Genomic DNA, 72,089 nt, shown 5'->3' on the forward strand with positions numbered 1-72,089 from the left:
ACTACTCAATCTACTTTGATCCAAGATCATCAAATTACGGACAGTGTGCTTGTAGCACAAGCATGTATTCATTCTAGAGTCTTAAGTAAGAAACCTGATATCTTGTTTAAGTTGGACATGGAAAAAGCCTATGATTGAGTAGAATGAGGAATTTAATCAGAAATTTTGAAAGTTATGGGGTTCGATGATAGATGGAGGAGCTGGATTTTTGGATGCCTTTCATTTGCTCACTTCACCTGGTCGGGTCTATGACCAAAACTTGGACCTGAACATTATTTGGGTCCGGGTCCCGGTCAGGGTCCGGTGGGAACCGATATGTACCCGTAAACAATTGGAGATAAAATACTACTCAATCTACTTTGATCATCAAATTACGGACAGTGTGCTTGTAGTACAAGCATGTATTCATTCTAGAGTCGTAAGTAAGAAGCCTGATATCTTTTTTAAGTTGAACATGGAAAAAGCCTATGATCGAGTAGAATGGGGAATTTAATCAGAAATTTTGAAAGTTATGGGGTTCGGTGATAGATGGAGGAGGTGGATTTTTTGATGTCTTTCATTTGCTCACTTCACCTGGTCGGGTCTATGACCAAAACTTGGACCTGAACATTATTTGGGTCTAGGTCTCGATCCGGGTCCGGTGGGACCCGATCTGTACCCGTAAACAATCGGAGATAAAATACTACTCAATCTACTTTGATCCAAGATCGTCAAATTACGGACAGTGTGCTTGTAGCACAAGCATGTGTTCATTCTAGAGTCGTAAGTAAGAAGCCTGATATCTTGTTTAAGTTGAACATGGAAAAAGCCTATGATCGAGTAAAATGGGGAATTTAATCAGAAATTTTGAAAGTTTTGGGGTTCGGTGATAGATGGAGGAGGTGGATTTTTTGATGCCTTTCATTTGCTCACTTCATCTGGTCGGGTTTATGACCAAAACTTGGACCTGAACATTATTTGGGTTTGGGTCTCGATTCGGGTCGGGTGGGACCCGATCTGTACCCGTAAACAATCGGAGATTAAATACTACTCAATCTATTGATCCAAGATCATCAAATTACGGACAGTGTGCTTGTAGCACAAGCATGTATTCATTCTAGAGTCGTAAGTAAGAACCTGATATCTTGTTTAAGTTGAACATGGAAAAAGCCGATGATTGAGTAGAATGGGGAATTTAATCACAAATTTTGAAAGTTATGGGGTTCGGTGATAGATGGAGGAGGTGGATTTTTTGATGCCTTTCATTTGCTCACTTCACCTGGTCGGGTCTATGACCAAAACTTGGACCTGAACATTATTTGGGTTTAGGTCTCGATCCGGGTCCAGTGGGACCGGATATGTTCCCATAAACAATCAGAGATAAAATACTATTCAATCTACTTTGATCCAAGATCGTCAAATTACGGATAGTGTGCTTGTAGCACAAGCATGTATTCATTCTAGAGTCTTAAGTAAGAATCTTGATATCTTGTTTAAGTTGGACATGGAAAAGCCTATGATCGAGTAGAATGGGAATTTAATCGAAAATTTTAAAAGTTATGGGGTTCGGTGAAAGATAGAGGAGCTCGATTTTTGGATGCCTTTCATCTGCTCACTTCTCGGTGTTATTTAAGGGAAGCTCGATTGGTTTCTTCAAAGCTTATAGAGGTCTTTGTCAAGGGGACTCTCTTTCTCCTTTATTATTTACTATATGCGCTGAATGTTTCAGTTTGATGTTAAGCAGAGGGTGGAGAGAGTGAGTCAATTTGCGGGCTTCAACATTGCAGACTCTGGTATTTTAATTTCTCATTTGCAATTCGTAGATGATACTCTTAATCTTTTACGATGCTGATCACCTTCAAGTTAAGAATATTGCCAGATTTTTGGAAATTTGTGAAGTCAGACTTGACTTTTAAAGTAACTTTTATCAAATATCTTATGGTTGGCATTAATTTTTCTAAGGATTTGATTGTAATTTGGCTAGTGTTATGGGGTGTAAAGTGCATTTCCTATCACTTATCTTGGTCTACCTATTTCCGATTCAAGACTCTACATTGCTGTCTGGGATATAGTGCTTGAAACAGTCTAACTCAAACTTGATATCTGGAAGCATAAGTATCTGTCGTTGGGTGGAAGGGTGACTCTGTTGAGATCTTGTCTGGCCAATCTTTCAATATATCAGATGTCCTTGATTAATATGCCTGCTTCAATTGCGAAAAAGATTGAAAAAATGATGCAAGACTTTCTTTGGGTTCCAGTAGTAAAATAATGAAATTTCATTTACTTAGATGAGATAGAGTGTGTACCCCAAAGAAAGCAGGTGGTTTGGGTAGTCGGAATATTAAATTGGTTATTCAAGCTCTGATGTGCAAATGATGGTGGCGTAGTCTCCATTTAAAGGACCATCTCTAATATCAGGTTCTTGTGTCCAAATATGGTGTGGATAGATTTGATGTATGACTTGGGGGTGGTAGAGGCAAGGATACCTCTCAAATGTGGAGGACTATCGTTAATTGTAGGCCCATGATTCTAGGTTACTTTAGTTGGAACTTAGGTTGTGGCAGTCAAACCCATGATTCTAGGTTACTTCAGTTGGAACTTAGGTTGTGGCAGTCAAACTTTCTTCTGGTACCATAAGTGGATTGGGAAGTATCATCTGAAGTCTATTTTCCCATAGTTGTTTGGGATCATTACGAGACCGAATTTGTCAGTTAGTGAGGTGGTAAAAAGGAGTCAAAATATTTCTTGGAATATTTTCTTGGCCTATAGTCGGTTGAACAACGCACTACTTTCGTAATGGTGTGCACTAATGGAACTGCTGAACAAGATCTACATTTCGCAAAATGCGGAGGATGAGATGGTATGGGAGATCGAGAGTGATGGTGTTTTCACCGTTAAATCATGTTCCAATCTTCTTTTTCACGATCGTTGGAGATGGTCGTGTCCTCATATTGCTCAAGTTTGGAAATGGCCAATACCCCACAAAGTTCAAGTTTTTATCTGGTTGGTTGCTATAAATAAGGTTTTGACCATTGATAATTTGATATAAATGGGTAAAGTTTAGCCGAATGTGTGTTTATTGTGCAAATCTAATGGTGAATAAGGGGCTCATATCTTTATCCATTGCTCTTTCACAATTAGAATCTGGTGTTGGATGTTTGGTGTTATAGGTATAAATTTGGTTCTTCCCCAATCTATGGAGGGGATAGTTTCTCAATTTACCTTATCTCATCTGCCTAAGGTGGGTAAGACTATTTGGAGGATATCTAAAGGCATCATACTGTGGGAGGTTTGGAAATAAAGAAATAGAAGGACCATTGATGAGATCTCTATGTCATTTGGTAGATTAATTCATTATATTAAACTTTCAATTTGGTCATGGCTATTAGTGTTAAAAGAGGGATGGGGTATCTCTAAGGTAGATGTCATAACTAACTTACGCAATCTTTTTCATCTTGGTTGTGTTAGAAGTAGCCGAGATGTATCTGGAGTGCGACTCCTGTTGGTAGTTTGAAACTCAATTTTGATGGGAGCTTTTTTGGTAACCCTGGTTTAGCCGGAATTGGTGGAGTGCAGCATGACTGGTATGGTAACATCCTCTTTTCTTACGCTGGCCTGATAGGTTGTGTGATCGCCAACTATGCTGAGCTTAGTGCGGTACTTAATGGTTTGAAGATTGTTATTGACATGAATTATAGTAATAGTTGTTGGATTGAAGGGAACCCTTCGAATGCAATAAGGTGGCGTAATAAGGAACAGTGTGTCCCATGGGAACTTCGGCCTTTATGGTTGCAGATTATGGATCTGGTATCATCCATGTCGGTCTCTTTTTCTCACGTTTAGCATGAAGCGAAGTCTGTGGTTGATGCACAGGCAAAGGGTGGTGCTTCTTTATCTTATCTTGTTATCTCTAATAATGTAATTTCTTTTCTATAGTACTCAATAAAAGTAGTAAAATTTGTCAAAAAAAAAAAACAACTTCAATCCCTATTTGTTGGGTGTATTAAGGATCGTATACAATAAGAACTTATAGTCATCTTTAGCTATTAAACGATAATCAGATGACTTGAAATCTAATGACGGGTGATTGTGACATTGTTGCCAATAGTATGGGTATATGATTGTAAAAAAAGAGTAAACAAAAAAAACAAAAAAGAAGCTCATAGTAAAGGTGGCAATGGACCCGACCAAACCTAAGACCCGACGGGTATGGGTATGGGTGCAACTTTTGGACCCAACAAGTCGGGTCCAGGTCTAGAACTAGCGAAATACTATTCAAGTCCGGGTCTGGGTCCAGCCGACCCAAACCATACCCGACCCGTTGCCACCCTTAGTGGAGCACCACACTGTGATGTCTTGAATTTCATTCTTATTATGTGATGTCTTGAGTTCCATTTCTAAGAAGAATAGGAGACTATATCCCCACTGAAAAAAAGAAAAAGAAAAATGTGATTGATTTATATGTTACGTGTTAATATATGGAGAGATTGCATAGAGAACTATGCCTTTTGTACTCTAAATGGATAATGAAACATGTTAGATATACTAGAGCACGTGATATGAATTCAATCCATATTAGTTAATTCTCTAACTATATATTTTCTCTCTCAAACTACATCCTGAACATGTCATTTATTTAAGTCCTTTGTCGCTAAACATGTGTTTTCTCTATCTAAGTCGTCTCTCTATAACTATATACATTGTTTTCAACTGCAATGTCACTCTATGAGCTTTTCTCTATCCAAATAGGTTTTTTCTATCTCTAATCATGATCTATGGTTTTGTTTAATTTTTTTTTAGGTTAACAAAAAAACATTGAAGAGTAAATTACTAGAATTTTGTGGACTGGCATGTTTTATGCATGATTTAAAAACCTGCATTTTTAGTAAAAATTGTATTGAATAGATTAGCTATACACTGTTGACTAACTAATTCATTGATTTAGGATAGAATAAGTTACTTTAAAAAATCCAATACTACTTTTATAAATTTTCATAAAAATAAATTACTGTTTATGACAATTCAACTAGTCATTTTTGTGCTAGCACTATGTCGTGCTAACCGCTCAATTTGTCTTAAAACTATTTTAAAGTAGTAATAATCTCATGTAAATTATTCCTTAGAGTAGTGCAGTGCGTTATTTTTTTTTGTGGCATTATGTTTCGTTGTCCCGTCAGCTTGTGCGAAATTTATTTAAAGCAATTAAAATGTATGTGAAGTTTATATAAATTGGGCATATTGTTTCATTATCGAGTTCAAAGGGGTATGTGCGTTGGATAGATTAGAAGTTGTAAACTGGACGTTCTTTATTATGGTATTGTTAGACTATATTATTAATTTATTTTTAATTAATTTACAGCAATATAATGTGTCATTTTTGTGTTGTGCTACCTGTACAGCTTATGTGAATTTATCCCATGCATAGAAAATATCCTAATTTATTTTAAAAGAGTTCAAATCAAGAGTTTATATCCATGTGCGTTGGATTGCTGAGAAGTTGTAAACTGGAAGTTCTTTATTACGGTATTGTTATATTATATTGTCATTTTGTTTTCTTTTAATTTTATGGCAGTATAAGGTGTTATTTTTGTGTTGACATTGTGTTGAGCTACCTGCTCAGCTTGTGTGAAACTTATCCTAAAGAAGTAAAAAATTTATTAGATTTGGATATATTGTTTTATCGTAGATTTTAAAAGACATATGTATTATATATAAATGTGGGGACTTTATGCTTTAATCGCGTAATAGAAGAAAAATAAATTTTTTTATTGTGGTCTTGCCCGACTATATTTTAGGTTTGTAGGTAATAACTATTATGTTTTTAAATCAATAGATTTATTAATCAACTTTTTAAAGTTATTAGTTAGAGTATAAGTTATATGGAAAAAGTTTATATAAGGATGCAACGTTATAATGTGGAACTACGGATGCACCTCAAAAATCCATCAGAAAAGGTAGTTTTAATGTTGAAAGACCCTTTAATTGATCATCTCGATGTCAAGATGTATGACCATGAAAAATAAAAAGATTTTAAGTCTCAAAAATAGTACATTTTACAATATATTATCTACACCGTCCATTTTCAAGATTTTCATATGTTTATAGATCTACTTGATTTTAACCATTTTTTAAATTTAAAATTTTATAATTAAATATAAAAATAGATTTTGAAATAATCCTAAGAACAATTTACATCAAAATTATATGCCACGATAAAATTTGAAGGTGCACCATACCTCTACAGCTACGGATGCATCTGTATACCAACTCCAACCAAGTTATATATATAAGTAATGATTTTATGGGACCCTGCCACACCTTGTAGCATATGACCCCTAAGGATCACCGTTAGATCTACATCTCAATCTTGGGATCAAAGTGGGTTATTTGTTTCTCAAAAGCTCCAGCTCTCTTGCTGCTCTTGGTCCTTGCCCCTTTTTTTTTCTCTCTCTAGCCCACTGGTTACATCTTGTCTTTCTTCTCCCTCTCTCCCATCTTGCTTAGTCTTTCTAATTTCTTCCTATCCAAGCGGCCCCTAGATAATTTTGGAGGACAAAAATAGATGATGCTGTGAGAACACCTCTTTCTCTCTCTCGCAATATCCTAAGGTCTCAGAGAAAGGTTGAAGAACAAAAAAACAGGTATGCTATATCTTTGTATTTCTCAATCTCTCAATCTATGAATTTTTCTCTGTATTTCTCAATCTCTCTCTAGATCTCACTTTTATTGGGGGTAGGTATTTTTCAATCCCTCTATATTTGTATATTTATTTCTTGTTTTTATTGGGGTAGGTATTTCTGTAAGGCATCTCTCAATCTCTCTCTTTATCTCTTGTTTGTGTTGGTATGTTTCAATCTCTCTCTATTATCTCTTTTTTGGGTTGTATGTCTCAATCGCTCCCTATAAAATTGTATGTATGTATCTCGTTTTTACTGGGGCAGTGTTTTTCAATCTCTCTTTGTATTTCTCAATATTTCTCTCTATGAAATTTTAGGGTTTTTTCTATAAATTTTAAATTTTAGGGCTTTTTTTGTAGAGTTTTCATCCTCTGATGCAAAGAAGAAGGTTAGAGATGCTCTCAATCTCTATGTTTATCTCTTTTTATTGGGTTGGTATATCTCAATCTTTGTCTATAAGATTGAGATGTAGTTCTAACGGTGATCCTTAGGGGTCCTATGCTACAAGGTGTGGCAGGATCCCGAAAGATTATTACCCTTATTTTATTATACTAAATTCTTTTGGGAAGTTATTTGTGAATCAGGAGTGCAAGGGCCCGTTCTCTCACTAACGTTGATGGATGTTGTAAGAAACGCACTTGGCTACAATGAATTTTGACGGTGTACAATGTTTCCTTAAAAAAATTACACTTTAAATATTAAAATTTTGGACCCATTTGTTAAATATGAATAAATAAATAAATTTTTAAAGCTAAAAGTAATAAGGGCAAGATTTCTATGCTTCCACTACAATTACAATATGGAAGTTCTATATTTTCCCTTATCCAACCCTCTATTTTGAATGGATGATTAAGATTGCCTCAATCACAATATCACGTTTCTACATTATTTTATTTTTAATTTTTTTTCTATTAACTATTTTGATACATAAAATGGATGATTAAGATTGCCTCAATCACAATATCAAGTCTCTATATTATTTTATTTTTAATTTTTTTCTATTAACTATTTTGAGAGCAAAATTGGGACATTCATTAATCTATTAAATTTGCAATAGCGAAAAATATAAAAAAAATATTTCAATAAAATAAAATGACCAAAATACCTTTGAAAGATTCAAAGGGTATTTTGGTTATTATATTTTATCGAAAAATTATTTTTAATATTTTTTATAGGTGTGCCGCAATGAAAAGATGGTATGTACCAAATTTTATATTCATACAATTTATACAAAAATCTAAAAATAAAATACTTTGAGACGTCGGATCTAAGATCAAAAGGTAAGTGGCACCCTTGATCAAAATTGGACGGCTAGATGGTAGGAGGATATAACTTCTATGCTTTAGGGCAAGCTTTCTATGCTTCCAGTAAAAAAATTTGTGGACAATTAGTTTTCGTTGTTTTGGATGTAACACCTACTTGCATCTATCTTTAAGATAGATGCAGTCCAGCCCGGATGAAATATTTTTCCTAAAATTTTTCCTATTTTCATATTCATCTTAATATCCCAAAAATTTTGGATTAAAAATCAATTTTTACAATAGGTTTAAGCGGGCCCGCGTATGTACGGGTTTTCTGACTCGTAGAAACACATCCAAGTTCTTTTCATTGGTCATATGCTTTGGACGCTTCTAGTCCTGCGCTTCCCCTCTCTTCTCACTCTCTCTCTGGTTCTTGAAAATCCGGCAAAGATAGAAGAGTTTAGGCGAGAACAAGGAGACTAAGGAAGAGAAAGGTGACATTGCTTGTTATTTTTTTATTTTTTTCGATTGTTCCTTCCCTTTAAAACTTACATTTAGGGCTTCCTTCTCTCTCTTAGTTTCTCTGGTATCGTATTTGATTCTATTTGTTTTTGTCTCCTCTTGATATAGATCAATTCTATTATGAAATTTCAATTTGTATTGAGACCCTCCTTCTCAGATACCTTTTGTGTTATTTTGTGTAAATTTAATTTTAAAATTCTGTTACCAAGAGATTAAATTTGGGATTTTTTATTTTGTTTTGTTAATTTTGTTACCTAGAAATTAATATTAGGTCTTTTATTTTATTTCCATCTGTCCAGGAATACCTGTTTTCGTTTTAAAAAAAAAGAAGAAATTTCTCTTTTCTTTTAATTTACTTTTGGAAAACGCAAGTAGTCTCAGAAAACTTCTTTTGTTGCCTATTATGCTCGTGCGTTTGTTAGGCTTGAATGGGGTGCCTGGTACGGGGTAGTCTAATTTTTTAATTAAATGAATTATTTGCCTTCCTTTTTGTTATTTCTTTTCCCTCTGTGGGGCTTACATGCCTTTGGTGAGCGATTAAAATTTTGATTTGGCTCCGTTGTTGAACGTTTATTTGTTTTTGGAAATCTATGTTGTTTTGTTAATGGTGACCTATTTGATGCAAATTGGGTTGAATGGGGGCGCATCATTTGTCATGGTAATTTAGGGTGGCGAATTTGGCGCATCACTTGTCATGGTAATTTAGGGTGGCGAATTTGGCTGTTTTTGGTCATGCAGTAAATCCCATTCGAGGATACACATAATTCTTTTCCTTCCTTGAATTTTGTATATGAGTGTACTGAATAATATTAGTTGCAGAACTATTTTTGAGATTGATTGTTATAGATCAATGCCTTTTTGTATATGCATCATAGTTTGTTACATTTACTTCAGTAAACGATTCATTATTATGCGTCATTGCTTTTCTATAGTTCATATACACTGTTGGTAATGTTTATTGTGTATATTATTGTATTCCAAGACTTCTTCTCATTAAATCAAGTTTATGGATAATTTTCTTTGATTTTTCAATGATAGTAAATTGCTTATGATGTTGGTTTTTCAGTAATAAGTGTAAGCAGAGAGAAGTAACATTGTTTGCAAGCATTAAGACTTATGCTTAATGGGGTTACTGTTACTTGTATACTATACCAAAAACCATATAATCCAGCAGTAAACATCTCGTAATAACAGATATGAAATCCATATTTCTCTCTCTAACTCATCTTGAAAGTATCACATTATGAATACGGATCAGTAGCAAGTGATTTCCCATTCGTTTAGTCAGACCATGAGCAAAGAACTTGATCACAATTCTACGATCATGCTGTTTTCTGTAATCAGCCGCATGAATGGGCGTATTCGATGGAATTGCTCCATGTGTTTCATCTAAAACTTTGTTCAATTGATCATCCCAAACAACCAATAATGTCTTACATCATCTAGCATCAGATCATGTAGTTTTCTTTGCTGAAAATGTATGACCAAAGCAAAGAAACCATCAGCTTCACAGTCTGTTGACACTGCAAATGTTCTATGGTGTTCTGATCACATCGACTGACAACTCTAGATGCAAAACATCATCTTTGATCAATCAACCTTTTTTTTTTATAGAAGTTAACTTAGCATTAAAGAGAGAGAAGTACAAGAGTAAGTATATACTGTGAGGCCTACAAGCGGATCCTCAATGGTATCATGGTCCCTGAGAAGCGGACCTACAATCGCTTCTAAAATCACTCTACAACGATCAGGCTAGCAGCAGAGAGAGGGCTTATATGAATGCCCATATACAAGAACGGATAGAAGGCAGAGGAGAGAGCTTACAGAATAGTGGGGCTTATATAAGTGCTTGAGGACAAAGACAGGCAGGAGTAAGAGAAAAGCAACCAAGAGACAGAAAGGACAAGTAAATATGCCCTTTTACACCGATTAAGCTTCCTATGAGATAAGAAGCCAGGCCGCTTCTCTAGCGAGTGCATCTGCTTCTTTGTTTGCGGTTCTTCGAGTGTGCCTCCACGTTACTTCCAAGTCCCTGCATAGGTATTCGATCTCATCAAAAATATGACTCAGGTACCACGGTGGTTCTCTATTTCCAGAGCCCCACTTGATGATGTTCTTGGCATCTTCTTCTATCTGTAAAATTCTACCCCATATGTTGTTGAAAAGCTTGATTTCTGTTAGCAGGGCCAAGGCTTCTACTGTTTGTGAGTCTTTGGATCCTATGCTTTCTGAATAGGTGAGAAGGACCTCTCCTTCATGATTTTTGAATACTCCCCAGATTCCAGCCGGGCCGGGGTTTCCTAAAGAGCATCCATCAAAATTATGCTTTACCTATCCCTCTGGGGGAGGGATCCATCGAGGAGTGGGTACTCTCCTAGATGGCTTAGGGAGAGCAGATTGTCCCATTCTCTTAAGAAAGAGGAGGCTGAAACGTCGATGAAGAGTTTGTGGTGAGAGGCCCAAAAAATTACTGAGGATGTTATTTTTTGGAATAGTGTTTGGGTAGTGTTTTTTTTACCTAGGAAGATCCTAGAGCTTCTTTCCACCCAGATATGCAACAGAGTGGCAGCCAGCGAAGCTTTCCATAGGGTTTCCCGGGTTTCCTCCATCTGTTTCCAAAGGTTTGGGTAATCAGGGATGAGATAGACGGTGGAACCACCCAGGAGAGTTTGAAAATCTGAACAATTTTACTCCAAACTGTGTAAGCATATACGCAATGTAATAGCAGACGCGAGACAATTTCTTCTTCTTTAAGGCACATAATACACCTGTTAGGGAATTGGAATCCTCTTTTCTGGAGGTTGTCAATGGTGAGGGGTTTTCCTTGGATTGCTAACCATTGGAAGAATTTAGCTCTTAGTGAGGCGATAGACTCCCACGCTTTCCTTGATGAGTCTTCCCTAATGTTCCCTTCCACCAAAACTGAGTAGAAAGAGGTTACTGAGAACCTCCCTGTGGAGGAAGGTGTCCAAATCATTAAATCTCTCCCTGACTGTGGTAGGAAAACTCCGTGAAGGTCGACGTTGAGAATGGAGAAGTGGGGGACTTCATCGTCAGTAAGTGACCTTCTAAAAGATGGGTTCCATGTCCTGCTATTGCTAGGGAGGCTCATTTCTTCCTCTATTGTGGACCCTTTCCTACCAGTTAAGGCATAAAGGGAGGGAATTTGTCTTTGACAGGTGGTACTCCAAGCCATAGGTCCTCCCAGAACCTCTCCCTGCTTCCTCCTCTCGCATGGAACCTTATATAAGTTTTGAACCGTGGGAGAATGGATAACAGAGCTTTCCAAATAGCAGATCCTGAAGAGGCCGAGTAGCTCTCAGGAAGCCACTTATGAGTAGGAATTTTGTATTTGCTTCTAAGTACCTGGGTCCAAAGTTGATTATCGTGGTTGACCAACCTCCACCACCATTTCCCCAGAAGAGCCCTATTTTCTTCTCTTAGGTTTCTTATACCCAAACCTCCCTTCGATTTGTGCGTGCAAATCCTTTCCCAAGAGACTAAGTGAATTTTTTTGAATCATCTGAGCCTGACCATAGGAAGTTTCTCATGAGCTGTTCTATTCTTTTGGATACTGAAGCTGGGATTTGATAGATTGACATGAAGTAAAGATGCTTTGATGAGAGTGCATCTTCCTTGTCTAGATAAATAACGCCCTTTCCAGCCAGCGAGTCTTCTGTCGATTCTATCAATGACCTGGGCCCACATCTGTTTTTTTGTTTTTCCAAGGCTTAAAGGAAGCCCTAGGTAAGTGGTTGGGAGGTCTTCCACTACGCACTCGCAATCCTGTATAAAGGACCTAGTTTGGGAGGAAATAAGGCCAACTCCAATCATTTTAGACTTAGCCATGTTGACCTTAAAACCTATGGCCACTTCAAAACAAGTAAGGAAGAGTTTAGGTTCTGGACGAGTTTTAGGTTCTGGACCTCTCTCTTATTTGCGTCAAGAAATACTAGAGTGTCATCTGCATATTGCAAGTGAGACACTGAAGGCCCTGTTGTGCTTGTTTTGAATCCAGAGAGTAATCCAGCCTGGAAGAGTCTGGATAAGGATTGGCTGAACACCTCTCCCACTATAGTGAAAAGGAATGGGAGAGGGGGTCTCCTTGTCTGAGGCCCCTAGACACAGGGAAGAAACCTTTAGGAGGGCCGTTCACTAGAACGGAGAAGAAAGGGCTAGAGTAGCACCCTTTCATCCACTTCCTCCATCTCTCTCCAAAACCCATCCTATTTAGGGTTTGGTCTAGGATTGACCAATCTACGTGGTCGTATGTCTTTTCCCAGTCAATTTTGAATATGAGTCCAGGCTTTTTAGTTTTGTAATGAGAGTGATCAATCAACCTTCATAGACAATTATAGAAATATTTCATGATCTCAATTAGGTTAAATACAATGCATTAATCCAAAAACTTTGCTAAACTAGAGTGTTTCCTGCTGCATTTGAACATCAAACCACACCCATATATATATGGGTTATGTTAGGATGCTCATACTATATATATATATATATATATATATTCTTTGTTATGTTAATTGATTTTGTTCTTAGACTTCTTATCTGTTGATATGTACATGCTTATTTCCCATTTTTGTCTTCCATGACTATAGTTCTAGATTTGCTCTCTTCCTTGTTTGATATGCGTCAATGCTTTTCCATAGTCCATATTTTAGTTTTTCATTAATTTTTATATTATTGATGGTAAAAAAATGCTGGGTCCACATGGGCTGATGATACCTTGGCATGTGGATATGTGGGTTTTGTCATTTACACATTGGCGATGTTTGTTGCTCTAGGCCTCAAAAACATGCTGTTACAAAATAGTTAAAACACACCTATCTTTTTCTCTTTTTTGGTGCTTTGAACATATTAGGATTCTCATTTGGGCTTGTGAGTCGATGAATATGCTTTTTCATTGCTAGGAATCTGACTTAAGCCTTTGACATTGGTTTGTGACAAGGGACATGCAATGTTTGTGTATATTGTGATGGCTATATTCGGTTAAGCTCTTTAGTGGAGTGTAATGCATGTGTTTTTGTCATCCTCCTTTCAATGCCACGTATTATATAAAAGCCATATTAGGAAGGGATACTTTTTGGGAGATTAGGAATGTCATAATTACAACAGACTTGTTGTGCACTACATCACATGTTGAAGATTAGGAACATCATAATTATCTCCTTCATACATGACATATCAGCCCCATATCACTAAAAATGAACAAATGGTTCAAACTGGGTTATTGATAGGTCCCCAGTTCAAAAATTATAGGATGAATCAAACATAGATACCCAGAACTTCCTCAACATTCCAGCAAGTAATCAGACACAGGTACCTAGAACTTTCTTAACATTCCGGTAGGTTATCAAACTTAGGTCTCTTACTTCTTTAAACCTTCCAGAAGATAACATTCCACTTCTCATCAAAGAAGAACTTCATATTTCCAGGGAACGCTTATCTTCCAGCAAACAAATGCAGCCTAAGGGCGTGTTTGATTTCCTGAAAGATTTCTTTCAGAAGGTTCCTTGGAAAAAATAAGTTATTCTTTCTTTGAAAGTTGAATGTTTTGTTCTAGAAGGTTTAAATAAGTTCTGGATACTGTGTTTGATAACCTACTGGAATGTTAAGAAAGTCCTGGGTAATGCATTTGATAACAAATATATATTAATAATATAAATATAAATATATTATATATAGCATAATATAATATATAATATAATGTAATATATATATATATATATTTTATGAATGTATATTTTTATTACATATAATATATAATATAATATTTATGATAATATATGATATTTATATGTTATATATTATAATAAATGGGAGAGTATATAATGAGACCATTTACCTTTGGTACAAGATGGTCACAATTAGTCTCGACCATTGGAATTGAAATTGGGTGGCTGCATTTTTTTCATTGACTAAGCTCAAAGTTCAAAAGAATTTTTCTCGAACTTTGTGACACACCCAAGCTATCAGACTTCACATCGGATGGTTATAAGTAATTGTGACCTCTTTATACCAAAAGTAAATGGTCTCATTGTATGCAATCCCATTATATATATATATATATATATATATATATATATATATATATATTACTTTCAAAAAAATATATAATATAATATCATAAATATAAGTATATATAACAAAGATATATTATATAAAACAAATTACATTAATAAAATATACAAATATGTAATATAAGGTAATATAATATTATATAAATGATAATATAAATATAAATATATAATATAATATTACTCTAAAAAAAAATATAATACCATAAATATAAGTATATATAACAAAGATATATTATATAATACAAATTACATTAATAAAATATACAAATATGTAATATAAGGTAATATAATATTATATAAATGATAATATAAATATAAATATATAATATAATATTACTCTAAAAAAAAAATATAATATCATAAATATAAGTATATATAACAAATATATATTATATAATACAAATTACATTAATAAAATATACAAATATGTAATATAATGTAATATAATATTATATAAATATATATTAATAGTATATCTTATACATTATACATAATATGATATAATTTATATTTTAATGTACAATGGAATCCAGTCTTCAGAAGGGCTCTTAACGAACCAGAAATTATTCTCTTTGCCGAACTTGCGGCTGAACTCCAAGTTATGTTGATCGGTTCCCTAGGGCCTGACCGTATGTATTATTTGGGCCCCATCAGCTTCCGGGACCTTCTCGGTCTCCTCATTTTACTGGAAGTTATTGCTGCTTCCATCATTACCTGTCGCGCCAACTTCTGTTGTAGCCCAAGTGTGAGTCTTTTGCTGCCCCCAAAATTCAGGTCTTTATGTGGCTGGCCCTCTCCCAGAGGGTGCTCACAGTAGACCAGCTTCAAAGAAGAGGCTTTCCTCTTCCTAACCGGTGCGTATTGTGTTTCGCAGATGAGGAAACCAATGCCCATCTGTTCCTACACTGTCCCTACGCCTTCAATGTGTGGGGGGAACTTCTTAGCCTTTTCAATATCCAATGGGTGCTTCCTGCCGATGTACCCTCCATTTTCTCCTCTCTTCAGCCTTTTCCTTGGCCTAAGGCTGGGATCTTACTTTGGAAATCATCGGTGGCAGCCTCGCTTTGGGCTATTTGGATTGAGCACAACAATAGAATCTTTCGGGGGGAGTATTGTTTGTGGTACAAGACCTTCTCCAAGCTCAAATCCACAGTCGTGTTCTGGCTGACTAATCACCACAACTTCAAAGGATTATCTACATCTTCCTTTTTCCAAGACTGGATTGCTGTCCTACAGTACAGCCGCAAGCGCTTACCTCGGGCATCCTTTTGGAGACTTCCTCCACTCGGGCATCTCAAGCTCAACTTCGACGGTTGCTCCCTTGGTAATCCTAGGCCGTCGGGAGTAGGTGCTATTGTTAGAGACCACCTTGGTACCACAATGGCTTCTATCTCTAAATGTATAGGTCACACTGACTCTATGGAGGCTGAGACGATAGCGCTGTTGGAAGGACTCAAGCTACTCCAACCCCTCTCTTTTCCCTCCATTACTATTGAGGGAGATTCCAAGAATGTCATCTCTTGGGCTCAGAGGTCTTCTTCGTTCCCCCCACCTTGGTTTCTGGCTTCGTTTTTTGACGAGATTGACTACCTTGGCAGGGATATGCACGCCTCATGGAAGCATATTTGGAGGGAAGGAAATCAGGAAGCAAACACTCTAGCTAAAGCAGCGGTGTCAATGGTGGGAAATTAGTAGGACTTTTTGGATTGGTGTCTTTTTCTTGGGGTTGCTTTCTTGGCTGTAACCTTCAAAAAGAAGGCTTTTTTATTCTGCCTTTCTTTCTTCCAAGTGCATCCAATTGCCTAGCTCTTTATATTTCTCTTCCTCTAATCTAAGTTTAACTTTCTCAAAAAAATAATACATAATATAATGTACAATATTCTTATAGATATATGGGAAAAGTGCAGATACCCTCAAGTTTGAACTTTCTAGGCAACCTCCCCTCAACAAAACTTTTTTTTCCAACTTTTATCCCAAAAGATACTTTTCTAGCAAATACACCCCCAAGTCAAAAAAAGGTAAAAAAATACCAAAATGCTACTTTAAGTTAAAAGGCCTCTGTCTTTTCCAGTCGTGGTCTCGGTTCAACAACAAGATAGGTGGTCCAGCACTAGTTGTACACGGTCCAACACATCCAACGTTCGGTCTGGCAATTGTTTCTCTGTTTAGGTTGTCGGTCCGACAAAAGGAAATGCGGTCAGGCAAAATTTTGATGGGGTCCGACAGTTGTTCTACATGGTCCGGCAAGTGCTGACTTCAGTCCGGCATGTCTTTACCTCGGTCCCGCACGTCTTTACGTCGGTCTGGCAATTGTTTAGTACAGTCCAGCAGTCAACATTTGGTTGCGTATTTTACAAGGATGTGACACAAGTTTGTACGGACAAGGGCATTTTGGTCTAAATAAATATAAACTTAGGGGGGTATTTGCTAAAAAAGTATTTTTTAGGGTAAAAGATGCAAAAATAAAGTTGGTTGGAGGGAGGTTGTGTTGAAAGTCCAAGGTTGGGGGTTATATGCAATTTTCCTTAAATGTATATTACATATATTAATAATATAAATATAAATATAAATACAATATAATATAAATATAAATATGTATAAAATATAAGATATTTATATATTCTATATATAATATTTATATATTATATATATAATATATATATATATAATATAAATATACATTAATATTAAAAATAATATATATACTAGACGGATATCCCTAGGCACCCGCCTGAACCCGCCTAGGGCCTACATCCTACCCAGGGGCAGAAATGCGGCTCCTTGAGGGTATTGTTTGGTCATTTTTTTGATACTAATGGGGTAAAATTGTGGGTTTTAGGTTTAAACCCATTAGAGGCTATTTTACATTGAGAAAACCAAAAAAAAAAAAAAAAAATTCTATTGGGCGGCCTGGAACCCCCCGACCACCTAGCGCTTTTTGAAACACTGGTGATATCTTAATGGTGGGGCTCTAAAATTGTCTTAAAAACTCCCTAAGGCTATAAACCATGCCTTAGGAACTCTCCTATTTTTTATGTTTGGGGTTGGGGGGGGGGGGGGGTTGTTTGGATTTTGGTGAGGGCACCCTATCCCTGGGTGCCCACCTAGGCAGCCAGGCACCCGAATCCGTTTTTTTGAACATTGATTATACTATAGTAATGTTATTTATTATATTGTATTATATCATATTAATACTACTAATATTATATATTATATTATGCATATATTATCTAATGTTATAGAATATATTATATGTATAATATATAACACAAATTACATTAATAAAATAAATATAAATATATTATTTAGTATATAAATAAAATATACTACTTAAACTCTCCTCTTTTAAAAGGGAAAGAGAAGGTTTGTTGAAAGTTAACTTTCCTTTTTCTGATAAGTTCTCGCACTGCCAAACGCGGAACTTCTCAGAAAAAGGAATGTTTTCTTTGTGAAAGAAATCTTTCAGGAAATCAAACACGTCCTAAGGGAACTTCTTAAAAGAAAAGGGAGACTTTTTGAAAAAGTTTTCATTTCTTGTTACTGTAGTAGTTCCCGCGTGTCAAACGCGGAAGTGCTACAATATTTGGGGAGGATATCTTTTTGGACCAAGACTTTCCTGCAAACAAATACGCCCTAAGGGAGAGAAAGGGGGTTGGATCCTTTCTCTCGCTCTATCCCAATCGCCTCTATCGAGGGGTCTGGAGCAATATCTTCAGCGAGAGTTAACACTAGGTGAATTTTTTTCCTTTTTAACTACTTTATTGTTTAGCTATTTACTTTAAATTATTCAAAAATAAATGGAAAAACATGTTTTTGGATTTTTACCTTGTTGGGTTTTAGGAAAAAAGATTATGCTTTACTTTTCATCATTTTTTAAAACTTTTTTTTACAAACTGAGATTTGTAAATGCAAAAAAGGAAAAACAAAAATTGCAAAAATGAGAAAGAAAGGAAAAACAGAAATGAAAAACTCAGAAAAGAAAAAATATGGAATTTATGTTTTTTGAGTTTTATTTTTTTTTTATTCTTTGCATTTTTGGATTTTTTAAAAAATCAGAGAAATGAAAGAAGCATTTTGGAAAAGGAAAAAGAGAGAAAAGAGAAATATGTTTGGGGTTTTTTGCAGTTTTGGCTTGGAAGTATGGAAAAATAAGAAATCCAAAAAGAGGGAAAAAAAGAGAGTAAAAAGTAAAAATGGAAATGAAAAAAGGAAAAAAGCGAATGAATTTCTGTTTTTAAAATTTTTCTGATTTTTATTATTTGCATTTTCAGAGTTTCCAAAATGAAAAATTATTTTGGAAAATTCAAAAAAGAAAAAACAGAAATAGGTTTGGGGCAATTTTGTTTTTTGTTTTTTTTAACTTTCTTGCAGTTTCGTTTTGGCAAATGTAAGAAAGAAAAAATTGGAAAAAAAAATAATAGGAAAAAAGAAAAGAAAAGAGAGAAAACAGAATCGAAGAAAGAAAAAAATGGTGACCTATATGACGAGTTATTTTTGTTGAGTTATTTTCAATTTCAGTTTGGGACGTGATGAATTATTTTTGTTTCTAATTGTTTTTTGAATTGTTCTTGTTTAGATTTTTCCTTGTTTTCCTATAATTTTCTCAAAATTCCCCTTTTCGTTGTTTCATTGTTTTTATTAGGGAAATTTATCAAAATACCCATGAAAACACACATGGTCGTGAGTTGGTGGTTACAGATTTGTAAAATGATAATTTTATTTTACACTTATCATTTTACAAATATTTAAAATGATAATTTACATTTTTAGAAAAAAGAAGAAGTGTATAATGATAATTATGTAACTCAAATGGGTATTTTGATTACTGCCCCCAAGGTTTAAAAAAACACTAGGCGGTCTCGGCGACCAGCGCCTAGGCAGGTGCCCACAACCTCAGGTGCCTTGCAGTACAAATTTTTATCCACACACACATATATGCATATATTTGTGTCAATTTTGTAATTTATCGCATTTGTATGTATTGTGACATACTTTTTTCAATACAAACATATTGTATGTTAACAATAAACCTATTCAAAATTTCAAATTTCAAATCACAGAAAATTTAGAAAAAGTTAAAAGTCTTATAGTCTATGTATTAGTAATAGTCTCCAACTCTCCATTTTTTATAATAACATGGACTCCAACTCTCCAAGTCTTCAATAAACTTACAAGAGTATAAAACCAAACAAACAATAGTCCAAAAAAGCAAAAAGTCCAATCACTACTCTTCGATGTTTGTGACATCAATCGAGCTACTAATCACCTCAAAAGTTTTCTAATACCTTCAATAACACCCTAAAAATAACTCCAATGAGAAAAGAAAAGTTTAGGATGCTTCTTCAAAAAGCAAAAAATACTTTTAATTATTAGAAATAGGTATAGCTAAGAGATTTAGGGGTTATTGAAGTGTTTATTTAACTTTGGGGGTTGAAAATAGCCCCTATAAGGCGCAAACTTTTTGTGGGTCAAAATTATCCCCTTGGCCTTTTTGGGCATCTTTAAAAGTTAAAAAAAGGCCCACGACCATGGGCCTGCCCAGAACTGGGTGTTGGGCCCCTGTCTAAGCACAACCACCCAAAATGGAGCACCTAGGACTAGGCGTGTGGCCTGAGGTCTCTTGGGTGCCTAGGTGCCGGGCAAACCCTTCTTTATATCACTGATTTTCCCTTCTTATGAATAATTTAGTTGCATAGACTTGTTTGACCAGTGGACCGGTTTGGTTCAGGCTGTTTGACTGACCTGGTGGTCTCACCGGTTTGATCACTGGTCTAATCCTGACAAAATTGAGTAGAATACAGTGCCAAAAAGTGAAGATATTAGGGAAGATTGTGTAGCTATGTGACCTCGACAAGAGCAGTAGCAATAGCTTGATCAGTGCATGACCAATCAATTTCTCATTGACTTCTCAATGCTTAAAAAACTAAGGCTGGAAATTGACTATAGGTTGGGAGCAGATGATCATCAAGTGATCCCTCCTCATTACCATTGATATTGGTGGATAAATGACCTAAATTCCATGGCCGACTGTTCCCATGAGGTAAGCAATCACTTTCACATGAGCTTGGGTGGGATTGGTGTACTTCAACAGTGAACACAAGGCTTGGATGGTTGAAAGTGAGATACTGGAGTGTGGAGTCCTCCAAGAAGCAGTTACATGGTGCAGGTGGATGTGTATAATTTAATTGAAGGTGGACTGGGACAGCAGCCCAAAAGGAATGCTGTCAAAGATTTAACTCTTAAACACTTTCCCGCTGTCCTAGCCCTTATTGAAACCAAACAACCTGAGCCAACTCTTCAGCTCATTCGCCAATTTTGGGGCAAAAAGCCTTGCCGGTGGGTTTCATTACCGATAAATGGGGCTTCTGGAGGTATCTGGGTGGTTTGGAATCCTTCGGACCATACTCTTAATTTCTCTCGCATAGGGGAGTTCTCTGTGACCATTCTTCTATCTAGTATCCCTGATGGTATCCCCCTGGAAATTCACGGCAGTTTATGGGCCAAACTCTGCTTTCCTCAGACATAGATTATGGTCCGAATTGGACCAACCAATTTGGTGCTTGGGAGGAGACTTCAACGTTACTAGATGGTCCTATGAGAGAAACTCTTCTACCTCAATCTCTAAGAACATGAGGGACTTTGCTGATTTCATTAGCCGGAATGAATTCATCGATATTCCCCTTCAAGGAAGTCGATTTACATGGTCAAACCATGCCCCCGAACCTTTCCTCTCTAAACTTGATCGCTTTCTATTCTCCCCAAACTGAGAGGAGCAGTTCCCGGGCTCCCTAGCCTCGGTCCTACCCAAACCTATCTCTGACCACTGCCCCATTATTCTTGATACCAATGTAGTAAGAAAAGGGCCCAAACCATTTAGGTTTGAATTTGCTTGGCTACAATAGGCGTCTCTCACTACTCTTATACCAACCTGGTGGGATTCATTCTCATCCCAGGTCAAGGGTAGAGCAGGCTGTAGACTCTAGACAAAAATCCAACTTCTCAAAGCTTCTCTCAAAACCTGGAGCAAATCTATACTTGGTAAGTACTCCCAAATCAAATCCACCCGCCCTCTTGGATACCATTCAAGGATTAGACCGTCTTAAAGAATCCATATCTCTGGACAGCTCATAATTAAATCTTAGAACTCAGTCGAAAATGGAATACCTTTCTACTCTTAAAAAGGAAGAGATTTATTGGTTCCAGAGATCAAGGATAAAGTGGTTAAAAGTGGGTGACCAAAACACAACTTTTTTCCATCGAATAGCTAATTGTCATAGAAGGGACAATACTATTGCGATACTCAAAATCAACAACAGTTACATGGCGCAACCAGAACAAATTGAGTAGGCCATCATAAAGTTCTTTCAAACTCTATGCACTGCTCCTGCCGGCCCGTGGCCAAGAATTGCTGATCTTGATTTCCTGTCTTTCCCTGCTGACCGGGCAATTTGGCTAGAGAAACCTTTCACTAAAGATGAAATTTTAAAAGCAATTAATGCCCTAGCCAAAGACAAAGCTCCCGGTCCAGACGAATTTTCGATTGCTCCCTTCAAAATACTTCATTGATTTCTTTAAGGAATTCTTCCACAAGGGAATCATCCACAAAGCAATCAATGCCACCTTTCTAGCCCTTGTCCCCAAAGTTGAAGGGGCAGAGGAAATCAAGGATTTCCGCCCGATTAGTCTCCTAACTCGACATATAAAATACTGGCTAAGGTCCTTGCTTCTAGACTTAAACAACTCCTCCCTTCAGTGATTTCTTCATCTCAATCTGCCTTTATCCAAGATAGACAGATTTTGGATGGGGACTTGGTGGCTAACGAATGCATCCACTCCAGACAGTCAGCTAAGAAACCACGACTAATCTTCAAAATAGACTGGGAGAAAGCATATGACCATGTGAACTGGTCCATTCTGGAGGAGTCCATGGTTAGAATGGGGTTTAGGGAGTGATGGAGGAGATGGAAGAGAGGCTGTTACTCTCATCCCCATATTTTTGTACTCATCAATGGAACCTCGAAAGGCTTATTCCCAGCCTCTAGGGGACTCCGACAAGGGGATCCTCTATCCCCCTTCCTATTTGTCATCGTGGCGAAAGTATTCACTAGATCGCTCTCGCCTTTACCAGTCTGGCCTCCTCTCCGGCTGCAAAAGTAGTACTCAGGGCCGAACGGTGTCTCACCTGCAATATGCAGATGACACCCTGGTTTTCCTTGATCCGTCACGAAACGAAGTCGACACCCTCAAGCTTTTCCTCGTTTGCTTTCAGAAAGCAACAGGGTTCAAAGTAAACATGGAGAAATCCAAAATGATAGGAGTTGCGATGACAAAGGCAGAGGTAAGAGCCCTCATCCCAAATTGGGAGTGCAAAGTGGAGGACCTCCCCATCACATATCTGGGCCTTCCTTTGGGATTCGGGAAACCAAAAAAGGGGCTCTAGTCTCATGTTCTAGACAAGGTAGAGAGACGTCTAACGGGGTGGAAAGGTAGATACCTATCCCTCGCAGGAAGAGTTACCCTGATCAAAGACATCTTGGCAAATACCCCGGTCTACTTCATGCCCCTCTACTAGATGCCAGCACAGGTGGTTAACCGCATAGAACAACTAATGCAGAATTTCTTGTGGTCTGGACAGGCAGAGAAGACCAGATTTCACCTAGTAGCATGGGAAAACATTTGCTTACCTAGAAAGCAGGAAGGCTTAGGAATTCGGGTCCTAAGAAAACAAAATACAACACTCCTAGGAAAATGGTGGTGGCGCCTAACTTCTCAACCAGATTTTCTTTGGGCTTAGGTTTTACGATGTAAATATAGGATCCCGGAAGGAACCTGGCTGCCAAAAAGGATCCAGAGGCATAGAGCGTCAGGAGCTTGGAAATCCTTTGCCTCTTCCCTGTCACAGTTCAGAAGATATATAAGATTTCATCCTAAAGAAGGACATAGGGTAAGTTTTTGGACATATTTATGGCTAGGAAACTCTCCACTGTGCCTTGCCTTCCCATCCCTATTCTCACTTGCCTCTAACAAAAACTCCACTATTGCCGAGGAAATTCTATTTCAGGTGGCCGAAGAAGTCTAGAATCCATATTTTCGAAGAAACCTTTTAGACGAGGAAACCTATCAATTCCAAATACTCTCGAATGCGCTTTCCTCAAATTTTTCCCAACACATGGGAGAGATAAAATAGTTTGGACCCTCTCCCCCTCAGGCCTCTTCACAGTAGCCTCTTTTTATAAAAGCCTCACCCAGCCTCCCACCTATCCTCTCAAAAGTATGGTCAACCATTGCCCCACCTAAGATTCAGACCTTCAATTGGATTGCCTATTCCCAAAGAGCACTCACAGTGGACCCACTACAAAAACGAGGGATCTCGATCCCTAATAGATGTGCCCTATGTCTTTGCGAGGAGGAATCCAACCCACACCTCTTTATTCACTGTGACTTTACCCATAAACTATGGAGCCTTCTGCTGCAACTCTTTGGTATTCATTAGGTCACACCACCCACGGTCAGGGCCCTGATATGTTACAATTTGGACGCACAGCAGCCATTGGCTGGAAAAACCTTATGGAAGGCTACAATGGCTGCTTTCATATGGACAATATGGTTAGAAAGGAATAACAGAATTTTCAATGGCCTTCAATTCCAGCGCTTTTCCACAAGATAATCTCGTTGACCTCCTTTTGGGTCGGTAATCACAAGATCTTCTCGGGATTAGCGACGAACCTTTTCCTTTTTCAGTGGAAAAATATCCTCAACCACAAGCCACCAAAAATCTCGAGAGCTAACAATTGGCAACCATCTCTAGAAAGCAGCATCAAGCTGAATTTTGATGGTTGCTCTCTTGGAAATCCAGGCTCGACAGGAGCAGGGGGACATATTTAGAGACCACCAGCGAAACATCTTTCTCACCTATTTTGAGTATCTTGGCTACAATGATTCCTGGTACGCAGAAGCGATGGCTCTATTATTGGTCTCAGAAAATTCAATCCGTCTTGGGGCACACACCTGATTGTGGAAGGAGACTCTCAAAGCACTGTTTCTTGGGCAAGTGGGATGACCTTACCTCCATGACAACTGACAACAATTTTTGATGAAATTACTCACATTTGCAGAGATATGGACGTCTCCTGGAAGCATATATGGAGGACGTCCAACGAACTTGTAGATCTCATGGCGAAGGAGGGAGCTAGATTCCAAATGGAAGAGCAGGCCAGGTCCCACTCCTTTTTAGTTCAGGACCACAGCTGTACTGTGTAGCCTCCCTCGACGCGAGCATGCCACAGCCTGAATAGTATTTGTTTTGTAAAACCATTGTATATCTTTGCATATGGGCAGGTCTTAAAAGCTTTTTTGTACATGACTGACTAATGTATTTTTTACCGAAAGACACCTTGAGATGGTGCCTTCGGTTCCTCACAATTCTGTAACTATTACTGTCTTAGTAATACAATGTTAACAGTTCTTAAAAAAAAAACTTAGTAGGGATAGTGGAATTTATTGTGGTGGTTGAAGGCATTTTGGAGTTGACCATAGATATGATGAAGTCAGTGGGGTCACGCCCTGCCTTCTCGTTGTAGAGAGAGAGAGGGGTCACATGCTGCCTTCTGGTTGTAGAGAGAGAGAGGGGGCACACCTGCATTGTAGAGAGAGAGGGTGAGATGGGAGAGAGAATGAGAGGATGGAGAGAGGTTTCTGTTGGTTCTGCCCATAAAAGAGAGAGAGGGTGAGATGGGAGGAGAGAGAACGAGAGAGATGGTGAGAAGGGGCAGCGTGAGGCACGAGGTGTCAGAGCCTCTGACCATGGCACCAGGCATTAATTTGGCGCCTTTCTAAAATTTCAAAGCGGGGAGGAGGTTGCGGGGAGGAGGTTGTGCATCATCAAAGCCGTTGAAATAGGATTTGATCCTCACCATCGGGCGCACTAATAGCATATACGCGAACCGGCTAACACATGCATTTTCCTATATATATATATGAAAATACCACTGGGATATTTTCGTAGGAAATATGCTGGGGAAGAAGGCTCCATGCTCGGTTCTACAACAGCCAGAAATGCAATTACTCCCATGACATTTACCACAGGAATCAATATTGAGCGCTTACGGTGTGGGGACTCAAGACTAGTCGATCGATTGTATAATGACCAAAACATGGCTTCATGTTAAAGTGTGAGACTTGAATTCTGAATATTTGGACAAGGCTATGGTTGTGAGGATGGAGGCCTGACTATTCAGCAGTTATGCTTAGGTCAATACTGGATCAATTGCTATGAATTAGAGTTGCCGACTTTCAGGATGAACCAGACATTAGTTCTGGGAATGCACCCATTAGTTGGTGGTGGATTTGTAGTACAGTGAGAACTTGAAAGGACTGTCTTGTTGCTGAAGCCTTTGCACATTGGTATGTTGTGGACTTTGGAAACAACGATACCAATATGCTTGATAACCGTAGTTTGGACCCACATTTTTTCTTTGGTGGCCCCTCTATGAGCTTAATGTGAAGAATGTCTTTCTTTATCGGATAATATTTAAAAGGATGTCATATGGAACTTCCTCAAAGGTTGATCCTTTAGGGCATGTTTATTTGGTGGGACTTTTTGGAAGTGGGAGCCAAAAGTCCTACCAAACCATTTCTCCAGCATTTGATGGAAAAGAAATGCCGCCAGTCCATGCATGTCCAAATATGGGCTTCTCTTTGGAAGACACTCTCCCACCCCCCATGTAAAAATCTCCCTTCTTCCCGAAACGATCCTCCTTCCCTTTCCATGCCACCAAACCCCAGCTGCTCGTATCTCTCTCTCGGGTTCCAGGTCTGTATCAGGTAATCTCCCTTCCCTCTCTCTCTCTGCTCGCCTAACTCACCCTCTCTCTGCTTGCCCCTGTCTTTCTCTCATCTCATGCCCCACTCTCTCTTCTCGCCCTCTCTTTCTGCTCATTCCTCTCTTTGTGCTTGCCTCTCTCTCTACTCGCCCCTCTCTACTCGCCTCTATCTCTTTCTACTTGCTTCTCTCTGTATTCTCCCCCCTTCTTTCTCTACTAGTCTCTCACTCTCTCTCTTTGCTCCCCCCTTCTTTCTCTGCTCGTCTCTCTCTGCTCACCCCTCTTTGCTCGCATCTATCTCTCTCTCTCTCTCTCCATTTTTTGAGTGGTTCTTTGTTTCTTGCATTTTGTTGGTGCATTAGAGCAGTAAAAATTCCTATAGATAATTAAATCACTTGTTTGAGATCATGATTTGATCAGAAATTCATCTATAAGATTCTTTGATCAATTTTTTATGTGGCTTTCAATGGATGAATTGATCAAGTAAATGACACATACTGCTGAATTTGCAGCACCATGAAAAACCAGAATGTTTTTATGTGGTCATTTTCATTTTTGAAGAATTCAAATGAATTTTGATGATGTTTAAATGCATAAACTTTATTTGATTATGTTGATCATTATATGATCTGAAATAAGCTTGATCCATAAAAATAGATCAATTATTTGATGTTATCATCACAAAAATGATCATACATTGTGATTGAATGTGATGTGGTATCAAATGTAGGATATGATAATAGTATTCATAAGATGATTGCCTGAATGTTCTTGTGACTTATTGGGAATATCAATGTTTGTCACATGTAGTGTTTCAAAAAGCACTAAGCGGCACCCATGCGGCCGTGGGGGTCTAGGCTGCCTAGCTCCTAGGCGGCCCGCCCAGAATCTAGGTGACCCAGTTGAAAAAAAAGAAGATAGAAGTCACGAAGAATTTCATAATCCATAAGACCATAATCCATATTTTCATACAATGCTAAAACAGTAAAACCATACAAGCATAAACTGATAGTTTGATACATTGTAGACTGTACACGCAAAAGTTAGATAGTAGAACTAGAAACTAGAAATAAGAAAAAGAAAATATACAGTCGAGGACACAATAGTCAACACTCAATAGTTAGCATTCAACAGTCCACTCTCAACACCAAGAGTCTTCAGTCATCATCATCATCAGAAGGAATAGGGTAAGCCTCATCATATGCATCAAATTCGAGGCTATCATCCTCAGAGTCATCTCCCTCTTCAATATAACGCTCGTCCTCCTCTGTTTCTTTTGAATCTTTATCTTCCTCCTCCTCGTCTTCTACCTCTCTCTTACTAATATGTGCAGATGAGGCCCTAAGAGTCTTGGATGCTCTACCCTTTTCTATCTTTTTGTGCTTCCCTGAACTCAAATATTGTATAATCTCCTCCTTGGTAGCCTCAGAAACATTTTTACACGGGGCAACATCCCCCTTAATATTGGCAAGGTGTTTTTTAAACCGGTAAATGCCCCCATTAGTATCATTTTCACAATAATTATATTTAATACGATTTTTGTCATTCGGATTCGGGTTATAACCATACTTCCAACCCGGATCATCCCTTCTAGAAGAACCCGGAGAAGATATTTCATAGAACAAGGCTCATTTTCATCATTTTCTGATTCGTTTAAATTAAAAAATTGTCTAATCTCATCTCGAATAGCTTCAGGAACTGTTTTACAAGAAGCAACATTCCCTTTAATACCGGCAAGGTGTTTCGTAAATCGGTTAATACCCCCATTGATATCTTTTTCACAAAAATTACACCTTATACAATTTTTATGATTTGGTTTTAGGTTATAACCGTACTTCCAACCCGGATCACTTCTTCTAGAAGAACCCGAAATAGATCTATTCAAATGACAAGGATTTTGTTCCTGTTTTTGTTTTACAGAACTCATATACTTCTTAATCTCCTCTCTGATAGCTTCAGGAACATTTTTTCAAGGCGTAACATCCCCCTTAATACCGGCAAGATGTTTCTTAAACCGGTTTATGTCCCCTTTGTATCTTTTTCACAATAATTGCATCTAATGCAATTTTTGTCATTTGGATTCGGGTTATATTTCTATTTCCAACCCGGATCTTCACTTCAACTAGATCTTGAAGAAGACATTTCAAAATAAAACAAGCAATCTAAAAAATAAAGTTTTGCACTTACTTTGATTGCTCTAATTCCAAACTCCCACCTTTGAGATGTTTTCTGGTGCTAAAATAATAAAAAATACCCTCTAATAGGATTAAAAACCTCCAAAACTAAATCTATTATACTTGGGTGATGTTTGGATCCATTTTTCGTAACTTTGAGAAATACTTCGATCCAATAATAATCATAAAATTTAGTTTTTTTGAGGTTTCTCTTTCTAAAATGGGTTATTGTGGGTTTAAATTTCAAATGAACCTAAAACCCATCCTTAAAAGCCTTTATGCTTAAAAAAAACTCAATAGAACAAAAAGAAAAAAAACTCATGTCCGCCCATAGGCAGGGTGCAGGCCGCCCAGGGATGGGCGCTGGGCGGTCTCTGCTTTTTTGAACAATGGTCACATGTTGTAATTCCTGTCACCTTGAGAGAGAGAGAGAGAGAGAGAGAGAGAGAGAGAGTAATGTTTACTGCATGTCGATATTCAGTAGTGTATTGTCTAGGATGTGCTATGGGATAGTAATAAATAAATCTATAAATTTTTCAATATAAATCTACATGATGTTGCCTGCAATGTTCATTTGTCGAGTCAATATATGTAAGCAGTCAGAGCTATTCATGTTGCAGGGATTCAATTGTTTGTTTGTTATATTTTTATTGTATCTGATCATGGTCATTTAGTTTTCTTTTCCTCCAGTTTGTTATCGTTACTTGTTTACATTTTGGTTTGGTAGGCTGCCTTGTTATCATTGCTCCACAGCTGACATACATTTATACCCTCTTTGAAAATAGAGTTTAGTTGGTCCATGTTATGTCCTTGAGTTTTATGTGGATTTTAGAGAGTGTTGCACATCAGATTAGCAGTTTCTGAGGATTTACAACTTGGCAAGTCTACTTGGCATTTGTCTCAGTAGCCTCGCCTCAGAACCTGCCTAAGTCTTAGATGAGTGTCCCACGATTCAGGTGTTCTACGTTATAGAATATTTTTGTAAGATTAGGATGGTTGATTGAAGAACCATCTGTCTTATTGAGTCGACTCAGATGGGGACATTAACATTTTTTTTTTTGAAACAGAGATGGGCACATTAACATTTCTGACCTGACTCTGTTTTTAAACCATGGTACTTTCAATAGTTTATTTCCTAATGTTATTCCTTTTGCATTGTCTTAAGAATCACTATGTGATGTTGTAATCTATTTTTGTCCAACCTCCAATAAAGGTTAATTCAGGCAGTTTGGTGAATTTTTTTGTACTGCCTTGTACATATTTGGCTGGCGCCTAGTCTCGATAAGGAAATCAAATTGTGTGCCAAACCCTAACATCGCCGAACTAAATGATAAGACAATGTTAATTTCTGTAATTTTAGTAGGCATAAAACCCAGATGGTCAAATCAATGGTTTGAAATGTGGAAGCTCTACCAGAGCAGCTATGCGGGCTCTCATTCATGAGGTGTCCCGTACAGAATTTAGGCGGTTAGGGAGCGTCAGGGGTTTGGATTTGACATCAAACCCCCCTACTTTCTCTTTTTAAGGAAACTGTTTGTGTGTTTACAGTCCTTTTGTTCTGCATACATAATATTGCTGTGTGTTGTTTAAGCGTACATTGTGTATTCATCATTCATGGGTTTGAAACTTGATTTTTTTTTTTTAACAAATATATAAAATAAAAACTTGCAAAAATATAAAAGTTGGACTTGAAATAAAATAACAATTAGTCACTACTCATAGAACATTGAGCATATGGACCTCCGCTGTGTTTGGCCTTATCGATTAAACAAACCATACAAACAAAGATATGGTCTCATAAGTCCTTAGTCCACTCCTAAGTTCCAAGAGGTGTTCCAAGAGTTTTGAGCAACTAAACAACTTGTTAATGTCTGCTTCATGAGAATAACCACCATCTCCATTATGATCATCCTGTATTTAATACCAAGCCATCATAATCTCCTTGATATAGTGCTCCACCTGCTTTGTCTCCTTCAGGTCAGTCTCTTCCTCCTTTGTCTCCTTCAGGTCAGTCTCTTCATCTCTTCTTCTCTTGTCCTCAATCTCTTAGATCTGGTGGCCACATAGTACTTGAGCAGGCTCACGAACATGGCCTCAGCTTAAACTATCTCTAGGGAGCGCCTGATCCTCTCTAGCATTGACTAGCTACTCACTATGGTCATCCATGTCTCTCATAGTGCTGGAATCAATATGGAAGTGCTCCTGGTACGCTCTTCTTCAACATTTAATTAAACTAGACATATAATAGATTATTTAGTCTCTTTTACTTGTTTTAGTTCTTTTTTTGTATGAGCCTGTTCGATATGCTGAATGCATGATAGGGAAAAAGTAATATAGGTTAGGCCATATGGGTACTGATTCTGATAGGACCATGTGAATTAAGAAATTACCAACTCAAATGAGCTAAAGCTACTCTCCCAACTAGATGAGATATATGTCAGCATCAGTATGCGGAGGGCCATCCTCTGCAAGTGCTTGGCTTTTCCCCATTGTGGCCCACCATGTAGCTATTACATAGTAATAACATATCTTAAAGGCAGATTTACAGAGTATGATACTTGAATCACAAATTCACAATGAAAATAAGCACAAATGTTACCTGGTTGGAGTTTAGTCCTCTGTCTTATTGCTATATTTATCCAAAGTCTCCATCGTTGTGAAGTTTTGGAGATTCACATTGGGATCGAGTATCATGTTGCACATTTTAAAACATTGATGATCAAACAAATCTTGAATGTAAATGATGCAATTAATCAAATCCCATTCTTGAACAAAATAAACGAATTAAACTTAAAAATAAGTCCACAAAAAGTCTAAGAACATTAACCCAAATTCTAAAACAATCACAAAACCAAAATCCAATATTAAATAAAGTCACCCAAACCCGGATTTGAACAAATACAGAAAATTAAAAACTCAAACTTGAAAAAATGCACAAAATCAAATCCCTATATTGGAAAGAGTCGCAAAACCGAAACTCAATCTTGGAAAGGTAACCAAGAAACCCAAATCTGTGCTAGAAACAATTTATAAAACTAAAAGGTCCAAAAGCTGATATTCAAAAATAGAAAAAGAAAATCACTTATCCAAATCTTGATATTGAGAGAAATCACTAAACCTAAATCGGATCTTGAAGGAAGTCATTAAGAAACCCAAATCCATTCTGGAAATATTTAATCTAAATGTGGTGTCTGGCCATTCTTGTTGGTGCAGTGCCAAATTGGTCCTTGTATTCTATATTAATCAAACTTTGACAAACTCTATTAGGTTCCTTCCTAGCCAATCAATATATATGATTATGGCCCTGCCAGGAACCTACCCTTGACAGTGATTCCAGTTTGGGAGCAGATCACTTAGATTAAGTACACTCAACCCATGCTAGAAAAATTCAGAAAACTTAAAGGTCGAAAACTGAAATTTGAGACTGAAAAGTGGGTAGGGACGCCTGGCCAGTCACATTGATGCAATCTTGGAAATTTTGACACTTGGATTTGTAAGAAGAATCAAGCAACCCATGTCCCAGTTTTAATGGTTTTGAAATGAAGATTCATACCATAAAATTTCACGTTGCTATTGGAGACATTTCAAGGTTTCTTTTTGTGGACCCATATTAAAAAAAGTAGCTCACACTGTATTTATATTGATCCATAGTTGTTCATGACTTCATGTTACACATGCCAGCACATAAGTGCCTCTGCATGTGTTCATTCATTGGAAAATGTTTTGATGGGACTGCAGCCCTATCAAAATAAGTAAAGCCTCACCTCAAAACTCACTGAGAATTGCAGTTCTGGTGTTGGAAAACCTTCAAATCGATCATCTTGGCCTTGACCATTATGGTTGTGAAACAAAAAAAGGATTTCAGGCCCTTAAAATAATGTATGTTGTAACATATTATGTAGATTGTCCATTCCATTCTAAAAATAAGTGATCACAGATCTGCAAGATCTGTACTACTCTTTTAGCTTCAAATTTCATGGTCGGTGTTGGAAATTGATTTTAGAGCTATTAAGGTGATATCCGAAGCCCACAGTGCTTTCCGGATGAGGATTCGAGGTGAGGCTTTACTTTGTTTTCATAAAGCCTAGGCCTTATAGAAACTGCATCATTATTTATTGGGTGTGGTTTGTATAGAGCCGAGGCTCTAAACAATTAAATTAGAGCCGACCTTCAAATAGTACCAAGAAATATGGTTTCAATACTATAAATCTTTGTGATAGCTTTAAAAGATCTTTTCATCTTTAGTCATAAAATTTAAAATTTCAAAAATAGTGTAGATCGAGTAGATCTATGAAAACTAAAAAATCTTGAAAATTGATGGTCCAAAAATGCGTTACAAGATGCACTATTTCCAAAACTTGAAATCCAATTTTTTCTCATGTCCATGCATCTTGATGTAGAAATAATCAATTTGAGGGTATTTGAACATCAAAACAGCCTCTTCTAGTAAAATTTTTGAGGTGGGCTCTGATTTGATTGTTTAGAGCCTCGGCTCTATATAAACTTTTCCCTTATTTATTTGCATGTACTGATTTGTTTTGCTATTCTTTTTGGTACAGTGCCAAAGTGGCCGTTGTATTCTACATTAGTCAGACTTTGACAAACCCTAATAGGGTCTTCCTAGCTAATCATATTCATATATATATATATATATGATTATGGCCCTGCAAGGAACCTTCAGTTTGACAGTGATTTCAGTTTGGATAGAGAGAAGCTAGATTAAGTATGGTATTTTATTGTGGAATGGACGCCGGGAATTTTATCTTTGTTAGCCCTTTTCTTGAAAGATAATTTTTTATTTTTTGGTTTAGTAAAGCTGCAAAATAAGTTATATTTATTTGGTTTGAACACTTCCAGATTCTTTCTTAGCAGAATGTCAGAATACGAAAGTGTGGTCAAGGGGAAGCTGAAGTTGAAAGGAAAAGCTTTAGATGTTAAGGTAGGGGGTTTGAAAAAGAAGAAGAAGAAGAGCAAAAGTAGCTATGAGTCCATATCTCAAACAACATTAAGTGAGCTTTCATCAGGTTTGCTTCATCCTATAAACTACAATAAATAAGTGGCTGGCTATGATGAGACGCTATTTTCCATTGATTATATTGGAATACATTTGTTTGTGAAATAATTAGGGTTGCTGCCTGTATCAATAACTAAACATGATTTACTTGTAGAACAAAACCTAGACGATTTTGTTCTACTGTTTCTTTCAGGCAATAGGATGGTCTCTCTCTCTCTCTCTCTCAAAAGAGAAACTTGATGTCGTGGTAATTGGCCATCTTAGATATGGTTGAAAGACAGCATCTTGTTCTCTGAATATCTTGAAACCAATGACACCTCATATTTTTCTCGTACATCTCTCCAAAAACTACAATTTGACTGAAGGTTGCTCCATCTCCACCGATTAAAAAAAAGAAGAAAAAACAGTCTCTCTCTCTCTCTCAATGTGGGGGTTCTATGTGCACAGGAACACAAGAGCTATCATCTGAACCGACTCATGAAGAAAGCGAGGATAAGATGGAGAGTGAAGTGAATCCATCCCTTTATGATGATCATCTCACACCAGCTGAAAGGCGATATATTGAACAGAGGGCAAACCTTGATGTCAATAGGCTGGCCAAGGAAGCCGATAAATCACACAGGGATCGCATTCAGGACTTCAACCAATATCTTGCTAACCTCAGTGAACACTACGACATTCCGAAAGTGGGTCCTGGATAATGTGCTCTCTCTCTCTCTCTCTCTCTCTCTCTCTCTCTCTCTCTCTCTCTCTCGTGTGTGCGTGTGCCTGTGTGAAACTGTCCATGGAGGATATTAATATTGAAAATTGAAAATATGTACTATGTCAAATTCTGAATTTGGATGTTTTTCCCAGGATCTGTATTTCCTTTTTTTGATTTCTGGTATCTTTTCCTCAAGGGTGCAACTAATCATTCCTGTTTCTGATCATTAAAAATGAGAGATTCATGTGTATATTGAAATTTGATACCGTATTAGGACCAAGAGTTGGATTTCTTTTCACAAGGGTCTCTGCTATTGTGGTGCCTTGCCATGCATCCTGATTTTTACATGAAAGCTAAATATGGGAGAATATGTGGATGAATAGAAAAGCTTGTGGACCCATTAATATGCAGTGCTTTTCTAGAGGTCCATTTTAGAGATGGATTTTGGATAGAAACAAAGGAAAATTGTTTCATGCGGGTTGGACCGCATTTCTACGATATGCGGTCTGGAGGTATAAAGCATCTATCTTTAAGATGGATGCTCCATCTAGAAACAATGGTAACTAACGGTTCAAATGTTTCTTTAGTATAATTATTATTTTCAATTTTTTTTCATATTCATGATTTTCATGTTAAAGATTATATATTCATTAAAAATTAAGAGTGAATTATATTTAAAAAGCATATTTATTATCAAGCCCGTATTTCTACAATATCCTAAAGTTGCTCTAGATCATGACTTTGCAGTAGTGCAGATCTGATGGTCTGTAAAATATTAAAATGAGCTATGTCAAATGGTCTCACACATGGCGTTTAAAGTAATTTATTTTTAAAATTCAATATCTATTTTTTTTTAGATTCATAATCGCGGTGGTTGAAACTAATTTTGTAAAATTTTGGGTTCATAACCGATCTCTAAGCGCACATTTGTCTTGTGTTTTGTGTGACTATATTTTCGTAAGAAAAAATTCTCATGCGGTTAAGTGGGAATGTTTTTATACCAATGAATCCGTATGCATCTTTTGACACCAATTGACAGGTAATTGGTGTGAATACGAGGGAATGTTTTAAAAATATTTTCACGCGTAAGACTTGGAGCTTAGAAAATGCTCCAATGATATTCTCACTTAAAAATCCAATTATTTATTTGAGGGACAAGCGATCTGCCAAAGTGAATCTATTGCTTCTCCTTGTGATGCGCTCGAGGAAACATCAGTCTTTAAAAACTGGAACTCGTATGGGCCTGCCTCGTTGTTCTTTCTTCCTAATCGTTTCGCTTCCTGCTTCTCCTTGTGATTCGCTTCCTATCTGGTATTATGGGTAGATTTGGATGCAGTTCTTTTCCGGCCTGGAACTCCTCTTCGAGGTCTCTCAGTGGAACAGGAGGTGGTGCAAAAGGCTTTTCTGAGCATCATAAGGTCAGCGGCTTGATTGGATTGTGGAGCTCGGGCTCTTCGAAAGCCCCAGTTGTACCAGGAGGTCGCCAATCTATCCTTAAAGGAGCTCGAGGTCCGTCTGGCTGGTCTTCTTCTTCTTCCTCCTCAAATTGGAAAGAGGTCTGTTTTGGCCCTCAACCTACCTATACCCCTGCCCTGCTCCTTTGGCATCATGTGCCTCTGTTGATGGAATCCTTGTGCTAGAGGTTCGGAAGGGCTCCACTGCACAGTGGGACTCCCAGGCCCTTGTCTGTTCCTTTAGCCCTCCCGTGGAGGACTTGAGCATGCTTCAAGACCGGACGACTGGTACTTGGAAGTGTCCCTTGACCTGTAGGATTATTCCTAACTATAGAGCTCTTATGTTGTTTGATACCTTTGCCGATATGGGTCTGAAGTAGCATTTCTGGAGATTCAAAAGAGTGCCAACTTATTTTTAGTTAAACCTCCTCCTTTGGTTTGAAGGATTTAAGTATTCCCATTCATGTATGGGCCAAGGAAGTTTTTGCCTTGGTGGCTCAAGCTTTTGGCCACTTGGTTGAAATTGACTGGTTCACTTTGGCAGGTCCTTCGTTGGGTTCTTTTAAGGATGAAGGTTCGGCTAACTCCAATTCTCCAGCTTCAACTTCCTCAACTCTACTGAACTACTGATTCAGTTTCTGGTAATCGAGAACCAATGTCCGAGCCTGACAACCAAGAACCAACAATGGAATGGAAGGTGGTTTCTAGAAAGAGAAGAGCTAAGCATTTATGGAAAGGAGTAGTTGGAGACGCCCCTGGTACCTCAACGGCACATTTTCAAATTCAAAATCTTGGTGTGGCTATGTATGCACGAGAAACTCTTATTAGAGAGCTCAACGGAATCATCAATGTGGTACCTTGGGCATCAACCCACACCTCCTCTGTAAACCTATCCTATCTCCAAAAAGACGCTACGTCAACTGATGGAGGTCCCAACTCAGGATGACAGATGCCAACAGCTACGTGTGGGAGTCTGGCGCTTAAAATTCGAAGAGTCATCATGCTTGGGATAACCCCCTATATTGCATCACTCTTCCTTTCAACCCAAATATAAGTATTCGTATATCTTACACATCTCGATAATTTTTTGAACTTGAAATTTTATAATTAATTTTAAAGTTAGCGTGCACATTTTCGATGCTTCCTGAACTACGATTTGAGGTGAGGTTTTCTTTTCTTTTCATTAACGCCTGAGCTTTATAGATATTGGATCTTTTTTAAAGTTAGTTTAATTTCAATAATGGGACGTCGCATCCGGGACATAATAGCAGTAACCTAATTATTGTTCAGTATTTAGAAGGCCACTTTCGTTAATAAAGTATTTTAAGGATGTGGTCGGTATAAGGTTGCAAAATTAAACAATTCAAGTGAGGCACACGTTCGAACTTTGTCAAGATGCAATTTTGGTGACCGGAATTCTTAGGATTGCGCTAGAATCTATTTTCGTATCTAATTATAAAATTATAAACTGTAAAAATAGTTCAAATTAAGCAGATCTATAAATATATGTAAATCTTGAAAGTGGACTTTCCCGATAATGTATTACAAAACGTATTATTTTTAATATTTAAATTTTTATTTTTTATTTTTTATATCCATACATCTCGATGTCAAAATGATCGCTTAGATAGTTTTCCAACATCAAAACAACCATTTTCATTGTAATTTTGAGGTGCACCTTGATTCTAAAAGTTAAAGCGTCAACTTTATATTCTTATTTTCAAAAGAAAGTTATGCTAAAAAGGGAAAGCGTGTTATATTTTTATTTTATGTTAATGTCCTTTTTGTTTTTTATTTTTCCAATATAACCCAATTAAAAAAAGAAGAAGTAAAATGTAAAATATGGAGAAATTTCCAAGTGCTGCTAATTATAACGAATATTAGCATTCGCCTTTTTAAAATAACCTCAAGAAACTTATTTTTTTTTAAAATGAAAGGAAAAATATCAATTAAATGGTTAGACTACATTACAAAATCATTAAGATGGTCAAATGATCTCATTTCATGCTAGAGTGATTTCTTTTAAAGTTTTATTTTGCTGAAGTACCTCATTAAAATATGTAATTGAGCTGTTCAAAATTGGGAACCCTAAATATGCAAAGGCTTTTTTATAATTTATGTCATTTCAGTACTCCGAGTCAAATGATGATAATTTCTTTGGTTGAGGGTTTTCAATGGAAAAAGTGAGTTCCATGTTGTTAACCTTGAACAACTAGTGGTGTTCTCATAATCTAACAGTTAGTTCTGTGTTGATAACCTCGAACAACTTGGCGTATTATCATAGTTTACTTTGTGCTACTTACGTGGGGTAAAATTATTTAAATACCCCTGCTTATTCAGTATTTCAATCTTTTATGCATTTTTTAAAGAGGTATTTTTGTAAAAAAAACTTAAATATAACAATCTCAATGTCAAACGGTACGATTTGGCCAACGTCATGAATTTGTAAAGTAGTTTTGGCTATTTAAGTGATAGGTTCCCAAAATAAAAAATGCCAAATTATATCACTTTGTTAAAAATTTTATTCAAAAAACTTCAAATTATCCTAAAGTTCTTCTTCCATGTTAGTTGTATATATCTCTTTGTTCATTGGACCTAATCCCTCCTCTTTTGTTTTTTTTTTGAACTGGAACTTTACTTTTTATTAACAAATTTCTTCCCCTCTTTGTTCTTACATTTTATCTTCTGGAGCCTTGTCATAGGGTTTAGTATTCGTATTTGGTTTACGACTTTCTCCCCCTCTTTGTTCTTACATTTTAACTCAATCAAATTTGGTTTACGAATGAGATTTTGATGCCAAAAAAAGGTCTCATAGAAGAAAATCCAATAATCTATTAATTGGGAAATTAAAGAAAAAGCTTACAAGCCATGCTTCAATGGCTCTGTAGTGGAAAATAAGATACACATCCCTTGAATTAAATATAATTTAAAAATAAGAATAATTTTATCATACATCAGTTTTATTTGTCAAATAACAAAAAGCTTAATATTGATTTGGAAAGGTTTCTATACTTCCCTTATTGTGTGGATGACGTCAAGTGAGCCACTGACCCTTTAATCTAGATCCGATGCTTCAGAGTATCTTACTTTAAATTTTTTTCTACAAACTTAATGCGGCGCACCCAAAAAAATATTTACAAATATATTTAATGAAATACAATAACCAAAATACCCCTGAAACTTTTAGGGGAATTTTGGTCATTTTATTTTATTGAGAATATTTTTTTTTACATATTTTTACAGGTGTGAATTTAAGAGAGGAGTGAATGCCCAAAATTTTGTGTCAAAGTGTTTTGTAGAAAAAATTTAAAATAAAATAGTGTGGAGGCGTGATCTTGTGATTGAGGCCATCCCATCTGTCCGCTCAAAATGGATGGTTGGATAGAAGAAAGTACATAAGTTTTATACGGTAGGAGTAGTATAGAAAGCTTAACCATATTGATAAAGGATACAAAGTCTTTAACATTGATATTCGATAGGAAATGAAAATTACTTTTACGTTTTATGTACAGTCACAATGTTTTTATTTTGCCATCCCATAGTCACTTCACCTAACACATACACATCTATATCTATCATTTTGTTCCCATTACTTGAGTCATTTTCAAAATAATCATATCCTCTTTACATATTTTTTAGTTCTTTGTAGTATCAATTTTGCAGGCTCACAGATTATTGATGTTAGGCCTTTTGTTACATATGATCTTCTCTCTCTTTCCTTAGCCATTTCAAAATGGGGATTGAAACTACCAAATCAACATGCTGACACTTACCCCTACAAGTTTTGAACCTTAATCAGTTTTGGAATTCAATGAGCAACTGTCTTAAGTGGTGATTAAATGATGAACTGACCTGCATTAAGAAAATACATGCAAGAAAATAGAGGAAATTAGAAATTGTAATGCAACGAGAGATTATAAATAGTTGTATAATCTATTTATATGGATGGTAACCTAAAGCAAGGGCATGTTTTAAGCTAGCCTTCGTGAGTTTTGGGTGTAAAGGTTACATGATTTTTTGGGTGTATAGATGTCACACCAACCCATAGCTCCATTTTGGGTGACAAATCATTTATATCGTTTAATCAGCCTTTTAAAACCCGGCAATTTTCAGTTCTGGATTGCCGATTTGGATGCGAAATTGGTTGGGAGCGAACCGCCTCTTTAATTGTATGGGTCCTGGACCAGTTATCCTCTGAAACTCTCCATTTCATTTTTCTCTTAAACTCATCTAATATTTTTTTTGTTCCCTTTCAAATCCATACTCCATAAACCTCTATTTTAATTTTTTATTTTATTTTATTTATTTTTAAGTTTTTCCTAGCTTAAATTTAAGCCTTCCAAGATATTATATTTAACATATTAACTTATTGAAAATTCAGTTTAGACTTTGGCTCTCCTACCTTTTTATAGAGGGGCAAATTGACACTTTTGCCCATTTTTTAGAAACAAGATATTAACGCCTCTTTTTCTCTCTTCTTACACATTTTTTTTTTTTTCCTATAGTCCCTTTTTTTTTTTTTGAGGATTTTTTTTTTCCCTATGGTCTCTTCTCTCCCCTTTATCTCTCTTAAGACCCAAATTTCATTCATACTTAACTCCAAATTTCATTCATACTTAACTCCTCTTTAAAAAAAAATTTTTTTCCAAAGGACTCAAAACTTGCTCATAGATCCCTTCACTAAATTTTGAGTGAAGAAACTAAAGTTTGCCAAAACACGTAAAAATAGAAGGAAGAGAGCTTGACATCATTTGAACAAACCCTAAATTAACAGAACATCACTCGGATGCATTGACGATGCAAAATGCATCCATCAAGTATGAGGTTGGAGTCGTGGTGGTAGCATCACTTGTACCCGAGCTAAAGTCTAGACTTCCATTTTCACTTAATGTCTTAAAAAACCATTAACAATTTTAAAAAACAGGTAAAAAGCTCATCATCCCTACTGAATTACCCAAAAAAAAGTATGAGTCTTGTAGTTTTGGAGAGGGTGAGGAGTTCAATCTGTTTCAACTAAGGTGGAGAGAGAGAGAGAGAGAGAGAGAGAGAGAGAGAGAGAGAGAGAGAGAGAGAGAGAGAGTGAGTACGAAGACATTATTCTTAGATCAATTCTCATTAGGTATAAAAAGAAACTGTGATAGGTTTTATATAGAAATATTCACTTTGGTTTAGATCAAATTAGCCCAATACTAATATGTAATCGAAATATGAGACAATATACATGATATACAATATTATACATATAGATCACATGCTCATGCTGATCCTGGTCTCAAGTGAAGCATCAGAAAGTCCATGAGAAAATCATGTCTCTTTCGAGTGAAGATTCATACTTCTTAAGGTACAGGAAATATAAGGGAGAGAAAAAGCATCACCCCGATAGTGATATTGAACATGGTGGCAATCCACATTAGTATGTTTTATTCGCTTGTAAAAAGACTAGATTAGATGCAATCTTTTGTGGACTTTGATTATCAGCATATAATGGTGTAGGGTTGGAAATGGAGGTCACAAAGTCACTAAGAGAACATGAACCCAAATACTATCGTTTATAATAGAGGACACAACATGATACTCGGCTTCTGTATTTGAATTAGAAACAATTTTTTATTTCTTGCTCGTCTATGAGATCGATGATGAGCCAAGACACATGCAATAACTCATAACAAGTATATGGACCAACTGCTCATTAGCATCCACATATGCAATAAAATCTAAAGATGTGGATGAAAGGAACAATCCAACAACTTATGTATTTTAAATATAATGTGGAATCTGGTGAAGAGCTAAGAGACGCGGTCATAGAGGATCTGAGAGAAATTGGTTTACCATATGTATAACACATGCAATATCTGGCACATCATGGTGAGATAGATGCGTGAGCCTACGAGCTTACAATATGTTTTAGGCTTAGGAATATAATATGAGTTGGGAGTTTGAAATTGTGCTCCATAGGAGTAACGACAAATTTGGGATCAATCAGGTTAGCACTAGATATGAGATCAATTGCATACTTTTGTTGATTGATGCGATAGCACACATAGAGTGGGTGTCCTCAAGGCTAAATGGACATATAATTCCATTGGGGTCCATCTAAATTTATTCTTGCAACCACAACTTCACATCTTTGATTGAGATGGGATTACATCTTAGGTTCTGTTCCTACCGCTGACTTACCCAAAAAAATTGAGATGGGGCCATTTTCATATATGAGAATACCGTCCACATATTGTAGTAGGATACAAATGGCAAGACTAATGGCACAAAAAACATGGAGTGATCATATCCACTTTGAGTGAAGTTAGTTGTAAGAATTGCTATTGGAAGTGCCGAAACTATTCACATAGAGCTCGTTTAAGACTACAGAGTACTTTACAATGCTAACAAACGAAGATGGATCTTTATTAGCTGGTGCATGCGAACTTTTCCTTAGAGGTATCTATTCAGGAATGCATATTTTTACATCCATCGGCTCTGCATTTCAGTCCCAAAGTGATCCTAGTGCAAGAAGAAAACAAATAGCAATCATTATAACAAAAGATTCATTATAACGCATTCCATGCTCTTATGAATAAAACTTGAGCAACTAAATTGTGCCTTGTGATGGTTAATGGTTCTTATGTAATACCAATTACATGTTTGTCAGGAGGGAATGGAACCAAATCCCATATGATTAGCCCGTGTAACGCAGGATTAACAGCAGTTGCAGCAGGAGAACAAGTAGGTTATAGGCTAACTACAAGTAAGTTAAGATGATCGAGTGGAATTGACTTAAGAAGCGGTCATCAGAGCTGTAGAGGGACTTTAGGAAGACTAACAATTAGATGTGATATACAGTAAACACTTTGAAAGAGATGCCCATTAGAGTTGATTGCGGAGGAAGTGAATCATAATTTTCATGACAATGCGAGCTAAGTTACGTAGAAAAATTAGGTCCATGTGTGGGTCCTAGAGATTGAGTGGTGTTGATGAAATATTACGTGTTCAACAAAGACAACGAAGATAAAGTGTCATGATATTCTGATACGATTATAGAAAGATCAAAACAACAATACTTTATCCCATGTTGCCAGGATAGAATAGCCACAATATAATCCAATCTTATGCACCGCATTTGATCAGATTGGTTTTTGATGCCATGTTGGATGTTTTGATGCAAAATACACCCGAACGATGATACGTAATCATGGTGAAACTGAAGTACACAATTACTTAATCCCGATGTTCTAATAACTAAAATAATCATCACAATTATACAAGAATTTTTTTGTAAACCATAACTCTTTCTTGGAATAGGTTCTAATGACAGTCATCTAACTATATATCTATGGGATTCCTATGGAAGTTTAACTGCAAGAAGTCATAAACCTCAGAGTGCAGCTTTGGCCAGCTATGATAATAACAGTCCTATGCCAATTATCAGAATAATAATACAACTAAGCCAGTTAAGTAAAATAAAATTTGTACCTCAAAGAAATGTGTGTAGGAGTTTTTACAGCATGTGGACTAAAATGGGATCATTTTGATCATATGAAAAATACTAATTAATAATCATTTTATTTATTTTTAAACAGCCCATTAAAACATGGAGAAAACCCCACACCCAATACTAAGAAGCCTAATTGGAAGTTGGAAGTAGGATAAAAATGTCTAATTACACACATTTGGATACTCACAATAGGGTGTGGTTTGTATAAGGCCAAGGCTCTAAACAATAACGTAAAGCATATCTTCAAATAGCGTTGAAAGATCTTGTTTCAATACTGGAAATCTTGGTGATGATCTGAAAATTTATTTTTATTTTTAATTATAAAATTTAAAATTTAAAAAATAATACAAATCTATGAATACTTGAAAATCTTGAAAAATTAACGGTTCGAAAATGAATGCATTACAAGATGCACTGTTTGTAAGATTTGAAATCCAAAAACGATCATATTAAAATATCTTTCGGCGTCATCGTTAACGCTCAAAAACACCCCAAAAATGATGTCATGATAGTGGCACAAAAGCACATAATTATCACATCAAATGTTGTATCACGCATGATAATCATCACAATTGGACAAAGATAGTGTGTGGACAATGGCCCTTCTTGAATTAAGCATCTACCCATGTCTTATGGAATTCGTAAGGAAGTTTAATCAGAAGAAGACATAATCGTACAATTGCACCTTTGACCAGTAGTGATAATAATAATCCTAAGCCAATTATCATAATAATAACACACCTAAGCCAATTAGGTAAAATAGAGATTGTCCTAAAAACCATGGATATAGATTTATGGCACGAAAATAAGGTTGAAATATGCATAAATGTATGTAAAATATTAAAAAGTTAACTCTTTGGTAGGAAACATATGCGTAACGTAAAAATGTAGAATTATACTGCTTTCTCTGGGGACCAAACTTTTCTTTGCCTCTTAAATTAGTGTTGTTTGCCACCCCTAGTTGAGAAAGGGTCCATTGGAATTCAGATTTAGATATGAGAAGTATACATAAGACTTGGATCTGGATTTAGACGATGGATCTAGAATATTTGGATCCAGATCTAGATCTGGATCCACCCAATCAAATCCAACTAATTATTTTATACATTATTTTATGTATAATATAATATATAACAAAAAATACTATATGACATATATAAAATTATATATAATATTTTAAAATCGGGTTGGATCCAGATCGGATTTACTTAGATGCGAATCTAATTCGAATTACTATTTGGATTTAGATCCAACCTGTCGAATCCTAATCTTGGATCCATACCCGGATCCGAATAAGATCCAAAATTCGAGTTTTGAATCCAAAGTGGGTAAATTGCCAGCCCTACATGAAAACAAGAAAACACAACAAACTACTTTTGCATCACCATTGACCTCAAAAATACTCCTCAAAAACTATATGAAATAATAATGATACCCAAGCACACAATTACTCAGATGTTACAGGACCTCAAGTAATCATCAAATTTAGACAAAGATTTAGTGTGGACGATGACCCCTAATAGCATTAATTCCTAGTGACCCTCATCTAACCATGACTTATTAGGAGTCCTAAGAAAGTTTACTTGGAGGCGGACAAAAATCTCCAATTGCACCTTACTTTCGCCAATCACAATATTTAATGTCTCAAAACAACGGAAGTATGTAAGGAAACAAACTTAGCGTCATTTTTTGGCATAAAAAAGGCATCCCCAAATTAGTTGTACTAATAATGATATTGTAGCACAAATTGACGTTCCAATAGTACGGGGCTCCATATCTAGTTACCACATTGTGGTTTTCAATCTTGCAGACCCCATCCAATGGTACCTTAAAAAAAAAAACTAACTCCGTAATCTATTTGAAAAAATAAATAGGTGCATGTCTTCCTTGAATTACCCAAAAAATAAAACAAACATTTAAATAGTCATCATAATTGACAAAGGTTTTGTGTAGACTCATGTTCCTAAGAAAATTAAATTGGAAGCAAACAAAAACATATAATTACACACTGCTGGCCAATTGTAACAGTAATTCAAAGATAGTTATTTTAATTTAAATATAGAAATATATATGATGCGATTATTTATTTTTGATACAAGTAGGTCACAATCATTATTGACCCATAGATTTGAAATCAGGTGGTTGAGGATGTGCCATTGTTTGGGCACAAAATCCCAAATAAAATTCCTTGAATGTTGCAACATAGTCTCATCCATTGTATTTCACATCCAATGACCAAAAGTTGTGACATCTTTGTACAAAAAATAAATAGTCTCATAATATGCAATCCCTTTAAATACACCTCAGTAGATTAGGTAAATGGAAAAATGTCATGGAAACATTGGATGAAGATTAAATAAGGGCACGTTTGGTTTGTGTGAAAAAATTTTCTAGAAAATGTTTTCATGTGAAAAATTTTTCTCATGTGGATAGGTACGGGAATATTTTCATACTAATTAGCTGCTAATTTGTGTGAAAAGATGCGTTGGGACAAATTGTTGTGAAAATAATCCCATATCTAACGATATCAAAGAATTTTTTCATATGAAAATAAATTCTAGAAATTATTTTCACACAAACCAAACGTGCCCTAAATGATAACAAGAAAAAGTCGTACTAAAACAACTTTGGGGGTCATCTTTGAGCCTCAAATGACACACCAAAAATGACGTCATAATAGTGACTCCGGAGCGTACAATTATTACATCCGAACCTTTGGGCAGGCGAAATAATCATCTTTATTGAACAAAGATTCGGTGTGGACCATGGCCCTCCTCGAAATAGGTTTAATGATACTTATCTATCCGTGGGATTCTGCAAGGTTTATTTAGAAGAAAATATAAACCTCCAATTGCACTTTTGGCTAACCATGGTAATAATAAGGGATTGTCTACAAAGAGACTATTTATCCTTTGTATATGGAGGTCACGATATTCTTGTCCCTTAAATTTCAAAATGGGTGGTTGTAAGAATGTCATTGAATAGACACAAAGTTCTAAAAAAGAAATACTCAGACTTTGTGACTCACCCCCAAGCCACAATTTGACATCTAATGAGTGAGCATAATTGTAACATCCATATACAAAAGATAAACGGCCTCTTCGTAGATAATACCTAATAATAATTCTAATCTAATTAACAAAATAACATAACATCTACGCCAATTAGATAAAATAAAAATTCCAAAATTAATGGACAAAGATTTTTAGTATGGAAACAAGAAAAACACATGGTAAAGTGTTTTTTTGTCATCCTTGACCTAAAAAAAAAATACCCTTGGAAATTGCTTACAAATAGACCATTTATCTTTTGTATATAGAGCTCACAATCATTCCCATTCATTAGATAGCAAATTGGATGGCTTGGGGTGAGTCATGAAGTTCGAGATATTTTCTTTTGGAGAATTTTTGTCTATTCAATGACATTCTTACAACCACCCATTTTAAAATTTAAGGGATCAAAATGATTGTCACCTCCATGTATAAAAGATAAATGGTCTTTGGTCAATCCCTTTTGATAATGAGTGTTTTTTTTATCCCAAGTACGGTTAATCCCATAATGTTAAATAAAAAGAAGTATGGATAGTCCCTATGAGGAGAAATTGACTATAGTTTCACATAACACTCTCTCTGTATTACAAGTTTCCTTGTCTTAATTTGGGCATGTATCAAGAAAAATATTTCTGAATTGAAAAAAATTCTTAAGTGTGAAACTTTTTTTTTTTTTTTGTAAGAATTACTAGTATGTAATTTTTTCCAAGACTTGCGCTGATTCCAGAATTGGCAATTTTGAATATTATCCTTAAAGATCTTATATCACTTTTTTTCTCAATAAGTTACAATAACAGGGTTCAAAGACAATTAATGAGTCATTTATAGGACAATTAATGAACCATATATGGGTGATATACATTTGGGCCATTAAACTAATCTTGGCCAAGTTGCCCATTCCTTTGAAGGCTAGAAACTTATTATCGATGACTTAACATTCAGGGCCTATTTATGGACTTCCGTAATACTGAAATATATTTTTTGTCAACAAAACATTCATCATATCAAATTGAAATTTTTTAAATTACAGAAAAGACCCATAATTTTGCACTGATATGAAAATTTGAGAGTTATGAGAAAGTGTTTCATTGTGAGGGACCATTTCACTTGCGGCATCTTTTATGTAAACCGCATTAATCCAAAACATTACATTACTTTACCAGTAAATTATTGCATGTATAACTCAAGTATTTACCAAAGGAAGCATCTATTTCCCTAGTGAGAATAGCTAAGGTCCACACTATACCTATCCTACGCAAGCAATCCATCTTCTAACAAATAAAATTGGATATTGTTTCATAAAATGAGCTAATGAAGTTTGGCTAGTTAGTCAATATGAATTTCTAGTGATGTTTTATACACTATAATATTGTTACAATATGTGAATTATGAATGAAATTGATTAATGAAATGGTATTTACAAAATTATGGATGTTAAGTTGATATGAGAGGTCCATTAACCTCAAAGATGCTAAACTATGTTCAAGAAATTTGGTACTGAAAGGTGCATGCGCTGGATAATGACCTATTTGGATATTTTGTGATAATCAAATAATGTAAATTGGCATTATGTGGTAATTGCATATTATAATAGTTTATCGGTTGGCAGCCAACACATGGCAAAAACCAATTCTTACTGAATCCACTATTATCAGTTCACGATATCTCTATTCTTGAGAGTGGTCTGAAAATAGGCAAAATTCTCCCGTTTTTACATAATTGCAATTAGTGCATCAAGGCAAAAATGGGAAAAAAGAAGAAGAAGAAAAAATAAATACTAGTTCGTAAACTTTGACAAATGCAATAAAAAAGTGGTGCGTTTTGCTGGCACTCCGTAATGGATTTTCAATTTGAAATTTTTGGTGGGAGAATGGGAATATATTGTCTCAAAGAGCGATTTCCGTAGGCTGCATTAATACAAATTTAAAATATATTTTGTTTTAATTGCATTTTTATTGCAAATACAAATGCCTATTATTTGTTGTTGATGGATGTCACTTTCCATTTGTGCAAATGTTTCTTGTACAATGGAGGAAATTATCGTTTGAATTTCATAATTTGTAAAGGATAGATTCTCATTATATTTTATAGCTATTTGGTTTTTATGACAAGCAAAGAAAATGGAAAAATAATAGTAGAAAAGGACAAATTAATTCACAAAAATTTACCTTTTAGGAGAATCTTCTAAGGCTATAGACTAAACATTTCATTATATGTGAAGTTCAAATTATTTCAATTCTAGGATTTCCTATAGAATCTCTCAAAGAAATCCTTTTTGTGTACTACTTTAACTGTTACTAACACCAGTAGATTATTGCATGCATAACTCAATTATTTACCAAAGAAAGCATCTCGTTCCCGAGTGACGGTACCTAATGGCAACATATGCCTATCCTCCTAAAGCAATTCTTCCAAGAATAAAACTGGATATTATTTCATAAATATGAAATAACGAAATTTGGTTAGTCTGTCAACATGAATTTCAAATGATGTTTGTTGCACTCATAATATTGTTATCACTACTATGTGAGTTATGAATGAAATTGATTAGTGAGATAGTATTTAGTAAATTGTGGACGTTAAGTTGATATGAGAGGTTCATTCACCTCAAAGATGCTAATCTATGTTTCAGGAACATTGGTGCTAAAAGGTGTAGGCATGGGCTACTTTTAGATATTTTGTGATAATCAAATAATGTAAATTGGGATAATATGGCAATTGTACATTACAACCGCTTATAAGTTGGCATCAACGCATATCATAAACCTATTATCACCAAACACGACATTATCGGTTCACAATATCTCTATTTTTAGAGTGGTCTAAAAATAGGAAAAATTCACATGTTTTTGTAATGATTACATAATTGTGATAAGTTCATCGAGGCAAAAATGGGAAAAGAACTTAATACTGGTGCGTGAACTTTGACGAATGCAATCTAAAAATGATACTGTTCGCTGGCTCTCCATAATGGATTTTCAATTCAAAATTTTTGTAGGAGAAAGGGAATAATATACTATCTCAAGGAGTCGTTTCCGTAGGATTCATTAGCACAAATTCAAATTAATTGCCTTTTCATTGCTAATATGGATGCCTATTATTTGTAGTTGATGGATGTTCTTTTCTATACATACAAATGTTTCTTGTACAATGGAGGAAATTATTTTTTTAATGTTATAATTTGTAAAAGATGGATTCTCACTATATTTCATATCTATTTGGTTTTTGTGACAAGTAAAGAAAATGGAGAAGTAATGGTAGGAAAGGAGAAATTAATTCACAAAAATTTACTTTTTAGGACAATTTTCTAAGGCTTTAGATTGAAAGTTTCATTGTACATGCAATAATCTACTGGTGCTAGTAACAATCAAAGTAGTACATAAAAAAGATTTCCTTGAGAGATTCTACAGGAAACCCTAGAATTGGAGATACCTAATGGCAACCTAATGGCAACACAAACCTATCCTCCCAAAGCAATCCATCTTCTAAGAATAAAACTAGATATTGTTTCATAAATATGAACTAATGAAGTTTCGCTAGTAAGTCAAAGATGAATTTCTAATGAAGTTTGTTACACTCATAATATTGTTATCAGTATTATTAGGAGAATTAAGAAAGAAATTGATTAGGGAGATGGTATTTTGTAAATCGTGGATGTTAAGTTGATATGAGAGGTTCATACACATCAAAGATGCTAATCTATGTGCACGCATGGGCTAATGACCCTTATGGATATTTGTTTATAATCAAATAACGTAAATTGGTCTAATATGGCAATTACACATCATAGCAGCTTATAGGTTGACATCAACGCATGCCAAAAACCTATTATCACCAAACCCACCATTACCGATTCACAATATCTCTATTATTGAGAGCGGTATAAAAATAGGCAAAATTCACATGTTTTTGTAACGATTGCATAATTGTGATAAGTACATCAAGGAAAAAATAGGAAAAGAAGTTGATACTGGTGGGTGAACTTCGACGAATGCAATCTAAAAATGATATTCTTCGCTTGCCCTCCATAATGGATTTTCAATTTGAAATTTTTTGTAGAAAAAAGGGAATATACTATCTCAAGGAGACATTTTTGTAGGATTCATTAATGCAAATTCAAATTACTTACCTTTTCATTGCTAATATGGATGACTATTATTTGTAGTTGATAGATGTCCCTTTCTATTCGTACAAATGTTTCTTGTGTAATGGAGGAAATTATCTTCAGAATCTCATAATTTGTAAAAGATGGATTCTCACTATATTTCATAGCTATTTGGTTTTTGTGACAAGCAAAGAAAATAGAGAAGTATTGGAAGAAAAGGAGAAATTAATTCAAAAAAATTTACTTTTTAGGACAATTTTCTAATGCTATAGACTGAAAGTTTCATTATACATGCAATAATCTACTCGTACTAGAAACAATTAAAGTAGTACGCAAAAAGGATTTCCATGAGAGATTCTACAGGAAACCCTAGAATTGAGGATACATAATGGCAACACATACATACCAAAGCAATCCATCATCTAAAAATAAAAAAGAATATTGTTTCATAAATATGAACTAATGAAGTTTCGCTAGTCAGTCAATATCAATTTATAATGATGCTTGTTGCACTCATAATATTGTTATCAGTATAATATTATGTGAATTATGAAAGAAATTGATTAGGGAGATGGTATTTTGTAAATTGTGGATGTTAAGTTGAGGTGAGAGGTTTATTCACCCCAAAGATGTTAATCTATGTTTCAAGAATTTTGCAGGTAAAAGGCGGACGCATGGGCCAATTACCCTTTTGGATATTTTGTGATAATCAAATAACATAAATTGATATAATATACCAATTATGTATTCTAGCAGCTTATAAGTTGGCATCAACCCATGCCAAAAACCTATTATCACCAAATCCGCTGTTACCGGTTCACAATATCTCTATTATTGAGTACGGTATGAAAATAGGAAAAATTCACTTGTTTTTTAAATGATTGCATAATTGTGAAAAGTACATCAAGGTAAAGCTAGGAAAAGAAGTTAATACTGGTATGTGAACTTTGACAAATGCAATCTAAAAATGATATTGTCCGCTGGCTCTTCATAATGGATTTTCAATTTGAAAATTTTTGTAAGAGAAAGGGAATATACTATCCCAAGGAGTCGTTTCCATAGGATTCATTTATACTAATTCAAATTAATTGCTTTTTCATTGCTAATATGGATGGCTATTGTTGATACCCTTTCTATTCGTGCAAATGTTTCTCGTGCAATGGAGGAAATTATCTTTTGAATTTCATAATTTGTAAAAGATGGATTCTCACTATATTTCATAGCTATTTGGTTTTTGTGACAAGCAGAGAAAATAGAGAAGTATTGGTAGGAAAGAAGAAATTAATTCACAAAAATTTACTTTTTAGGATAATTTTCTAAGGATATAGACTAGAAGTTTCATTATACATGCAATAATCTATTGGTACTAGTAACAATTAAAGTAGTACACAAAAGAGATTTCCTTGAGCTGGAAACCCTAGAATTGAGGATACCTAATGGCAACACATACACACCAAAGCAATCCATCTTCTAAGAATAAAATAAGATATTGTTTCATAAATATGAACTAATGAAGTTTCGCTAGTCAGTCAAGATCATTTTATAATGATGTTTGTTGCACTCATAATAGTGTTATCAGCATATTATTATGTGAATAATGAAAGAAATTGATTAGCGAGATGATATTTTGAAAATGGTGGATGTTAAGTTGATGTAATCAAGAACTTTGGTGCTAAAAGGTGCACGCATGGGCTAATGACCCTTTTGGATATTTTGTGATAATTAAATAACATAAATTGGTATAATATAGCAATTATGCATTCTAGCAGCTTCTAAGTTGGCAGCAACGCATGCCAAAAACCTATTATCACCAAATCCGCCGTTATCGGTTCACAATATCTCTATTATTGCGAACGGTATGAAAATAGGCAAAATTCACCTGTTTTTTAAATGATTGCATAATTGAGATAAGTACATCAAGGTAAAGCTAGGAAAAGAAGTTAATACTGGTACGTGAACTTTGACAAATGCAATCTAAAATTGATATTGTCCGCTGGCTCTTCGTAATGGATTTTCAATTTGAAAATTTTTGTAAGAGAAAGGGAATATACTATTCCAAGGAGCTGTTTCCATAGGATTCATTAATACTAATTCAAATTAATTGCCTTTTCATTGCTAATATGGATGGCTATTATTGATGGATGTCCCTTTCTATTCAAGCAAATGTTTCTTGTGCAATGGAGGAAATTATCTTTTGAAACTAATAATTTGTAAAAGGTGGATTCTCACTATATTTCATAGCTATTTCTTTTTTGTGACAAGCAAAGAAAATGGAGAAGTATTGGTCGGAAAGGAGAAATTAATTCAGAAAAATTTACTTTTCAGGAGAATCTTCTAAGGCTATAGACTGAAAGTTTCATTATACATGCAATAATCTATTGGTACTAGTAACAATTAAAGTAGTACACAAAAAGGATTTCCTTGAGTAAGAAACCCTAGAATTGAGGATACCTAATGGCAACACATACATACCAAAGCAATCCATCTTCTAAGAATAAAGCTAGATATTATCTCAAAAATAAGTCAGTCAAGATCAATTTATAATAATGTTTGTTGCACTCGTAACAGTGTTATCGGCATATTATTCTGTGAATTATGAAAGAAATTGGTTACGGAGATGGCATTTTGTAAATTGTGGATGTTAAGTTGATGTGAGTGGTTTATTCACCCCAAAGATGCTAATCTATGTTTCAAGAACTTTGTTGGTAAAAGGTGCATGCATGGGCTAATGACCCTTTTGGATATTTTGTGCTAATCAAATAACATAAATTGGTATAATATAAATATTATGCATTCTAGCAGCTTATAGGTTGGCATCAACGCATGCCAAAAACCTATTATCACCAAATCCGCCTTTACCGGTTCATATTATCTCCACTATTGAGCAAGGTATGAAAATAGGCAAAATTCGCCTGTTTTTTAAACGATTGCATAATTGCGATAATTACATTAAGGCAAAACGGAGAAAAGAAGTTAATACTGGTACGTGAACTTTGAAAAATGCAATCTAAACATGATATTGTTTACTGGCTCTTCTTAATGGATTTTCAATTTGAAAATTTTTGTAGGATAAAGGGAATATACTATCCTAAGGAGCCGTTTCCATAGGATTCATTCATACTAATTCAAATTAATTGCTTTTTCATTGCTAATATGGATGGCTATTGTTGATGGATGACCCTTTCTATTCGTGCAAATGTTTCTCTTGCAATGGAGGAAATTATCTTTTGAATTTCATAATTTGTAAAAGATGGATTCTCACTATATTTCATAGCTATTTGGTTTTTTTGACAAGCAAAGAAAATAGAAAAGTATTGGTAGGAAAGAAGAAATTAATTCACAAAAATTTACTTTTTAGGATAATTTTCTAAGGATATAGACTGAAAGTTTCATTATACATGCAATAATCTATTGGTACTAGTAACAATTAAAGTATTACACAAAAGAGCTTTCCTTGAGCAGGAAACCCTAGAATTGAGGATACCTAATGGCAACACGTACACACCAAAGCAATCCATCTTCTAAGAATAAAACTTGATATTGTTTCATAAATATGAACCAATGAAGTTTCGCTAGTCAGTCAAGATCATTTTATAATGATGTTTGTTGCACTCATAATAGTGTTATCAGCATATTATTATGTGAATTATGACGAAATTGATTAGGGAGATGATATTTTGAAAATGGTGGATGTTAAGTTGATGTGACAGGTTTATTCACCCCAAAGATGCTAATCTATGTTTCAAGAACTTTGGTGGTAAATGGTGCACGCATGGGCTAATGACCCTTTTGAATATTTTGTGATATACAAATAACATAAATTGGTATAATATAGCAATTATGCATTCTAGAAGCTTATAGGTTGGCATCAACGCATGCCAAAAACCTCTTATCACCAAATCCGCCTTTACCGGTTCACAATATCTCTACTAATGAGAGAGGTATGAAAATAGGCAAAATTCACATGTTTTTTAAATGATTGCATATTTGCGATAAGTACATCAAGGTAAAACTGGGAAAAGAAGTTAATACTGGTACGTGAACTTGGAGAAATGCAATCTAAAAATGATATTGTTCGCTGGCTCTTCATAATGGATTTTCAATTTGAAAGTTTTTGTAGGAGAAAGGGAATATACTATCCCAGGGAGCCGTTTCCATAGGAGTCATTAATACTAATTCAAATTAATTGCCTTTTCATTGCTAATATGGATGGCTATTATTGATGGATGTCCCTTTCTATTCAAGCAAATGTTTCTTGTGCCATGGAGGAAATTATCTTTTGAATATTATAATTTGTAAAAGGTGGATTCTCATTATATTTCATAGCTATTTCTTTTTTGTGACAAGCAAAGAAAATGGAGAAATAATAGTAGGAAAGGAGAAATTAATTCACAAAAATTTACTTTTCAGGAGAATCTTCTGAGGCTATAGACTGAAAAATTCATTATATGCAACACTCAAATTATTTCAATCTTAGGGTTTCTTGTAGAAGCTCTCAAGGAAATATTGTTTTTGTATACTACTTTATTTTTTACTAGCACGCGTAGATGATTGCATGTACACTCAATCACTTACCAAAGGAAGCAGATCTTTCCCCAATGAGGATACCTAATGGCAACACATACCTATCCTCCCAAAGCAATTCTGCTTCTAAGAAGAAAATTGAATATTGTTTCATAAATATGCCCTAATGAAGTTTGTTTAGTCAGTCAACATGAATTTCTAATGATATTTGTTCCACTAATAATATTGCTACCAATATTACTATGTGAATTATAAAAGAAATTTATGAGTGAAATGGTATTTTGTAATTGTGGATGTTAAGTTGATATGAGAGGTTCATTCACCTCAAAGATGCCAATCTATGTTTTATGAACTTTGGTGCTATAAGGTGCACACATGGGCTAATGACCTATTTGGATATTTTGTGGTAATCAAATAATGTAAAATTGGCATAATATGGCAATTGCACATTACAGTATATAGTAGCTTAAAGGTTGGTAGCCAACGCAAGCCAAAAACCTATTATCACTAAACCCACCATTATCGGTTCACGATATCTCTATTCTTGAGAGTGGTATAAAAATAGGCAAAATTCACATGTTTTTAAAACTATTGCATAATTGCGATAAGTATATCAAGGAAAAAATGGGAAAAGAAATCAATACTGGTTTGTGAACTTTGACAAATGCAATCTGATATTGATAATGTTTGCTGGCTATCCATAATGAATTTGAAATTTAAAATTTTTGTGGGAGAAAAGGAATATACTATCTCAAGGAGCTGTTTCCGTATGATTCATTGATACAAATTCAAATTAATTCCCTTTTCATTTATAAAATGATGTCTATTATTTGTAGTTGATGGATATCACTTTCCATTTGGGCAAGAAACAATGTTTCTTGTGCAATGGAGAAACTATCTTTTGAATATCTTATAAAATATGGATTCGCACTATATTTCATAGCTATTTGGGTTTTGTAATAAGCAAAGAAAATGGAGAAATAATGGCACAATAGGTGAAATTAATACACAAAAATTTCTTTTATAGGAGAATCTTCTAAGGCTATAGACTGAAAGTTTTATTTTATACAAAGTTCTGATTATTAAAATTATGGGGTTTTCTTGTAGAATCTCTCAAGGAAGTCATGTACAACTATAATTGTTACTAGAACCAATAGATTACTGCATGTATAACTCAATTATTTGCCAAAGGAAGCATCTTGTTCCCTAGTGAGGACCTAATGGCAACAATGTACCTGTACTCCCAAAGAAACCACCTACTAACAAATAAAACTGTATAGTGTTTCACAAATATGAGCCAATGAAGTTTGACTAGTCAGTCAACATGAATTTCTAATTATGTTTATACATTCATAATATTGTTATTAATATTACTATGTGAATTGTGAAAGAAATTGATTAGTGAAATGGTATTTTGTAAATTATGGATGTTAAGTTAATATGAGAGGTTCATTGACCTCAAAGATTTTAATCTATGTTTCAAGAACTTTAATGCTGAAAGGTTCATGTATGGGCTAATGATCTATATGGATATTTTGTGATAATCAAATAATGTACAATGGGATAATATGGCAATTGCAAAGCACGCCAACAATCTATTATCACCGAACCCATCATTATCGGTTCACGGTATCTCTATTCTTTAGAGTGGTATGAAGAATAGTGGTATGAAAATAGGCAAAATTCTCCCGTTTTTGTAATGATTACATAATTGTGATAAGTATATCAAGGAAAATATGAGAAAAAAATTTAATACCGGTTCGTGAACTTTAGTGAATGAAATCTAAAAATGATATTGTTCACTGGCTCTCCAATATCGGTTCGTGAACTTTAATGAATGAAATCTAAAAATGATATTGTTCGCTGGCTCTCCATATTAGATTTGAAATTTGAAATTTTTGGTAGAAGAAAAGGAAAATACTATCTCAAGGAACCGTTTTCGTCGGAAGCATTAATACAAATTCAAATTAATTTCCTTTTCATTTTTATTATCTTTTTGAATCTCAGAATTTTTAAAAGATGGATTCTCACTACATTTTATAGGTATGTGGTTTTTGTAGCCAGTAAAGAAAATGGAGAAATAATGGCAGGAAAGGTGAAATTAATTCACAAAAACTTCTTTTATTGGAGAATCTTCTAAGGCTATAGACTAAAAGTTTCATTTTATACGAAGTTCAAATTCTTTCAATTCTGGTGTTTCCAGGTAGAATCTCATAAGGAAGTTCTTTTTTGTGTATTACTTTAACTTTTACTAGCAACAGTAGATTATTGTATGTATAACTCAATTATTTGCCTAAGGAAGCATCGTGTTCCATAGTGAGGATACCTAATGGCAACAATGTACATATCCTCCCGAAGCAATCTATCTACTAACAAATAGCTAATGAAGGTTGGCTAGGCAGTCAACATGAATTTCTAACGATGTTTTGTACATTCATAATATTGATATCAGTATTACTATGTGAATAATGAAATGGTATTTTTTAAATTATGGATGTTATATGCATACGAGAGGTACATTCACCTCAAATATGCTAATCTATTTTCATCGCCTCAAAGGTGCTGAAAGGTGAATGCATAAGCTAATGACCCATTTGGATATTTGTGATAATCAAATAATGTAAATTGGCATAATATGGCAATTACAAATTATAGCAGGTTATCGGTTGGCAGTCAATGCACGCCAAAAATCTATTATCACCGAACCCCTCATTATCGGTTCACGGTATCTCTACTCTTGAGAGTGGTATAAAATAGGCAAAATTTGCCCCTTTTTGTAATAATTGAATAATTGCGAACATCAAGACAAAAATGGGGAAAAAAAAGTTAATACTGGTTCATGACCTTTGACGAATGCAATCTAAAAATGATACACTTCACGGACTCCACAATGGATTTTCAATTTGAAACTTTTGATAGGTGAAAGGGAATACACCGTCTCAAGGAGCCATTTCTGTAGGATACATTAATACAAATTTAAATTATATTTTGGTATAATTGACTTGTCATTGCTAATAGGGATGCATGTCATTTGTAGGTGATGGATGTCACTCTCCATTTGTGCAAATGTTTATTGTACAATGGAGGAAATTATCCTTTGAATCTCATAATCCTTAAAGATGCAATCCCATTATATTTCATAGTTATTTGGTTTTTTGTGACATGCAAACAAACTGGAGAAATAATGGCAGGAAAGGAAAAATTAATTAATAAAAAATTATTTTATAGGATAATTTTCTAAAAAAAAATTAATTAACAAAATTTTATGTTAAAGAAATCCTTTTTGTGTTGGATTAATGTCAATGTAGAGAGTGTGCTAGGGTTGCCGCCTCCATTTCAAGTAGTTGAGTGGGGGAGCCTATGTTCTAGGGAAGGTGATGGAATTAGCCAAACATATGTTATTTGAGAAACATCTAATAGAGAGAGTGCTTCATTGCTTCAAGTAATTTGTGGACTCCAAATTATTGTCAACAGATAAAAAATAAAAAAAAATTGTGCGGACTTCAAATATTCATGCCTATTTTCCAATATTGCTTAACTTTATGAAAATGGCAAAATTTGCATGCACAAAGAGAAAGGAGAAAGGTGGCGGACATCTTATGAGCTAATTTAAGAGGGAATCTATTCTTAATAGTGGTTTACTATTTAGAAGTTTAGTACCATTCTTTAATGACACTCCTGGCTTTACCCATCCAATACAGCGTATCCAGTTGCATTTTCAATACTGTCAAGTTTTGTATCGAAGCTATTTATTACACTTATCTGTTATCTATTGAGGAAAAGAGTAGGATTCCTTCAAATCTGATTTAGTTCCCAAAAAAGAAAGTAAAAAAAATGGTATTTTCCATGAAAGAACATGCCATTAAGATTTTTCAATGATTTCAAATGTATTTTGAGAGAGAGAGAGAGAGAGAGAGAGAGAGGGCATTTGAACACTCACAACCATCAGATGAAAGCAAACAAAACCTTTTATTCATTATCATGGACTCAATTTATTTCTTTAACATCACCCGAACAGTAGAAAAGGGGGAACACAATGAAAGGAGAGGAGGACAAGAAGAAGCACTCAATACTCAAATGCAGACCAAGACTCACCAAAGCACAGACAACTGACTCACAACTACTAAACCCAATTCACCAACTTTATTCCCTTCAAACTTATTGCCAAGACCACACCATAACACCAAACAAAACCACACCAGACAAAGAACCTTGTGACTAGAGCCATGACTTGACCCAAGAACCGAGTTTAGCTAGACTTGATCACCTGGTTTCACCAGTAGCTTAGGTCTGGCTACTGCCATTGCTACTGTAGGCCTCCGAGTCGATGTTTGTGAGGATCACAGCAGTTGGAGAGGAGACCGACTCCGAATTCTCATTCATAAGGTTCATTGTAGAAGATTCCCCAGGAGTGTATGATCTCCATCCAAAGCTAGAATTCAACATCTCTCCTAGAGGCCCTCCTCCCCCAATCGAATCAGTGAGAAACCAATTGGCTTGGTCATTGGAAGAGCTAGTTTGATCAGTGTAGCCATTGCTGACAGTGATCTCAGTCTGATCAGTGTTGCTTCCCGACGAAACTGACGGGGGATACAGGGAGAGGCCGGTAAAAAATGAAGAGAGGGAGAAGTAATCATCCATCGAGTTGCTGAGAGTCGGAGCTTGCATAGGTGCACTGGGTGCAAGGTCCAGTAGATTGGGCATCATGTTCAGATTGGGGGTCAAGTTTCTTGATTGGAATGACGCTGCCCTTTGATCATTGAAGAGAATCCCAGGCATGGTGTTGTACCCTAGGTTAAAAGTTGGTGAAGGGAGCTCCATTGCAGGACTGTTGGGATTAAAGCCGAAGTTCACAGAAGGCACACTGAGCAGGTCCCTCTGTGGAAACCTGAACATCCCCCTTCCTATGTTGGGTTGCACAGAAGGCCTTCAAAAACAAAACCCAGAAAGGAAATCAGAGGAAGAACAATCCATTTAACAAAACAAGACCAAAAACCATGAAAACTGAATACATGTGCAAAGTGATGGACAAAGTAAAGCTTTTAAGTGAGCTGGAATTTAACCTGGAGAAGAAGGCCTGAGATGGTGAATTCCTCCTCACTTGAAAACGGCGAGAAGTTGTGGAGGAAGCCCTGGAGGAGGCGGCTTGTCGAGCCTGTGTGCCCACAGGCTTTCTTGAACGCCGTCCTCTATTAACATGGTTTTCACAGTACTTCTGACCAGGAACGACCTCTTTTGGGCATCGCCATTTCTTGCCATCGGTTCTTCTACATCGCCCTGGTTCTGCCTCCCGGTTGCCTGCATAGCCACTTCGAACTTGTCCTCCACCAAATGTAAAGAGAGATCCTCCACCAACTGTAGAGAGAGAGCCACCCACTGTAGAGAGAGAGAGAGAGATATAGAGCTGATTAATAACTTCCATCTTCATTAGTAATCAATAGAAAGAAGGAAAAAGACTGTCAAATTAACCTGATATCTTTGAAATAAATGAGAAAGAGAAATGGAAGATGCTGAATGACCTTAAACATTAGTCAAATGAAGGAAAAGAAACTGCTTACTTAAATATTTCACATATATAAAAGCTTAAGCATTCAATTTCATGATTCAGAAATCTACTGGTTTTGGTTATGCAGAATTGCCTGCAGTTTAATTCTTTTAGTTCAATCCACATCATTTACTATGTTTAACTCACTGACTAAATTTTGTTACAGGCTAACAAATTAGTCCAACAAATCTAGAAAGTAACGGCCATTTTTTTGTCTTGACATTATTGTATTCTTGTAGCAATCCTGAAAAAAAAAAACCTGAGAGTTTTTTGTTTTTTTTTAAAACAAAATCAGCGACTTGAAAGGAGAACTAGAGAGAGAAACTAGCTGCGAAGTTCAGATTAAGTGATCCAGGTAAGAACCCACGTAGATTAAGGTCGCTTAGAGACTGCAGCAAAGTGGATGGCACTGGCAATCCTGCTGCCAGGCATCTGTAGATGAAAGCCTGGTTTTCCAGTTCCAGTAGCTGTAATGAAGTTAAAGGATCCCTACTTCCACCTGAAACTCCATTAAAGTTCCCATTCGACCTCTCTCCTCCTAAACCTGAGGTAATCAAATGACCACACAGTAAAGTGAGAGACATATCCTGAACTTGATCTATATGAAATCTAATTAATCCCATGCAATAACAAGTGTGTTTTCACTCGGTAAGATCTCAACACACCCATAGAGAAAACCCCACAAAACCAAAAGGGAAAATATTCCCTTCAGAAAGTTCCTTGGATTGGAACTTTTGAACTAAACAATGAAAGAAAGGAATAGGAAAAGGAAATCAGAAAAAATAAAAAATAAAAAAAAATAAAAATCATTATTCTTGTTGCACTTCCAAATTGGTAACCATGTCTATAGAATATGAGACAGATTATACCAAATTGGGCTTGCTTCTTCAGTGACAGTAAAATGGCAGAGAGAAAACAGCGGCTTCTGGCTAATGGTGTCTCATTTTTTTCTGGTATTTCCTCTAACAATGTTTGATTAGAGGCTTAAAGAAAAGGCATATCGATAGTTTCAATATTTTATTAGTAGTACTAACACCAACGGTACTTTTATTGGGTCATTGTTACCTGGGCCAGTAGCATTTGTGGCCAAAGGGTAGTAAAACTGTGGATTTTGATACAGAGCCATTGGTGTAAAACAAGAAAACAGCTCCATCCTTGGAGCTTTCATGGTTCCTTGACCTATCCTAGATACATATGACTCACCCCTCCTTTTTCGGCTCCCCTCGAGGGTCATTGCGTCAAAATGAAAGCCCATTGACCCCTCCGTCCTCTTCTGATGCGACATGTAAGGATTTCTACAATAAAGAAGGGAAAAGACAATAACTTCTCTGAAAACCAACTAGGGTTACAAGAGTCACCCTATTATTGGTTGACAAGAGAAATGAAAAACAAAGGGAAAACCGAAAGCAAAGCACAAAGAAAGAGAGAGAGAGAGAGTAAAAGGACACTGACTTGCTGTGGAATTAGCAGTGGGGGAGGACCCCTTTAAGTAGTAGTGAGGGGGAGCAGAGAGAGAGTTAGGGCACAGTGTTTCTCGAGAGAGAAAGATAAGCAATAGCTCAAATTAGGGTGGTTTCACAGCAAGGCTTTTCTTTCTTTAGGGTGGGCCAATGGACAAACATGCATTGCCACGTAGAGGGAAGCCCTAAAATATAGAAGGGGGGTTAATTGAAAATACCCAAGTTTAGATATTTGGCTCCTCAATCTTTATCTTATTTCTATTTCTATACTTTTCACCACCCTCTCATTTATTTCGCATGGTGACTACCTCCATGGAACCCACTTTCTGTCTCCTCTTTTTTTAGTTTGTCTCTCCTCTTTTTAAGCCCTTTGTGGGGTCCCCCCTCCCCCATGCGTTATTAACTTTTAGAGTGCTAATCCAAAATTAGTCAAAAGGGGGGCAACTTCTAACAAATGGCTATAGGGTCCAATGTACCTTGAAAGTGGGCTAACGGCTCCTAATTAAGAAAGTGAGATGATTATGTCTTTGTCAAAGAAGGTTAGGGCAGTGAGGTGTTTCACGCATTCGAGGCCTTAAAAATCAGTGATCTGGATCGAAATCAACTGATCTGGATAAAATATTGTCCTACCCGAATCAGTTCCTGATAAGTAGTATATCAGGGACTAGCCGTATCACCTCTAGAATCGGTGATTCCACTGTAGTGCATCACTGATTTGCTATAGTGGAATTAGTGATTCCACTTTTCAACCACGAGAAATGCAGTTTGTTCATTGGTTTTTTGCGGTCAATTTTTTATCCACTCGTGATACCTTTTTGGAGAATTATTTGCTATAAAATCAATGAAAAATGGTTATTAAACCTAAATTCTATCAATTATGAGTAACACTACGAGATTTGTTGATTGAACAAAAGGGTTTTTTGAAGGTTTTGTACAAATCTGCCTTCCTTGAGATTTTAGCATTGATTTGTAATCAACTTTTATAGAATTTGTTTCAATTTGAAGATAATCGAATATTGTATAAATTTATTGAATTAAACTAGAATTCCCCATCGATTTTGCTTCTAAGGGAAAGAAATTGAAAAGTTCATGAAATTTTAATAGTCAATCAAAATTGAAGACAATGGTGCTGATTTGGGACGATTTTGATCCAGTTTCAGCGGGGTTATAATCTACAGAGATTTAGGTCCCATATAAATAAGGTATATTTAATTTTCACATCGTAGTTCTTTTTCTACAAACTTTTATGTACATGAATGTACCATAGACTTTAGGTTTCCGCCATACCAATCTATTCTTTCTCAAATTTGGATCAATTTTCTTGAAATTTGATTAAAAATAGGCATAGAGAGCCACTATTCCATATTACAAATCCGATACAATAGATAATAAAATAAAAAAGAGCATGGATTTTGGGGGCCAATATATGGATCGGTTTGAGGGATTTTGAGAAATCATGGGTATGATCTATAGAGAATTAATTCTCATACAAATCAGTATATTTAATTTGCACTTCCTATTTCTTTTTCTACAAATTTTTTTTACGTGAATGTACCACAAATTTTAAGGTTCCGCTATACCAATCTATTCTTCCACAAATTTTAATCAAATTTCTTGAAATTCGATAAAAAGGATCATACTGAACCTGCATTCCATATTACATATCCAGTACAATGGATAGAACTCGAAAAGAGCAAGGATTTTGGGCCATAATGTGGACCGGTTTTGAGGATTTTGAGAAATAGTATGTTGAAAATTATTATTTTTTAATAAAATTAGGGCTTTTGGTGTATAGTTTATTGATTCATATGGTGTGTGATTCAATATTTTTAAAAAAAAATTACATTTTTTGAATTTCAATATCTTTATTTTCCTTTTTTTAGGGAAAAAATAATTTTTTTGAAGATTTTTTAATGTCATAACATTGAAACTTATACAGGGTTTTACTTTTATTTTTAATCATATGATATGGAAGTGTTTTCTAATATTTTTTTAATCATGTTTATTATAATATATAATTAATCATTATGCATCTAAAATTTCCCAGTTTCAAGTTTTTTTAATCCCTTTATTCTCCCCCCACACATCCATCATAGAAAGAATTTGTTTGACCACAGCTGAGCAATTTAAGCAAAATTTGTTCATGAGAAACTTGATTTTGCTTTAAGAATAGATGGGTCAATTGTTTCAAGCTTGAGATATCAGGCAATGCTTTCAAATTGCTCCCCCTAACGTCCAACACTTCCAGCTTACAAAGATTTTGCAGTAACTTTGGAAGCTCTTTGATCGAGGTATTTCTCAATCCAAGGTACTTAAGGAGCTTTAAATTTCCTATTTTACCAAGTAACTCTTCAATTTTAATACCTCCTAAGTCTAATATCCTCAAATATTTCAACTTTGATAGAATAGAAGAAACGGATAAATGTAAATTATTAATAGTGCCACCAGAAGTAAGAATAGATTAGAGATGAGACTTACATCTGAGCTTTTGTAGTGTTCCATCATTCTCATTGTACTCATCAAATGAGAGGCACCGAATTATATCATTTAGTTTGGTACCTATAAATTTTAATGGTGCCCCAAAATTCTAATTCTCAGATATAGATAGGGCAGCCTGGTGCAAAATCTAATTAACTTGACATTTTCGAACTAGTCTTGCTTCTCTCTACCACTTCAATTAGATTCCTATTGACCAATTTCATGGTAGTTCTCATGGCTACCTCCTCAACTCTTATCTCCCTTTGAGCTCCAACTAACTGTTCAGCCACCAATAACCTAATTAAAGCACTTATTTTGAACCCATTTCTTTCAAAGAATAAGCAGCAATACAAGAAACAATGGTTGCAGCCACCAATAACCTAATTAAAGCACTTATTTTGAACCCATTTCTTTCAGAGAATAAGCAGCAATACAAGAAACAATGGTTGAGGGGATAGGTTGTAACTCAACCAAACAATGTCTCTTGTTCTTTGAAGTGGGTCAATTTGAAGATGAGAGTTATTAGACAACTCTGAATAGAAAATCTTCCTCACATTACCCCAGTATGCTACTTCTAATGACTTGTAAACCATGCCTGCTACAGCCATGAATGCACGGGGTAGGCCCTCACAATTCCTCACAATACATCTCCCCACCTTTTTCAACTTAACACTAATTTTTTCTATATCATTCTTCCGAACAGCTTTGCCAAGAAACAACTTCAATGAATCTTCCTCTTTTAGGCCATTGAGTTGTAGTTCATCCTCCTCCAACTCTCGCAGAACTCTAATCTTTATCTAGGAAGTACAGACAATCCTACTCCCACTTAAAAGTTGCTCATAAGGCAGCAAGGCATTCAAACACTCAGGTCTCCACACTATAGTTTTAAAAAGCGTTAGGCGGGTCCTAGGCAGCCTGGGGGGTCCAAGCCGCCCAGCGCCTAGGCGGGCACCCAGAACCTGAGCGGCCCAGTTGAATCCAAAAAAGATTCTACGGTTATATATTATATAAAATATAAGAATTAGGTATTTATGGCATATCAGAATTGAAATTATACTACACATTAGCACACACTCCATAAGCATAATCATAAGTCGGTCCATAATCTACATCCAAATAAAACCTAAAAGTTATCATTCATAGTTCAATCAAAGTCCAAAGTTTAATAATTATTCAACATTCATCATTCATTATTAGAAAAATTAGGGTCAGCTGCATTGGCATCATATTTATCGGAGTTGTCACCCTCATCGACATATTGGTTGTCCTCCTCCGTCTCTTCTGAATCTGCCTCTTCCTCATCTTCCTCTTCTACCATCATTCTCTGTGCAGAAGATCTAGTGGCCCTATAAGGGTCAGCTGATGTCCCTGAAGCATCCATGACCATGTCCCATGTCAATTCTTCATGCCCCTCGATCTCATCATCATCAACTAACCACTCCATAGCATTGTCCATATTTTTTTTCTGATGGGGTCACTCTTATCTCTCTTGACAAACCTGTCCTTCAATAATCGATTTATTTGACATAGACTAGGCCATTGAGCCTCTTTGATTCAAGCATGTTCCTTCTCTTTATATGAATCTAACAAAATCAAATAAAACTAATTAAAATCTATGGTTCATGTATTATTAATACAATCATACAAATTACCCTTACGGCCTTACCCCTTCAAAAGTACTCCAGTTGCGCTCACAACCGGATGAGGAAGTGGTTAGGTTTAGGATTCGAAGGCCAACTTTTGTAAATTTGGCGAACACACCCATGTTGGCTCCACCAATGGGCTACAAAGATATAGAATAAAATCATAAATAAATAATAGAATTATAAATATGAAACTTGATTGCTTGAATTTGAAGAACTTAAGAATATTAATACTACGGTACCTGAATCAATTTTAGTCCTTTGCCTCATCGTCATTGGACTCCCAAAAGACTTTAATGAGCACTTGTAATTTATCGGCTCATCAGCGCATATAATATCCTGGATATCAGGATCAGGGACTAGCACATCTACACACTTATTAAATTCAATCATAATTGTGTCATTTGTGTATATATCCTTGTCAACATTAAAAAAAAAAAAAACTAAGTTCAAATAATAACCAGCTGCATGCAATGGCCAATGTAGCTGCCTATCCCACTTCCCATCAATAATCTCCAAAACAGACTTGTAGCAGTTCTCATCATTATCCAAATTTTTTGCTAACTTTCTTTTTCATTTCTCCATAGCCTCATATATATAGCCTATAGAAGGCTTGTCACTATCAACCATGCGAAGGACTTTGACAAGCGGAAAGTATACCTCAAGAGCGTCATTTACCCCTCGTCAAAAAGCCTTAAAAAGGATAATATCTCTCACCTTCTTCTCAACCTGATCCTTGGACCACTTGCATGCTCTCTAGTCATCCGAAGTAAACATTTGCCTCAACTGCACTCTCCTCGAATGTATGCTATCTAGGCATAAGTACTAGGTCTCAAATCTCATGACTCAGGGCCTCACAATCTCTTTCTTCTTTGTAAATCTATGCATCATGTTAGGCCGCCGCCTAGGCAGTTTCCTGGGCGCCCAGGTACAACCGCTCTTTTAAGGCACCTAGGCTTGGGCGATGCGCCCAAGTTCCCAGATTCGCCTAGGCGGCTGCCCAAGGACGACCGCTCTTTTAGAGTGCCTAGGCCTGAGCAATGTGCCTAGGCCTGAGCGATGTGCCTAGGCTTGAGCGATGCACCTAGGCCTGAGCGATGCGCCTAGTCTCCCAAATCCGCCTAGGCAGCCGCCCAGGTACTAGGTGGTCCGCTTTTTAAAATACTGCTCCACACATTGTCTAAAACCAAGAGGAACTTCTTCGCCTCTAAATACGAACAAAGACATCCAAATATTTTCCTTTCATCCATGGAGTCCATGGCGGGGGCCTCCATATTTTGATCCTCATAAAAACCTTTTAGTATGCTTTTTAAGAGGTTCAGCTGCATTGAAGATCTAGACGCCCTCATCTAGGAATGGCGATCGAAATGCTTCATGGCCATCGATTTGAACTCACGGCAGACATGGTTAACAAGTGTGGAATTTCCCACACTTGTCATACCCGTCACCAAAACCACAGTGAGTTTGGGATCTCCATTCAATAACTATCCTAACAACATTTCAGCATATTGCTCATGTTGCTTGATCCCAGACAAACTTGTTGCGGCAGCCACCATGGGAAAGGTTGCATCTGGATCATGTTGATTCCATGACGTATCGCTTGAGCTCATCCCTGGTTCTTCTCTCCTTGGGATATCAAGCAAATTCCTGTACCTTTCGATGTCAAGAGTGCTCCTCAAGACCTGTTGTCTTTCAGCCCCAACTTGGTAGCAGAATCTGGTGTGTTGGGGCATTTATGTTGGCTCATTCAACCCTCGATCATCTCCATAGCATATAATGCTTTGTCCACCCTCTCCCTCACCTAGTTGGGTGAGTGTGGCGATTAAAGGCCTTATAAGTGCTTGTACAATGAAATGATAAAGTGGAACATGAACTCAGTGAGAGTGTGGTCATTCGTGGACTATACTAAGCAAACGATATTTGTTGATGCTGGACTGAGCTTGACAAGCTAGGCCAATCGATTGGAAAAAACCTATGTTACCTGGGCATAGAAAACTATCTGATAAGGGTTCTAATAGGTCATCCTTTGATGAGGTCTGAGTATGCCCGGATGAGTGAGCCGAGGGACTGTGTGACCCTTGTGTGTGATGGTGGGCTTCAGAGACGGGGGTCTAAGCCTCATCCGCGAGCCATCACATGACATGCATAATCCTAGCCGTTTCTGGAAAGCGAACCACCTTTTAGGGTGAAGCTTATGCATGTGCGAGAGACACCCTAATGGGTCATAGGAGTTGTGGTCGCATTAGGTCTACGTGACCTTGATACGTCTCTAGGGGAGAACCTGAAATCCACAAACTAGGATGACGACCCCTTGGCTCAATGGCCAAACTTTAATGACTCACTTATGAGCCCCTACATGGACTGTGGGTCATGGAAAACACTAGGTCGGTTTGATAAAGTAAGTGTGGACCGTAGTCTATAGTTGAAGTGGAGTGCCCCAGCATTTATTTATTTAATTCCTAGACCATATGGATCATTTTCCCATATAATGAATTTAATTATATTTGGTTTAATGATATATGATTTTTAGAATTATTATTTGAATTTTTCTAGATCTCTGAATATTTTATTTATCAAATTTTGATTTATAAAAACAGAGATATTGATTTTAGATTGATTTAAATATTCAAATTTGATTTTATGGATTTCTAACAATCATATAAATAATTTTAATAATTTTAATATTACATGAGAGGCCCAATATGGTAATGGACCCACCATGGTCGTGGGTGGGGCCCATGAAGTACCACCTGGGGTGGCACACCCCACCCTAATGAAACTTTCGATACGTTAGTTCAAGCCTTAGCTTGAAGAGAAAACTTTGGAGTGTTTTGGAACGGTTTTTCCTTGAAGAAGCTCTTGAAGACCTTTTTGATTCTTCCTTCCAATTGATCTTACTCTTTTCTTTTGTTTCTCTAAATGCAGGGGATGATCATGCTCAACTAATTATGGTATTGAATATGAAAATCTACTCTCTAGTTAATTCTTGATAATACAAATTTTTGATATTTTTATTTTATTCCACTTTAGAATTGAGATGCATGCAAAAATTTTCTTTATTTACTTTTTAGAATTATTAGTTAAATTTTTCTAGATCTCTGGATATTTTATCTATCAAATTTGGATTTATAAAAACAGAGATATTGATTTTAGATTGATTTAAATATTTAAATTTGATTTTATGGATTTCTAAAAGTCATATAATTAATTTTAATAATTTTAATATTGCATGGGAGGCCTAATATGTTAATGGACCCACCATTGCATGTGGGTGGGGCCCATGTAGTACCACCTGGGGTGGCACACCCCACCCTAATGAAACTTTCGATGTGTTAGTTCAAGCTTTAGCTTGAAAAGAAAGCTTTAAAAATGTTTTGGAAAGATTTTTCTTTGAGGAAGCTCTTGAAGACCTTTTTTATTCTTCCTTCCAATTGATCTTATTATTTTTTGTCGTTTCTCTAAATGCATGGGATTGATCATGCTCAACTAATTATGGTATTGAATATGAAACTCTACTCTACAGTTAATTCTTGATAATACGGTGAGAAATTTCTGATATTTTTATTTTATTCCACTTTAGAATTGGGATGCATGTAAAAATTCCTTTACTTTATTTGCAGTTTGAAACTTTGAATAGGCCAATTCAACCTCCTATTTGGTCACGCCTTCGAAACCGTAGAGTTGGTGTGTTTTAAGGTCATCCACCAAGATTGAGTGAGGGCAGTTTTAAGGTCAAACCTTCAAGACCATGATGCGATGTAGTTTAACGTAGTGCGGTCAGGACGTGTGCTAGTAATTTAAGGTCATATAACTTGGATCGTTGTACAAAGAAGTTTAATATCATGCAGCCAAGACATGTACTAGTAGTTTAAGGGCATATATCTTGGATCGTAGCTCATGAATAATACTTTTTCAAGTATATCTCATTGATTATGGGCATAGCTTCTTTACCTTCCACATTGACTAGCACATAGGCTCCATTAAGAAAAGCCTTTTTTACCAGAAATGGGCCATCCCATTTTGGTTCGAACTTCCCCTTAGTTCGACCATAAGTGACAATAGGTCTTCTTACTGCCAAGACCAGTTCCCCTATTACAAATGATTGTATCTTGACCTTGTCAATGGCCCGCTGCATACGGTTCTTGTGAACCTGACAAAACCCTAATCCTTGAGTCATAAAAACCTTCAACCCTTGAACCCTTGACCTTGGCCCCTAAACTCTAGATCTAGGACTCTGCTCTAGACATTTTCAAAGACAAAAACAAACCCTTTTTAGTTAATAAAAGCCCTAGATATAGAATACCTACTCATCTCTCTCTTCCCTGGAGTGCAATAAATCAATCAAGATCGCCAGTCTCGAAGATCAAGAAGTGAGGACTTATCTTCGATGTCTGATCCAACCCTAACTCCAGTTATCAGGCCTATGGACCTAGCATCTTTTTTTTTTCTTTTCTTTTCTTTTTTTTTCTTCATTATCTCCTTCGCTCTTATGTTTTCTTTAGTTATCTACTTTTTTTCTTTATTAATAAATCTATTATTCATGTTTTTCTCTTGTTTCTTGTATTCTTCTTATTAGTTCCTTTAGTTTAATTTCTATGTTTCATTTATTTTCATTCATCGTGCTTGGATATCTCTTTAGATTGATTATTCATGTTGTCTTTATTTAGATTACTTTGTTTTTCTGTGTTTATTCGGATTTTATATTACCTAAGATAACTATGCTACAAATATTCAAAGAATAGGTCTTTTAAGACTTGATTTCTTTATAGATCTGAATTTGATGGGACCCACTTCTCTCGATTCATTTAAATAATAAATTTAGACATGATCGCAAATGCATCGAACCCCTACTAGTCTGGCGTGTCTTAGATTCACATGTAGACATATCGTAGTGGTCCATCAAAATATGCATCCTTTATTCTAGTGAGTTGTTTCGGTTGTTAATTTGTGAATCTAGGTCTTGGTTTCTGGATTTTTCGATCTATTTTTAAGATGCATGTGATTAATCTAAAAGCTCTAGAATCCTATCTTATCAGGTCTAGTAGGTCTAAAAATAAATATGGAATTCTTACTCCTCATCGATTTAGGAGCCAATTGAAAACTATACAAACCCTCCTCTAACATCTTTTAAAAGATAAGACAAAACCTAAACCATTATTTATCTTATTTGTATAGTAAAATAATTATAAAATGTAGACCAATAATTCCAAGTCCAATGTATATTATTATAGTTAGTTAAGTTGTGATAATTCTGGATGAGTAAAAAATAAATAAATGTTTAATGTGATACTAATTTTACTTTACAAAAGGTATTAAATTTTTTTAATCTTACAATATGTGTGTTTTTTAATATTTCTTTTGATCATTTTGACACAATATTATCATATTATATTTTAATTAATATGTGAAACATTTCAATATTCATGTATTTTGCAAATAATAAAAGTATATAATGTAACACCCCTATTTCTTAAAAAACACTATTTTTAGAAAATTTTAGTGATTTTTTAATATTTTTAGGTCAAAACCGACCAATTTAGTCGATTCTCCGATCCTTATCGCAGATATACCAATCCGACATATTTTTGGGGTGCTTGATCCTGGTCACTGATCCATTTTTTAAAACCTTGCTCTAACTAAATAAGTTTTTTTGGGAAATTTACATATGGACTAGGTAAAATTTATTGAATCACCGTTTGGTCTGTATTTTCAAGGATTTTAAGGTGAGATCCTTCTTCTTCTTTTTTTTCTTTTTTTCAATTTTGCCCATGATTCTGTGTTTCAAAATCGAGCTACTTTATTTTTTGTTTTTTTATTTTTTGGCATTTGTAGGGTGGTCTAATAGATAAGATATCGAACCGGTTTTATATCTAGGATAATTTGATGTTCCATACATCGGACTGACCTATACTTTAGCTTTTCTTAGTAGACAAGTCGGATAATTAGAACATCAGAGCACCCCATACATAAGAATAGATTATTGAAGCACCCCGGAAATAGGGTAGTATGATATCTTACCCATCCAGCCTTCTAACAAATGCCAAAAGTAAAAAATAAAATAAAATAAAATAAAAATAAGGTTAAAGTAGTTCAATGTTTGAAATATTGAAAGGAGGGAAA

General features: G+C 35.7%; 2 protein-coding genes across 9 annotated transcripts; one reads left to right on the forward strand and one right to left on the reverse strand.

Moving 5' to 3' along the window:
* Positions 1 to 6,485: 6,485 nt before the first annotated feature.
* LOC18433992 (7-dehydrocholesterol reductase-like protein) lies at positions 6,486 to 34,519 on the forward strand. 7 transcript variants are annotated; one of them, XM_088848899.1, is made up of 4 exons: positions 8,262 to 8,391; positions 30,482 to 30,709; positions 33,362 to 33,528; positions 33,966 to 34,519. In XM_088848899.1, the coding sequence occupies exons 3-4, from the start codon at positions 33,378 to 33,380 to the stop codon at positions 34,217 to 34,219; spliced, it is 405 nt and encodes a 134-aa protein (XP_088705025.1). In that variant the 5' UTR covers positions 8,262 to 8,391; positions 30,482 to 30,709; positions 33,362 to 33,377; the 3' UTR covers positions 34,220 to 34,519. The 7 variants fall into 7 exon arrangements, with proteins under 7 accessions (XP_020522613.1, XP_011623255.1, XP_011623254.1 ...); XM_020666954.2 differs by lacking the exons at positions 8,262 to 8,391; positions 30,482 to 30,709 and adding an exon at positions 6,486 to 6,620; XM_011624953.3 differs by lacking the exons at positions 8,262 to 8,391; positions 30,482 to 30,709 and adding an exon at positions 6,486 to 6,620 and having other exon boundaries at positions 33,377 to 33,528.
* A 24,274-nt stretch (positions 34,520 to 58,793) lies between these two features.
* Positions 58,794 to 61,847, reverse strand: LOC110007246 (uncharacterized). 2 transcript variants are annotated; one of them, XM_020667111.2, is made up of 4 exons: positions 61,454 to 61,847; positions 60,756 to 60,932; positions 59,907 to 60,219; positions 58,794 to 59,770 (listed from the first exon to the last, which is right to left on the reverse strand). In XM_020667111.2, exons 1-4 carry the CDS (start codon positions 61,671 to 61,673, stop codon positions 59,128 to 59,130), a joined length of 1,353 nt encoding a protein of 450 aa, XP_020522770.2. In that variant the 5' UTR covers positions 61,674 to 61,847; the 3' UTR covers positions 58,794 to 59,127. The 2 variants fall into 2 exon arrangements, with proteins under 2 accessions (XP_020522770.2, XP_088705026.1); XM_088848900.1 differs by having other exon boundaries at positions 61,592 to 61,759.
* Between the last annotated feature and the right edge of the window lie 10,242 nt (positions 61,848 to 72,089).

Source organism: Amborella trichopoda, chromosome 10 (assembly GCF_054954075.1).
Source record: "Amborella trichopoda isolate Santa Cruz 75 chromosome 10, AtrichopodaSantaCruz75HAP2 v2.0, whole genome shotgun sequence".
Taxonomy (NCBI): Eukaryota; Viridiplantae; Streptophyta; class Magnoliopsida; order Amborellales; family Amborellaceae; genus Amborella; species Amborella trichopoda.

Coding starts and splice junctions, on each gene's coding strand:
- LOC18433992 (XM_020666952.2), top strand. CDS start 26,087: ATGTTTATTTGGTGGGACTTTTTGGAAGTGGGAGCCAAAAGTCCTACC. Junction 26,332..33,361: donor GGGTTCCAGGTCTGTATCAG/GTAATCTCCCTT, acceptor GAACACTTCCAG/ATTCTTTCTTAGCAGAATGT. Junction 33,529..33,965: donor ATTAAGTGAGCTTTCATCAG/GTTTGCTTCATC, acceptor CTATGTGCACAG/GAACACAAGAGCTATCATCT.
- LOC110007246 (XM_020667111.2), bottom strand. CDS start 61,673: ATGTCGCATCAGAAGAGGACGGAGGGGTCAATGGGCTTTCATTTTGAC. Junction 60,933..61,453: donor CACAAATGCTACTGGCCCAG/GTAACAATGACC, acceptor TGATTACCTCAG/GTTTAGGAGGAGAGAGGTCG. Junction 59,771..59,906: donor TCTCAGGCCTTCTTCTCCAG/GTTAAATTCCAG, acceptor TTGTTTTTGAAG/GCCTTCTGTGCAACCCAACA.